Below are 72,089 nucleotides of genomic sequence, written 5' to 3'. Positions count from 1 at the left end.
TTATCTAGTGATATTTGTTTTAAATCAGGTATATGGCAAATGTGGCGTGTAATTTGTTAATACTTTTTTCTTACTTTTATATTGGCTTGTCCTGAAATAAAAGATAATAATAATAATAATAGTAGTATATATCGAGTGACCTATAGCTAGCAATGTGTTAATGTATAGATGCGACTAGTACTGTCAGTGAAGGTATTATATGTAACCCGCGCATAAGAGAAACGTTGTCATCTCAGTGAAGGTATTATGGTTGTTTACTATGTCTGGATAATAATAAACGTAGACAGTTTCGAACCCCAATATTAGTGATCGTCGGTCTTACTGATTATTACACATAGTCGGTAAACCTTACAAAGAACGTTAGTCATTATTATTACAGTTTACAGTGATGACATGTCGCCTGGGAAACCAAATGATTGCATGATGTGTCCTTAGTGTGAATCAATTCAAGGCATATTGTGAGCAAATGCAATAGCTATAACAATGTAATCGTATCGAGCTATTCACGGTGTCTCGGAGTGATAAACATATCTTGCTTACTTATGCAATCATACCAGATGCTTCTACGATTCATTAACCCAAACAATAATATAAACCACAATAATATTGCATAATTTTTTCGCCAAAACAAACACGAACTTTTCACCCTGCCAATGTTAAAATGATTGCTCACTATGCGGTATGTCCAAGCGAAATATAGTGCAGAGAATTAATCGAAAGAGTTTATGCACACAACTCCCACCAAATTTGCTAGACTCGATTGTCATTATATTATGTGTATTATTATACAAATCAGGTCGTATTAATGACGTGAATAAATAATTTACTCATAAACGAAATTGACCAATCAACGCACCACTTCCGAATTTCAGAGCACTGACGAATCATATAGCAAATGTTCTGAAGTTTTTTTTTTATTTCGATAGCGAAGCTGCGGTATTCTTCAGCAAAATAAATTTAAAGTGAAGTTAATGTACTTTAAAGTATGGATATTTCCGTGTTCGTTATTTTAATTGTTGTTATGAGTTAAATCATATTAAATCGGTATAAATATATATATATATATGGGCCAGGTTTTCATTCATATCAACTGAACATTATAGGTATTATTCAATGAAGCTTTATGGGAGGTCGACGATGTGTGTATTCTGTCGATATTCCGAATCAGAAACATAATCTATTTTAAGTATTGTTAATCAATTAATTTTACATTGTGATCCTAATACATTAATATTCTGCATCTCGTCTGATAAGTGAATATTTCTCTGATGTGACTAAAATGTATCTTGTAGCGTGTCGATTTAAAAAAAAGATTATTGGCGTTATAGTGAAGGAAAAATCGAAGTAGCAGTATCTGCTTGTATCCGCTGAAGTTATCCGATAACACCTGGATATCACAGAAAAACGTGTACATTTTTTATCATCAAAAACATCATTTTTTGATGATCTGTACACTTGTATATAATTAATGATATGATATATCATCAAATCCAATTGCCTGTAATGCACTATTCACCTTTCCATAAATGATATTAAAATTCCATTGCTAGTCCTAAATATACGTAGTCATCGCGCTGATTTGTACGTTTGACTTACTAAACTATATAAACTGATGAGTGCTGTTCGAATGTCTCCGTGGAAAGCTGAATTGCCGTCCTCTTAGGGTAACTGTAATTCAAGCACCGATTTTGGTTAATGTGCTTATGATGTAAGGAGTAATTACTGCGTACCTTACATGAAGTACCTCGGTAAAGTAAGGTCACGTTGAGCGCTCGATATGTTCTCATTATGTTTAAGGTTGCACAATTCGGATGTGTCGTAATTGAACACATGCGATGGTTGATGCGTTTTGAATTTATTTTCCTGCATTCACATCATATATTTCCCTAACATTGGTTATTCGATAGAATGAATGCAATTGTATGTTATTGTATGTGGTTGTATTTAAGTGTATATATGTAGACGTATAGCACAGCCCTGTACTCACTGCGACATATTAATACATCCACCTTAGTGTGTTATGGATGCATGTTGTTGTATGATAACAATGACCAGAAAAAAACTTAATATAACAGATCAGATTTCATACATTGACATACATTAAAGTCTAAATTACAAAATACCATTAACAATAATCTTTACCAATTTCAACAGTAAATGTAACAGTTATTATATGCCTGGGAATATGTGTGTTTCTTCCAATAGGCAACAACAAAAGTTTACAAAATGTATTTAATTCATCGAGATAGTTATATATATTCCCGTGAATAAATATTATTATAACATTTCTTGGTGAGTAACGGTTACTGCGATAAAAATCAACAATTATAAATATAAATTTCCGAGCACCTTCTGAATATTACGGTTACGTGAATTTGATGTGAACATTAACGCTCCTTGGATAGCAAAGAGAGTTCAAGAGATAATCATTACGGTATTACTTTTTCCTTGTTTAGGTGTAGGTTTATTTTTATGTTTTCAAATTTTTGTTATAGCTACACTACTGAAAAAAATATCTCTTTTAAATGAATCATTCTATTTTTACTTGTCTAGACGAGCTGATATCGTATTTGTAAGTAACTGATATTTGTTATCATCGCGGCATTAGTTTATATATGCGCACATATGACTAGTAACCCACAGCTTGTTTTAATTTAATCCAGTTGGTTGTATAGACATTACTTTTCTGATATTACAAAGGATTTAAATGACAGAACTGTCACATCAAGTGTTTTGTTTATAATAAAATTGATTCCTTTTGGCCATATACGTTATTATTTTTGTAGGCCATGATAAATTTTGTGCACTAGGTTATGAGGTATCGTGGGAGCAACTTTAGCTTGCCATATTTGAAAGTCATAATTATCACATCTATACTTTCAACTAAAATATTCTCAAATGTACTGTTTATAGATATCAGCGGGTAGTGGAATAATATAAGAAATTGAGAGTGCAATGGGTATTTTGACATAGGGACGAGGAAATTTGTTATCCTTCATTCATTAAATTAGTGTTCGTAAAAAAGTTACACTACTGATAACTTGTTGCAATAATAAATGAGAATACGGCTGATATTTGAGTCAAATCATAATAGTTGCACGCTAACATTATTATACATCTACTCTGTTCTATTTTAATAGAAGAACCTTCCCAAATAAAAGAAATTTAAAAATTTTAAAAAACATAAAATGTAGTCACTAAACCATGTACTTTCACACTCGAGCAAAAGAATAGACATGTTGGTGAACTAGCCTTGCACTGTGAGTGTTTTATTGTTTACACTCTGTAAAATACCAGTTTTTTTCACAAATAAACAATTTTAAAAAAAGAACTGCAGACCTCACTTCTTTGTATTTTTGAGTGGGCCAGCCAAGTTTCCACATACAAAAATACACATAATATTTCTATTTAATTCATTTTATTTTATAATACAATATTGCCACTGAATTCTTTAAAATAAATTTACCATTTACAAATTAATGTGTTGGACACTATATAATCTTAATATTTTACAATCCATATCCTTATATTTGAATCTGTTTCAAGACATTTGAAAACAATATTTTAGAAACAGAACAATACAACGACTGGATTAGGTGTCACAGTTTGATCCCAATTCTTACTGGAATATTGCTAGCAATAATTAATAAAGCTTTTTCAGAATACCATTTATTCCCGACATCATATTCAATGGCTAGTTCTCAGGATCTACAACAGTAAATAAATAAACATAAATCATTTTGATGCCATGTTTTTTGACGACACCGCCATATCGCACAGCTATTCAACACCGCAATATCGAATTTGGATTTGGACCATACCATTTCAAGCTGCAGGGTGTCCAAACAATGACTCAACAAACAATAAACACATCTTCCACCCACCACACAAATTTTAGCCATAATTGAACAACCAAGAAAGCAACAAATATCAGGCTGCATCCTGAAAACAACGAGATAGCGCATTACAACCAGTCATTACAAACATGAAATTCTCCATCCCTTCCAGTACACCCTACAGCATTAATGGTTCCTATACTCATTTGCATCTGTGTGCAACAGGCTTAGCCAATAGATACACCTGATTCATCAAACTTTTGACCAACCACTCATTCTAAATATTGTTGAGTGAGGGCGCTATTTACTAATGAGAGGGATCTTTTAAAAAAATTAAACAGACTCATAATTACAGATATTAATAATAAACACCTAAAACAGCCTGGCAAAGATAAAATTGTGCTCTGGTCTGCAAGCTGATTGATCTCTGGGGTGGATTTGTACAGGTAAGTGGACAGAAAACAAGGTGAATTAAACAAAAAAATTTAGTTAATATATAATATATATATATATATAAGTAAAGGCAAAAATAATCTACACAGTCGGTCAAACATACTCCACCCTTCTCCAGTGTACAATGGTTAGCCCCTGACTATGGCATGAAAGTGGATCCATGTAATTATCATATTGAAATTACACACTTCTATAATAATAATGGTTTATTGCAAAACTGATAAAGACCACAGGCAATAAAACGAATAAAATTACTATACATAGAGAAAAACTTCATCCTATGGAAATAAATGTAAATAGCCAATTGATTTAAATAAACAAATAAAACATGTAGTCACTGGGTGTTTGGTTAGTTCGCCGCCGGCAAACGGTATTGTGGTAAGTGTTTTTTTTTTGTTTTTTTGTTTTTTTTGTAGTTTTCCGTATTCTATATCATTTGGTGATTGTACGCTTTATCAAGTGTTACAATTACGAAGCAAATATAAAGCCAACACCGCTTCACATATGGCCTTTTTCACGTGTAGCACAATGCCGAATCGTCGTAAAAGGAGCATTACACAACATATGTCTCATACTCTCATTTGTTGCAGGTTTTATCTACCAAAATATGATGCCCAAAATTATCACTCGTGTACAAAAATTCCGTGATTACACAATTGTTGAATGCTGCTAATGTCGTACGACCTCGAGCTGCAAAAAAAGTATTCATTTCATTAGATTATTAGACCTTGAGTTGCGCTTAAATTGCAATTACAATTGTTAATCGATTGTCATAATACTTATCTTAGAAGGTCACAGATTGGGTTTTTATTTTGTAATAACAATCGTTTTAGATGCCCACAGTAACCTAGATGAGTTAATTATATAATTGTCACTGTTGATTCAAACGCATGTACAAACATATGCCACAAGATCAAATAGGATAAATAATTAAGATTAAATAATTCAAGATAATGATTAATGTTTTGGCAACAAGCTATCATTTTGATTTCCCTCCAAAATTCTAAAAAGACAAAACAATTGACGATGTGTTAGTTGAAAAATGTTAGTTCTTGGATTCTAAGTGACAATGACGATAATTATACGTGTTGCGCAGATAATGGAACATGGTAGATTATGTAATTTTAAATTCGAGGATATTCTCTGATGTCAGTGAGTTTTTCTAGTACTTTATTAGAGCCTCGTCTTTGTAACGTTTTATGTGGAATCCCGGCCACATGGGCATGTTTTTGTGTTTATTCAGTATTTTAGACGTGCAATATAAATCAACCTATTTGAGTGATGTTTAACTCCATAGCATCAGGAATTAAATCAATTTACAAATCCGTCTATCGAAGGCGCATGTGACAATGAGTGCACATATGCGAAACCTTTACAGAAATTCGAAAACTATATATAAAATAAATAAAAAAAAATTGATACTACCTTGGACGTGTGGCATTGGTTATTTTAAAAAGCTGCTTAGCAGTTCCGTTAGTTTGAACCAAGATGTTTTCTGAAGAATCAGATATTAGTTCTGAACACTGGTGTAGGTTACGACGAAGTTACAGCACGATATGTAGTAATTTCACTCTTCTAGCCATGGTTACTAAACATCATGCAAGGAAAAGGGGGAGATTTAATCCTATTTATTAATTGATTTTTCAAAGGCGGTTCATACCATTTAACATTATAAACAATTATTCTATTAAGGTCAATTACTGACAATTGTTTCAGTAGGCTTGATTCTTTAGGACTGGAACCAAACAGGTTACTTTTAAAAGATTCGTTTTTAGCAGTAATAGAGAGCAATATAGAGGGAATACAACGAATGGCTCGTGATTACACGTGCATTGTATTATCTGTGTCGTGTATATTGTTTTTTTCTGAGCTGATAATTGGCTTATTTTTCATTTGCACAATATACGTAGGCTCCAATCACCATAGGGTTGCTAAGAACTCATAACATCAAAAACATTGAAACTCCCAGCGATACGACTTTGTCGAGCGGAACGTATAATATGATTGATTGTCCGTCGTCATCTGTCGTCGGTGTCAACTTTTTAGGTTTTTCGACTTCTTTTTGAAAACTACAATGCTTATTACTTTGATACTTGGGCAGACCTATCTAAGAATTGTTCATTTCGTGACGACATCTTTAATTCTGTAATGTTGGTGAACATTTTTGTCATGTTTGTTAAAAGTTATATTTTCGACTTCTAGCTGAAAATCACAAGTCTGATTGCTTTGATACAATACATATAGGTACCTCAGGTAGACCTCCCTTAGATATGTTCTCTAGGTATGATGAATATTGTATATGCCAATAGTAATAAAAAATCGATATCAATCATAAGTGACTGGCTAATACACAGATATTTTCAGCCGTCGCCGCCCACAGCAGCGATATGATTTTACATTGCATAGAAATAAACACTAAATGCAGCTATCCCAGCCAGCAATTGAATCGTCAATCTTTATGAGTGATGTAACTAATATTTCCATCTATATTTGCTTAGTGTTTCGAAAGTGAATGTTGTCAAGTTCGAGAGTGTGTTTTTACATACAGTAACATGAACATTCAACAACGCGGGCAATGCAATATTCGGATAATTCGCGGAACATCTGGAATATTACAATAATTTCGTGCAAGCTCACTACCAACACAGGAACGGACAAATGTGGTATATGGCACAAAATTCAACACAGATCGCCAATAACACATACATACTAAAAACAAATAAAAAAAGTACACCAAAGTATGGATTTTGTAATGATAGCATAATACTTTGACGAATCTCTCATATTGCTCAGAAAATTATTGTGTATGGAATTTGAAGATCTGATATATCACAGAACAAAAGTATGTGAACCCGGGACACGTTAAATTCTCGTACAAAAGCTTCGATCAGAAAATTGAATAAAGCTGACCTTTTATTTTTTATGAATATTTCAATCTTACGTTCTGGGAAAAAAGTGAGACTATACGATGGGAATTTTGACCATGATTTGGAATGGTTTTGAACAATACAGCGAAAAACTAACCAGCCACTATATGTATTTTAATAAACCACGAGCTGGTAGTCAAAATGTCATTTCCTTGTGATGGCATTACTTTCAACAACAAAGTGGCGAAGCGTGTGTGCACTGTCACTCTGGAGTCATATATTGTCATAAAATAATTTTACTACTAGAGGAACAGCACACTAATATATTTTAGCCATTTTACTTCTTGTGGTACTCTAATGTTTCTTCTGTCACATTGTTTTATGTCTATTTTAAATGCTTTATCAAAGCGGTTTCTACGACAGTTTGCAGCCTGCGATAGCTACGATGATTGCGACCCCAATCATATTTTAATTTTAGTAAGCGAGGTTAAAAACCGTGTGTATGCTATGAGAAAGTGCAGATCTTGAACGTGACAGCTTGCATTATCAGCCTGAGATTCAAGGTATAACTTTAAAAATGATAGCAAAATCCATTTTCGAGGTTGCCAAGCCTTCTGCATTTTTGGAAAAAGCCGAATACATTAATTTATCTGAGCTACTGTCTACCATTGCTATTCAACCAACATCTAAAAATGTGTTGCTCATTTATTAACACATGCCATGTCTATAATAGGCTACCATTGGGGAATCAGATGTAATATATGCATGTGGTCTAGTTTGTATACAAACTGGTAAATAGTAATATAACAAACATATATTAGCACCATGGAATTTATAAACAAATATTTAATTCTCAGACAGTCGGTCGATACTCCCGCTGTATTGTCTTCGTGCATACTTTGAGGTATTCTTTTAATAACCTCATATTCATAACTACACAAACCAACAAAATGCATTATTTATATTATTAATGAGAACTTCTATAGCTTACACAAGACAACAAGTACATATAATTGAAAATGATCAAATTCCGCTCACAAAGATACAAAGATTTCAGGTTTTGCGGAAACAGACACACAAAACTCATTAGTTCAAAATTACCAGGGCCACGAAAGTTAAATCGAATTATTCAGTTTCAATGGCTAGTTTCGCAACGATCCCCTCCCAGACCGGAGCTGCGTCACATATTGCCGATTTCGTGGATATCGTGTGCACGTTTAATGAAGTTAATGGGCAGCACTAATCGATCTAGATGAGTATCAAAAGTCAATCATCGCCGAATTAGTGAAAAACGAAAGCAGAATAGGGTGAAGCTGTAAAGGGCGCTATTTTCAGAAAATACTCGATAACTTGCACAATCAATCTAGTCAGATACTTCCAGTCCATATGAAATATGAGGTTTAATCAACGATCTGTATAAGTGTATTAGAATATGACGTGGAATTTAACGTCATAATTTTAATAGTATGTCAGTTTTCTTTCAATTTCAATACATGTAGCAGATTTAGCCTCATTTATGTTTATTTATGGTTTGAGTTATGAAGGATACAGATCCGTCCGCTGATGCAGATGCAAAGCTTATACTAACAACTAATTTTAGAACAATTTAAGGTTAGTCTGTTTGCATGGCATCATTTAACAACGTCATTCAAGTAAATATTTACACTTGATTATTGACAAATTAATACTTTGCATCAGTATTATTACTAAGTTGCATATTTAACTTGCATATATATTCCGTAGTCATAAACTCGCAGCTAGCTTTGATATATACCCACTCGTGAACACCTGATCGCGCCGACGGCTGCAACAATGTATCGATCACATGTCTTCCCTATAACGAGTTAGATTTGTATTGGAAGTATGCAAGATTGTGTAATAGAAGGGAATGGCCGGACATCATCGTTTGTTGTTGATTTTAGGAATGAAGCTGAAGTATTTGCATTGATTCAATGCGCATTCCATTGGGTCGAATCAATATCTATAAAGCTGATTGCCGAATCCTTTTCTACATCAATATTATAGTATTTATCACTTCTGACATCATTGACTGAGAACAAAACACAATATAAAAACCGGACGTCCTTTTCAATTAAAATCACTCCACCTACATAGTGTGAATATTTCGACGAAACAGTGTTGAGATCATAGAGATCAATGCAGATATTTGTAGCTAAACATGTTCAGTCGAATTGACTTTGAAATGTTGGCTCGTTAGTTATTCCCATGCAGGCGGGTGTGTGTGAATCAGGGGTGTACACTTAGCAGAGCAGAGACTTCTGCGATCTATCTAACCCCAAGACCCGTTAGATTCGTTACAGACTCTAGTGTATCTATTTTGGGTTTTGTGAATTGTAAACTTTGTTGCATACTGTCGTTCAATACTCAATTTAGAAAGTCATGGTTAAATCCAATTGTTTTCATCATTTAAATTTTCCAAACATATTTATTGAACTGAGAAGCGATTCACGCGACCAAAACAATGAAGAAAGATGGTCACAGCCATGCAGCAAACTCAAACTCAATACTTGAAGGAATGTTAGTACTCCATGAACACTGTTTGTACAACTACTAGTCATAGTGGGAAATGTTTATTATTGAAGCGGAGTTTGCGATGAGTGATTTAATGCTGTCCTCCCAAGAAGAAAATGTCTGTATGAAATACTGATGTGTCTACACTTGACAAGGTAATATTATAAACCGCATTCACGTTTGAGTCAACTGGTGTCGTATTTATGTCATTTGTGCGAATTGACATTTTGTGATAAACTGCGAGCCGTTACACAGATACGTGTTCGATCTGTGAATATTGTGTATGGATTGTAAAACAATGAAACGATAAAATGCAATTAACGCCATGTCCAAATTTCCATTTGGCGCAAATATCTTTAGACATTATTATTGATATATCGAGGAATCACTCACTACTTAATGTATGTCGTATATACAAAGCAAACAGTAAACTGTCGGTTATATAAGATTTGTTTTCCATGCTTCTGAAGCGAAGTGGTAGATATTTTATTCAATATTCAACTCAATCAAACAGAACTGTGTATAGACTTTCCTGTATAATTTGCATCCCGACCCCCTTGTCAGCTATGTGATTTTTGTATTATATACATGCATAGTTAAGCAGTATCTGATTATTTTCGATTGACAATATCATTTAATGCAAACTATACTGTGCGTACATGTTGTAGTGATGTATTTGGGACGTGTATGTCACGTGGTTGCGCGATAGAAAGTTAACCGACCAATAGAAAGCTTTGTTACAATGACTGACAGGAAGCGCTCTGCGCTTAGCATTTCTGATGTCTTCGGCTTCATTTCAGCCGATATATGTTGCAGTGACATCATGATCTTAGAGGTATAACACCTACTCTTCTATAATACTCAACAGTGGTGACGACACTATTACCTCGCTCGAATTTCGCAAGGCCGGTAAAGCATAATAACATAATGATTTACCATTTCCAATGCTTTGGTCTGAATATCTGTGAGTTGCATGATGTGTGGATAGTGTCACTGTATTGCCTCGACATCTAAGTCAACGCAGCTTCCACAGTGCGCAGCGACATTTACTCTCGGGTCGGGCATTTTCACCGCCTGTCAACCATCATGGTGACAACAAAGGCTTAATAAATTCTCATTAAACGGTATATTGGGAAGGTTGTTGACACCCTCCTGAACAGTTTAACATTATTACCCCTACATATGCAACATATTTAAATGTGGTTGTTTCCGATCACTTCAAAGTTAAGTTTGTGCCGTTTTCTCGATTTTAGCTATTTTCCGGCTTTTCGACCGGTGTTTCACAGCAGAGCCAGAGCAGAGTCTTGTGACTTTTGCTCCGACTCGAAGATTTTGATAGCTTGGCCAAGCGCGTTGATGAACGAACAAATATGATTGGCTGTTGGTAAACTTATTTTAAACTATGAGGGCAGTGTCACATAAACATAGTCCTAATGAAATACTTCAAGGTGATTGTGGAGTGCTTCACCGAAACATTCAAGATGGTCTCATGTTGGGTTGTAAAAAGTCGTCACGTGACCCATGTGAGTTCGGGTGAGTTGACCGGATATTGTTTAACAAGCTGACAATAGTAGACATGAATCCATCTGACCTTAGTAGTCCAATAAATAATAGATTTAAGTAAAGATCTCTTATTGGTTTAGTATATTTAAATACGAGGACAATAGTGCTGTGGTTTGTTTATTTTTTGATTTGTTTTTAGGTAGTTGTATGCTAGATGTGCTATGCATACAACATCAGTTCATGGTAACATCATCATTTATGTGAAATAATTCTAAATATCGCCACCAACGATCAGAGTGTACATATTACAAATATTGAACGAATCTCTATTTTATAAATGTTTCATCAATGAGACAATAACGTTATTAAAGAAGGTCACTATGGTATTTTAAATATGCTTTTATGCAGTTTTTGCAATATATTTTCATTACTAAACATTGTAAACTAACGCATCACACTAACAGTATAATATCACAATTGATACTGACGGTATAGTGTTATAATTACAGTACGGACTGTATCAAACTCCAATGCTTTAGACTATCCGAACTAAAAACTATGTCATTCAAATAGCCAGTTAGTGGGACGGTGATTTTCAATTTGAATAAACCATCAATATGTATTAAATTAAATAATAAAGCAATATTCACAATATATTCCGTTCACGATGGTTGTCGCGCCACGCATGCGCGAGATATGGGTCTCATATAAATAGAGATAGCGACTTTGACTGTTGCGCAGATCAACGAGACGTTACCAAGCTTTAATTAGGTATTGTTTTAGGCGATTGGAAGTTATCGAAGTAGTTACCAGCGGTAAATAGTGCAAGTCGCTACCAGGTCAACACTCAAACTAGTGATTTCCATTAGAAGAGCGCATTGGATTGTGGGAAACTCAATGTTTATCAACACAAATGTCGCACATGCGCGTCGCGACGACTACCGCCTTTAATATTAGTAGTCCTTTAAGTCCGTGTTCACGTGTTTATGAATAAAAAACTGCAACCGAAATACATAAACAGTACATCCCAAAACATAGTTAAATTTATGGAGGAATGACACATGGACACCGCGGTATTATACCAATAGAGGATTATTTGTGTTTTCTAAATTAGTGAACACATATGTGGAACTATTCATACACCATCTGATGGTTGCGAAGATCACTACTGTCCGTTTATATACTGCCTATTATATGTTTATGTTATTCAAGGAAAAATACTGTTTTATAGATAGTTTATTGTGGACAGGGTGCTGGCATACAAATACATAAAATAATACTTTTAAATTTAAACTGATTGATTGAATCGACGTTTTTATCTATTTATATGCGTTAGCGTACAATGTTAGCAACGGAAATAACAACCGATAAATGTAGAGCGTTTCAAGATAAAACAAGGCACAATATTGCGTGCAACATGTTGACGCAATTCAAACATCCATCCAATGTGAATTTCGAATAATTCATGACCGGGCTTCTAGAGGTGTTAATTTGTGAGGTGTGATTTTGCGTACCCGTCGTTAAATAACTTAAGTACTTAATTGCATATCGCCCGCTAAATATCGGATTACAGATTCACTGTTCCGAAACTAACTAGTTTTAGTTCCCGATGTTCGAAAATATTCATTATGAAGTATTTGCAACGCACAAATAACGACATCCCGTGAAATATCACACAAACACAAAATAAACAAACAAAATTAAAAAATTGTGTTTTTGTTGTTTTTCTCATTTCCATATCAAGATTATATAACAAGCATAGATTTAGGGTGCAACAAAGAAAACTGCAGAACGTATGTAATATGGTTATTTCACGTCTTGTTAACGGTGACTTCATAAATACGACACAGCAATATTTCAATAGTCAATGACCTCAATAACTACGACTAATATAGATTACTGCTGCGATGTTATGACTGACCAAAATAATCATATATATGTTAGCACCTTGTGTTACACTTCGACATGAATACATACCGCCCAATCACAAACGCATTCACTCATTGCCAAGCAAAATGCCATATACTAAAATGTTATTAATTGTTACAACGTGATATGAAATTGTACTTAATATTATTTATTGAATGTGGAATACAATATAAATAAGAGGATAATCATAAACATTTAGCGGTGGTTTGAAAACACCGGTTCAAAACGTGGAAAACCAATTAGATTATTTATGTACATTCGCAGATGATTGCTGATCGCACCTGGGCATATTTAAATATTACAGGCTGCTGGCAGCGTAGTTGAACTAAGGTACTTGTAGATGAGGAGGCATCGCAAGACTCGCAACTGTATTCTCCGGGTAATTCATTTCCAACTGCCGCAGATGATTCATATGCCACAACGCATTCGAGAACAATGACACGTTTTGACATGCAATTTGGTCGAAGAATCAGATCCTCCTTGGCTCTCAAGATACATTGCGAAGACGCATCAACTATGAAGACATTGAATGCCACGATAAATATAAGGCTGAACATATCGGATCCTGGAAACAAAGAGCACGATGCCTTCAGTTAATAATTCGGTAATGGACACGCCAGCCATGTATTATATAACAGTGTAATACTTACCTGTGATTACTTGATTACAAATGTTGCAATATTAGGCCCATAAACTGTACACAGTTCACAAATAACTCTTGTGGTTTTCAGAAACAGCTTGCTCTGTCTTTGTATAGGTCCGTCGCGTCGCATGTGTGCTTCTGAATAATTAGAGCAAAGGGATGATCAACGTATGTCCAGATTACCAAATGAAATAGATGTAATACCAATGGTATAACTAGTATTATGTCCAAGTCACCAAAGAAAACGTAGATGCTATATCATTACAGGTAGATTTCATTAGATAACACGAATTCTTTCTTTTGAAAGGCTTGTATAATAACTGACATTTAACCAATCAAAGTTTTATCAACTGAATCGAACGAGAAAACCTGCCCCTGTAGCCAGAATGTGTGTCAGATTGCCAAGAACTGATACCCAAGACGCTAGTTATGCATTTCGATTTCCTAAGTGATTGTATTCTGTATCAGATAACGTGTATTGTTAGATAACTCTCGTGTACCCATAATGTCTCTCATATCACTCACTATCTGTCAAACTATATTTCATAATCATTTGAATATCTCCAAAATAAAACAAAATAAGTAATGTTAGCAAAATTGGGCAGAGTTTAGCCCAAAGTTTCTTCTCCATGGCCTGGCATGATATTATATAGTTTGGATAGTATTTATGTACAATGATCGAATACGTACAATTCCCTATACCTATATTGTAACTGCCCAATACTTGAATAATGCGAAATTCTATTTTGCTTTTGATATATACTAAGGTCATGTATATTTTGCCACTAATATTAACATTTAAAGTCAGTATGGCACTGCCTACTGGAACGACGTTAGCAATACTCACTGGGATTGATTCGACTTTTCGGTAAACCAACACAAACGTTGCTCAATAATCAAATTGCGGAACGTCGTGTGTACAAAATGGGAGAACAAATCCGTATCCCGTCTTCATATATAAAAAAAAACTGAGTAAATATTTGAAAACTATAACGTTAAATCGGGCGTACGCGTATGAAACACCAGGCAATTAAAGATTTTGAATTGCGGCCTCGGTCGCATGCGGTTTGTATTTGTAACCAAATGTTTATGCATATGACCGTAGAAAAACATTATTCCCATTGCAACGGGGACGGATGAATCGTGAAATGATAACACTCATTGCAGAACTGTAAGCTGTTTGTTATCAATTGAGAGCACTAATGATGAGTTTCTTCTAAGTATTTGATTTATTTGTTACTGATCTGTATGACTCGTATAATCTGAATGAAATATAATTGGTCGTAATGCGGTACACGATATACTGCCGTCTATGTAGATACTGATGATTAATGTTACTTGTTATTTTTTTCTTGAAAGGTCATTTATCAAGGTTGTAATCAGGTAATCTTTTTTATGGAAGACAAAACAAGGTAAACGTATTTTTAGAAGTCATTATACGCCAAAAGTGAATGATTGTGTGCGCTTTGTGTGTTTTAGGCACTGTACAGATTACCGTATCAGCAAGAATGTCACGGGTAAATGATACACATTAATAACAACTGTATGGTTGAAGAAACACTGATCTTTATTTGACGCCATACCGTACACACATTCCGTGGGTTCTAGTTCTACGGGTTCTAGTACATCTGCTTTGTTTGCCTTTTCATTTTTGTTTTCATTACCAAACGCTTCGGCGTGGTATTAAGTATTTGTTTTCAGAGTTGGGTGATACCAAGGTGAGAAATGGTTGCACATATGGGGGTAATTCCAGGAATTGCAATAGAGAGGGTTCAGATCAAAATACAATATATAGTGTTTTCATGTTTTGTCTGATATTTCTGTGGTATTCTGCTGTTGTAACTAATGCAAGATTTGTTCTGAAATTCAGTGTATTGTGTGTACTCAAGGGTTATTCGTTTTTTGCTGAAAAGACCCCTATTTTTTACCGGCAGATTCGAACTAGGTTCACTCCCACTGGGAAATATGCATTGTCGCTTGAATGAGAGCTAATTAAACACATTTTCCAGACCGGCGAAAGAGTATGTAACAGCCAACTGTAACAGCCTATCACGTGATTTTACTCTGAAAGAGGATATTCCATTTTACGCAGGAATAGTTGGGAGTAGAATATGTGAAGGATTGTATAAACAGAGATGTGTATACTGAAAAAGTAATATCTATCCTTCTTTTGCATCGCTGAGCATTTCTTTTTTAGTATACTTGTTTAAAAATGCTAAATTTGAATGATTTGCGATGTTTTTTTTATTAAAACGCCTCTAATGGTTGAATCCCGGGTTTGAAGGAGAATGTAACAGCACAACACGTGGTTCGTTTGAATACAATGGTGAAGGGTTGTCACGATAGGGCACCGATCTCGATGGAATGTTTCGAATCAGTCATACGTAGTTTAAATTAAGTTAAATGTTCCTCCATAGAATTGTGCATTGGCAAACATGACGTCACAACTGCGGTACTCCACTGACGAAATGACTTTCGTCGACAGCGGTCGTTGATGAGCTGAACGCTACAACTTCGCTTGTGATGTTGCTTGTTAGCCGTGGATTGAATGAATCTTGATTTCCGGTAAAAAATGTCGCTCATTTGGCGTTGGTAATCTTTATTTGGAACTGGGTAACGCCGCAACGTCGCCAGCAGAAACCTCTTGGTACTTTGATGTTGATGGTCTACGATAAAGCTCAGTCAACATACATCAAGTTCTCTCAATCGCATTATTTTATGTGGTGTACAGCTAATATTAGGGATTTCAGTCAATTGGTTAATGATATCAAAAACTACAAAATACGTGAGCATAAATAAAAGCAAAAAAAAATTACTATGAATTCTAGCCTTATATCTTATGGTCATTTTCTGAAAAATGCAACCCATTGCGAATAGCCGTTTTGAAAACACGGGAGAATAAAAATTGAAACATTTGAAAATCCTGGCAAGCGCCGTGAACGCGAGCGTGACCTCCAAATTTAACCCGGTGTTCTAAATCCAGAGAAGTTTGCCGCGTTTTCCCACAAAAATCAAGTAGGGGATGACAGCTATAGAATGAGAGGTGATAGGTGAGAATCGGCCGAAAATTGGCGAAACGGCAATAAAAACAAAAGTTTAACGGCAATTTTCGTATCGACTTACAACTTTCTGGCATATCTATCACTCATAATTTGAACAAATATAAATTTTAATAGACAAAAATCTAGGTTTTGTGAGTGTGACATCAATTTAAAGAGTGCGACAAGCCCATTTTAAAAGTGGTACCTCCAACCCGGTACTTTGTTTCCATGGACTTCATTTTTATTTACGAAGAGAATGTTTCACTCCTTCACTTTTATATACGGCAAAATACGTTTATTTTGTTTTTAACATGTCGAAAATGCAGCGTAAATGCAAAGTAAAACGAATTGTACATGTTAGAGCAGTCAAATCTGTAGAATTGAGATGATTCATTGGTTATTTTGGCATAAAAATGGATCGATCAGGCACAGAGATTTCAAATTTTCCGGGCAGCTCCCAGTTATGTTTTCTTCTTTTTGCATACTTCTTTTCTAAGTTGCCAAAAATAAGCTGTATATTGTGCTATCATGTTATATCTTAACATTTATATAAAGTTCATTTGTTGAAAATTTTGTGAAAATTCAATAAAAAGGGGGGAAGATATAGCAGTTTAAGTTCAGCTCTAATTAAATAATTAGTGCTTATTCATCCAAAATGGTGTCGTTGTCTTTACTACTAGTGCTTTGTTGCGTCATTCTTTGTCCAAAATTAAGAGATGCTAATTGAAGCTACAAAGTACCTTATCTCGAGAACGGTTACCCTGATTTCCATCAAATAAGGTGCGTTGTATTGCTCTAGTAGAGATCTGTCCACCATGTAAACTACTCTATGATATGTGTATAATTTTCCCCGGAAATCCCTATTGATACAGTGTAACAATGTCGGCGCCGATGATAAATAAAATAAAACAAAAAAAAAAGGCATGATTATTTGAACACTGCTATTACAAGACTGGTAGGAGGTAATAAATTTGGGACGAAAGTATTCAAAAAACAGATTTTGGCTGTTGCCATGGTAGTGGTGGGTCAGGATTGTTTTCCCAATTAGTGATGGTACGACCTACCTGTCAAGTATGAACAAAATCAGCCAAGCCAAACAAATCACAGAAGAGTTAGTTAAAAAGCCATACCTGGTGAACAGTTACTCTAAATTTGGGGTCAACTTTCTCATTGATGAAAAAAGATATCAAAAATTCAAATAGTATCATTGTGCCCACACTCAAGCCGAGTACAATGAGCTATGTCTGAGGTGCTGTATCCTAAATTTGTAGGAGATACATTTAGCTCGAAGCTATCTAAAAATCATTTTTTTACTGTTGCTATGGCAACGATGGACCAACATTTTTTTGCAGATTTTTCCTAATAATTAGGGTGAAGGTGTGACCTACCTGCCATGTTTGAGCGAAATCGGCCAAGCCAAAAAAATCACAGAAGAACTAATACATGAACACACTGGAAATCACACACACAAATGATTTGAGGGGCAATCCTAGTGGAGCGGATCGCCAATACCATGTTCATTAGCATATTGACCCTGAAAATACCGAAAACATTATTGCATGGGTGATATACAAATTAGTTTTAGTCAAAATAAGTGACTGCCTAGAAGTACCATTACTGTTGTTCAAATTTCATTTCACTCGCCAAGTATAATCATGTACCCCAAGGGTAAAATATCGCACCTCTAAATATTGTTTATTTCTGCTATGTTTTGAAAACGCTACTCTTGAAAGGACTACCTTGTTTGCATATGGGGTGTGGAAATACCGATTTCATAGACGAATCAAAATAAACTGCAGTACATATGTAATAATGTAGTATACTTCATTTTTACTGAAAACGTTTTTCCTCTGAAATATATTCCTGTGAAAATGCCATTTACCTCATACTCTATTGAGACACAGCACATAGAAAATCGAATTCACATGTAATGCTTGAAAACGTTTCAGCGAAAATAAATTAAAGCGAACCTAAATGCGGACTTAATTTATAGTTGTATATATTCTAAACTGTATTCGAAATAATACTGCAGTGGTTTAATTTTGTTTTAATTATAACTGTATCTTGGATAGGCATTTGAAGTGCTTAACATGGAGGCCATTCATGGAGGGGAATAATTAACGAACGAACATATTTAACATCCGGGTACTTTTCAAAGCTATGATGTTTCAGTATCTGATCGCATTCGTATACGCCATTGTACATAGCCGTTCATGCTGCCAAGCATTGTGTACTATTAGTATAAACTCAATATGCACAATGTGCTTTTTAAAACTTGGGTTAGAGCCTTATGCGTTTGAACCACAGTATTCTGAGAGTGAAAGCCCAATTGCGTTAAAGTACCGTACTTCCCCGATCGTAAGCCACTCCCGAGTATGAAGCCCATCCCTATGTTTTTACTTGGTGTTTATCGAGTTGAGGGCATTCACGATTATAAGCCCAGAGTGTATTTACTGGGCGTCGACGATATTCTTTAAAATATGCGTGTAAAAGGTGTGTTTCATTTCATAATAATCGTGATTGGCATGTTAGTTTGGTTCATGCTTTTAGTTTTATGAGAAAACTCGCATTAATTTCAAGTTCAGAGTGCATGGCGAACGTAAACAACGTGATTCGCATCGTTTTTGTTCTGTCATTTACAAAGGATGATCATCGATGTTGCAATTCTGGAGTATTTATATTTCTTTGAGTAGTAGCTTTCGAAAAGCCAAAAATGTGATCGTCAAGGCGTGTAGTTGGTTATTGGGCATGGTTTACTTTGAGACTATCATGAAAAGCCTAGGGTTTGAACGATGAGACATGTTGGCGACCGAGAAAGGTGTTTAAATTCTTCCTCCACACTCAGTTTACCCACGGTTACTATTAACCGTCGTTTATATTTCGGAAATTGCGAATCGCCAGTTTTTAGGGGAAAAAATCATCGTTTTTTTGTTGCAATCAGTGCTACAGATCGCATTTTAACATTGCGGTAATTCACTTCCGCATTGCGCTAAATAATCGTCAATAATCGGAAAATGTCATCATTAAGACACATCATTTTGATTGGTTAATGCAAGATATGACCTGTTATGTCAAAGGAAGTTGTTCCAGGTCAAATCGTGCTGAAAAACCTCATGGTGGAAAATTGTTTTGCGTCGAGAGTTTGCGTACGATCGAAAACATACCAAAACGAAGATAATGATAAATGCCTTCGTCCACTGTTTCCTCACAGACCCTACCCATTATTTCACCGTAAATTCAGACGGTATGTAAATCGTATTGTAATAAAATGTGTGTGTTTTTTATGAACATGTTTGTTTCTTCATTGTAAGTGTCGTTCAAATCAATGACGCCTTTTTTTTCAAAAATAAGTATTATTTTCCCGAGCCCGGCGTGGTGAACGAATATTTTTTTTTTGGATAATTTTTCGTTGTTTGCAAGATGGTTACAGTGTTTAACCCCAAAACAAAATCATTTTTTCTGAGTTGGCCCTCGAGTACAAGCTCATCCCTTACTTTTCCTTTACGTGTTCATGCCTCCGGGCTTATGATCAGGGAAGTACGGTGTACTGTGAAGATTCAGATCAGTCCAGTGTGAGTGATGAGAGTATATCGTCGACGATGCCCCTTGTTCGGATGAAAGTTATATTTCAAATTACACGAAAGTCTGTGAACAATCTGCTTGGTGTTCATGTGACACTTGTTCCATGATTTGCCAGTGCAGCCCCGTGAATACATAGACGAAAATGTTTCCACCACCACCCTACGAACTCAAGATTGCATACTCCAGCATCCATACTTTGAATAATTTGCACGCCGCACAGTGCAGTACTGGAAACAGCATTTATTAGACAGTTAGACAAAAAACAAAACAAAATGCCTGTCTCGATCAATCGCACATCCATAATGTTTGTATGTTGATATGCTTGTAAAAGTCGAAACAACCTAGACTAGAAGTCAATTCACCAGTCCAACCTGCTATGGCTCCCTAAGTTGCTTATAGTATAGTATCAGATACTATTTCGTCATCATGCTTTGTTATCTTACCTGTTTATACCTCATGAGGGCGTTTTTTATGGCATGATGGCGCAAACGGAAGTCCTTCGCAGGTTTATGGTTTCTCATATTTAAATCATCATAACTCTGAAGATAATCATTTTTTTTATTTATTTTTTTCAAATTTATAATCAATATACATAACTTGATAAATACAAACACCAAAATAGGCTCTATTTAGTTCTCCTTTAAGTGAAATTCTATGTGACTTCATAAGAGTTGAAAATGAACAAATTATGTGACACCCGACCCTACCACTCCATACGCAATGTAAACTATACCCCCAAAACTACCTCGTCTTCATGCCAACTTGAAGTTATCATTAATTGCTTACATCAGTGACTTCAAAATACATGTTTCAATTCCAGGAATTTCACTTGCTATTAATTGCATGGGATTGCCAGCCTTTCAATTTTTTCTATTGTAATATGAATTTTGCGATTACTCTGAACATGAAGCTGTAACCACAACCGTCTAGGTGCTGTAATTAAATCATTGTATAAGCACTTGTTAGGCAGGCTTGAACTATGCACGTGAAGCCAGCTCAGAAGTATATCCAATCCATAGATTTCTCATTGTTTGGTAACTATTTGCTGCAAATGCAACAAAAATCACTATAAGAATATTTCCCACACAGCATTCTACAGGTTACTTGTTTATTTTATATATTTGTAACAATATCTGACACTTTCTCAAAAATATGTGTTGGGGGCTAATTTGATGTGTGGTCTCTGAAAACAGATTGATTTCACTATTGATATACCGCCTTAGGGTGACCAGAAATATTTTTCTTCTTTCAACATTTTCTTCAATTACTGTCATAAAATTGCATTTGCATTTCTACATGTTCTATATGGTTTGCAATTAGGTGTTTGTGTGCTTTCATATAAAACCTTCTGAAGGGTTTCATGTTCTCTCAATTGTCCATTATACACTTTTTTCGAGTCTGATTTTCCGTCGGAGTTATACCGACCAAGATGTCATACTTTTGAATAATGTCTTGAAATAAATGGCTGTGGGGACATCGGTCTTGTTGTTTGCGGGAGTAGTAATTCATTATGCATAAACTAGATATAACAAATTGAAATTGTATATTACACTAATAATACAGGTTTAAACTAATTACACCACGGATCATCGAATGTTTCAAATGAGTGAGCACATGTATTCACACCATCGTGAGATCTCCTTCTAACCACGCATATGTTAATTAATTTACATACCTAACGGTATATCTTCGGTAGTACACTGAATATTTGTATGTTTAACTTATCCGATAAAGTGCATAGGAACAGCTCAAATATGCAAGAAATACAGACACTGAGAAGTCTTTGTATTTTATGGCAGTCATTATTATGAGTACCGCCTCATATTTTAGTATGAATGGCAGTCATATTATTTCGAAATAACTCCTTGGTGTTTTTCACTAATTGGAATTCCGAGTAACCAAGCCCCGTGTCTGTACACATTTGAATTCAAAATATTATTTTTAATAAATGTCTATTTCACGTATTGGTGACCCCTATTTATTTTTGTTTATTGTCGCATTACACTATTGCATTACTTGATTGATGATAGCCGCTACGTTTGTCGGCTTTTTCAAAACACCTGTTCTGCACCCTACTAGATAATTATTTAAGTTTATTAGCTAAGTCAAACCATGTACTTTGTGTATAATCCTCTAGTGTGTTTGCGTCTTTGTGGATTAAATAGTCCGACTCACAATCAAATGCTCTAGGTTGTGGAGTCCACAGTTTACAATGTGTCAACAGCAGACACATGTTCTACAGTCCTTTGATCTCAAGTTCAGTTGAATAAACCACCGAGATATAATCACTGATTAGAAATATTTGTGGAAAGTGAATATCATCAGTATACCTGAATGAACATTACAGTGTAATGCTGATTAAACTCAAATATGTTGTAATTCATCGTCTGTGTAAAAAAAAGTTCATATCAGTCCCATTCTTTACAAAGTATGTAGAACTGTGTCAAGCCCTTATTCATTTGTAAAAACTAGAAATATTTTTATCAAAAACAATCTTGACGGATAATGTTACTACTAATGCATAAACTAAAATTACTACGTGGTATATCAGTATTTAAAGTAGAAATGTAAGACGTGACCTTGATCCCAACCTTTCTGTAGGTAACACTGTCATAACAGCGCAACAAGGAATTCGAACTTACGACCTATCCAGTAACTAATGCGCTTAAAAAAACATCTGGATGAAACTAGTAATATTGTACAGGTTTATTACAAACATAAACACTTTTCACGGGCACGGGGTTCCTAATCTCGACCAAGGCAAAGCGCCCTGCTACTTTAAGTAATCACATATCTCAAAATCAGATTGTAGAATTGTTCTCGAGGCAATCAAATCCAAGCCGATGTTGGTTTTTCAATTGTCGGAATTATTTTTATGGTACCTGCGTTCAATACAAGGGAGATTATCAGTGTGTGAAATGATGAACAGTCATTTCTTCGCTAATGTACGTTAAAGTGAGATACGAAGTGACATGATACATACTATCCATTAATATTGTGCAATTCAGTCTCACACCAACAATGGAATTGATTAAAGTGATTTTAAGTTATGTATCAATGCAATACAATTGTGGTTCCGATTTTCCTATTTATTAAATTAAGGAATATTAAATTATTCAAATATTTAATATCATGAATGGTTGGTTTAAATTACATAAAATTGTAATCCACATTGTATACTACCATATATCTATTCGTAAAATTCAATTTGCAATTTTCCAAAAAAAAATTTTAATCACATAATTATTTATTAATATTAATAACACAGTTTACGGGTAATATTGTCACAGAAAATCACGAGACAGCTACCGGTCACTGGTAGCATAGTGGTTGTCGCTTCAGACTAAGGATCGGTAGACCCAAGTTCAAATCCTACCTTAGGTTGAACATCAAAGGGTCGACCCCTACCCTGGGTTAGTGTGCCACAGACTCAATGGAAAGGCCAATTCCACTTGCCGAGATTCATTCAATAACGAATACGATTTTGGGGGAACCTTGGTTAAGGTCCGCAGGTCCTTGTGTTCGACCGAGCCTGGCTGACGCCTGGTTGACGCCATGATAGCGCATTAAAAAAAAACATTTGACAGAAAGATAGCCACACACGAGACAGAGTTGATTATTTGTTATCTTCATTCACGCATGCCGGTTGGAATAAGTGTAAACAAGTGACGTCACAGTGTGATGGTCTATTTCATACTTATATTATCTTCAATAAAGCGCATCTATTCGTTTTTTGAATGAATTCGGTGCTCTATAATACCGAATGCGAATTTACACCTAGAAGCGACCTCTTTACGTCGGTCTTGAATGAAACAACTAGTTAGAACTAACTCCGACGTAATTAAAGCCGCTTGTACGTGTGAGCGCATTCATTTAAAGTCCTTCAAAGACTAAATTCGATTTCCATAAGGAACTCGCCTATAAATCACCTAATGCCAACTGGAGAACGGGTTGATTGGGAATTTTGCGTTGGACATGCAATCCTGCTAACTTCATGTTTATATATTGTTAACAAACAAACCCATATTTGACAGCAAATTAAAACAAATCTCGTAAAAATGACACATTGACGAAAGTAATGTAACAACATTTCTTAGATTAAGAGAACTAATCTTGATTTCGATGATATTTCCTTATTACTTGCTTGTGAATTGTGCCATAACGGAAAAGTGTTTATGAAGGTTCAAAGTCATTGTAACTTGCTATGATAAAAATCGAGGATCCATATGTGTTGTTTCAAATATTCGCCTTTGATCTAATTATTTATACTAAAACACAGTAGATGATTTTCTGAGAAGCATATACCAAACATCGGCTAATCAATTGTTGCCACAGACAAATAAGAACCATCACATCTTTTTTGCTTTGTTTTCTAGTGCGTTATTTAGGTCATTTCATCAGAATTACACTGCTGATCGCATTCACGCATTTGTTATGCAGATCGGTCCATGGAATAAGACGGATGCACCTTCGTGCAATAACTTCATTTAAAATATTAAACTAGAAATACTGTCAATACACCTTAACCGACAGAATGCGTAATTCCGCGGAATTGCGTGTAAAATATTGCTATGACAGACAGGAATTCGTGATAGTAATAGTACGCTATCGATGGCAATACTAAGTCGATAATTTAAAAATGGCCTCGAACGACATGTAAACTAGAGCAAACGTGTAAGACATTCGCGCGCATAAGTTCGTATCCGAGTTACTGAGACAACGCAATGATCCACGCACACATTTTCAATTTTTACGAATAATTCATAGAAATATATCGTTACGTCAAATAAATGTAATTTATATTAATGCATTTCATTTTAAATGTATTAGATCAGTTTAGTATTTAAATTCACATTGTAACGTCTTGTTTTAAGATGAATCGATTACATTAAGTTATTGTAGAGCGAGTTCGAATGGCATTATACAATTTCAAGTTGGTGACATTTTTGTCACTTCAACGAAATTAGTATTATGACAGATTGCTGTATGTCTGATGTAACTAGTTATACATTGAGGCGGGCGACTCGTCTGCAGACTATTTGCAAAAGTATAAATCACAGTCGATTGTCATCGCATCGAAATGAATCTTCGGCTCACTGCTCCGTGTATGATTCAGCCAGTGTAATATAGAAAACGTATTTACTAATCTGCAGTGACACTGACAGATGATATGTTTAGCTTTAAATTCAACTTGACATGAGAAATGACCTTAATTTTCGTTATACGTGAACTAGTGTGCGATATCCTTTTTGCCTCGGGATTCAAAATTCCATGAACACGCCAAAATGAGTATAACGACTGTCAAACTTATTTTGTTTTTTTCAATTATGCAAATACCTCCAGTTAAAAACATAATTTAGTAATAAATGACTTAAAGGATAACAACGAATTATAGTGAGTATAATTATTAAAATGAGTAACCAGAGATTATTGCTCATGGTATTAATTATAATATGCAAATTGCACAAAACTTGAAATAATTATTTTTTATTACAGGATTAGTATGCTAAGTCTATATTTTAAAATAATTTCAGTCCGTGGGATTTGTTACATAATAATCGTACAATATCGACACTGTTTTGGTGTGAGTATAAATATCACTCGTCTGATGAGCCAAGGTAAGGCTGCAAATGCAAAAAGACGCATCCTTCATTATTACCGAACTGGCAATATCTGTCTACCGAAGGTGCAAGCTTTTTATGTGGCAACACATGCTACACTGTATGCCCACTGTTGTTATAATTAAACACACGCACCCATTATATGTTCTATACAAAAATGGTAAGGTTAGTTGTTCACTACAAAACATTTGATTTAATAGTTTGAATGGAAGAATTCATTTAAAAAGTCTCTCTACTTATCATAGTACAGTTAATTAGATACTTATAGTTGTCAATGTAGAGGTGTTTCAAACTAGTCGAGAGCCTCGGAAAGATCTAATAACACCAATATGAATATATTTCCCGATCTAAGGAGCGCATTACATCTTTATACACTCAAAGTAATGTAGTTTCCTTGCTGTACCCTACTCTATGAATCATAATGTGAATAAAATGAGTTTGATTGTATAGCTACAGTTTTTTTTCAATTAATTTCTGCATTGATGATTATCGCATCCTGGAATAGTATTGTTTAGCAGTAAACGGACTAAAGCCGTCTGAAATATATGGAAAAATACTAGTTGAAAGTGACGGTCATCAAGGGGGAACAATTCGTTCATATCGGAATACTGATATCATGTAAATTAAAAATGCTAGCATAACCATCGTCACTGTAGTCAGCTTTGCAACAATCTTGTAAGAAGAAAAAACTATAGCTTTGCAGCAGCAGTATTTTGTAAGTAAAAAAAGTTTAGTTTTGCAGCAGTATTGTTGTAAAAAAAAACTACCGTTTAGTTTCATAGCAGTATTGCTGTGAGACAAACAATAGTTTAGTTTTGCAGCAGCAGTATTTTGTACGAAAAAAAATCAGTGTTGCAGCAGAATTTTTGTAAGAAGTTTAGTTATATTTTCCATGAACAGTGTTGTAAGTTTGCCTTTTTATGAACTACATCTCCAGTTTTAGGTTCATCTAATAGATATATTTTCTGCTGCACAGTAGTTGTGATTAGCTCTCTTATGTTAAGAAAATAAAACCTTGTCCAGATGTTTCTTATCTTTCCCCGAGGTTTGTATGGGTTAAGATGTTTACTTATATTCTGAATGTTGCTGGTTTTAAGAGTGTATCGTTATTGATGTCATCACTCATATACAAGTGGTCTGAAAATATTAACAACTATTGTTAGTTTCTCCATAAAATTATTCATACAAGAATCCAGTTCCATAATGAAGTTCTATTGAATTACCTGAATACCAGTTTGAACACCAGAATCTTGTACCTTGCTACTCCAAATCTACTTAGTTTGTGGTAGTTTAAATATTGTTTGAAGTTATCTGTGTCTGTATCAAGCAATGAATCTTTTCAAATCTAATACTGAATATCTTAATACTGAATGCGCATTTATCTCTATAAGCGACCAATTTAGATTAGTCATGAAAGAGACAAATTGGAACTAGTTGGAGCGGACTAACTCCAACGTAATTAAATCCGCTTTACAAGAAAGCAGCTCGTAGGTGTGAACGCATTAACTTCCTTAAAAGACTGGATTATATCTTAGATTTCTATCAGGAACTCACCTATAAATCACCTGACGGCAGTAGGCGAACAATGTGCTTGGAAATTTTGCTTTGGCCATGCAATCCGGCTTACTTCATGTTATATTGTTAACAAACAAACCCATATATGACAGTAAATTGAAGAAAATGCTTTAAAATCCGATAAAACACCGTGTAAAAAAATGACACATTGACCAAAGTAATCTTGTTCTCGATGATATCTCTATAATATTGCTATCCGTGCCATAACATTCAGAAAAGTGTTTATCTTGCTAAAATAAAAATCAAGGATCCATGCGATGACATTGGATTTAGAACTCGTTCTTACATGAGTTATTTCAAATATTTGCCTATGATCTAATTATTTATAGTTAAAATAGTAAACGATTTACATATACCAAACATCGCCTAATCAATTGTTTGCCACAGACAAATAAGAATATTACTGTATTTTTGATCCGCACATACTGTGAATTTTTGAACACTTGCTACTTAAAATGGCTAAAAAGATATTGTTATTAAAAATCCCTAATCATCGGATGATTTTTGCTTGATGATGATGTTTTCTAGTGCATTATTAAGGTCATTTCGACAGAATTACACTGTTAATCGCGTTCACGCATTTGTCACGCAGATTGTTCCATGGAATATGGCGTACGCAACTTCGTGCAATAAAGTGCGCTTACTCTTATTGGCTTGGCAACAGTTGTGTGGCTATTTATCAAATTCGCTATATTTTTACTTCATTTCAAATATTAAACTATTAATACTATCAATATACCTTAAACGACAGAATGTGTAATTCCGCGGAATTACGTGTAAAATATTGCTATGACAGTGACAGTGATTCGGGATAATAATAGTACGCTACCGATGGCAATACGAAGTCGATAATTGGAAAATGGCCTCGAACGACATGTAAACTAGAGCGAACGTTATTCGAGTTACTGAGACAACGCAATGACCCACGCACACATTTTCAATTAAACACATGAAAATGTCGGCTTACAACTCTTCCAAGGGGGATTTGGATTATAACACAATCTAAATCTAATTTTAAGCCTATAAACGATCCATTGTTTTAGTACCAAACCTCTTTGTTAAGTACAACAAATATTTCATTGGTGTTTGTCAGTTCTTGTGTGATTGGCCAATGCATGGACAGCTCTTCCATTTCTGTGTTTTAATCCCTATCAATTTGGGCCCAGTTTTACTCCGGGGTTACGTCCAAACGCCACTCTCTTGACTGTGTTGAAAAGTAACTCTTTGTTGTTGCGGTGTACGCAAGACAATGAACAACTTTTATGAATTAACAATTCATCCCTAGACGTGATAATTTCATTACAATAGTAAAAATCCGTTGTCAAAAATCTAAAGAACCTCATCAAAATCCATTTTCTATTCTTACCACAAGCCACACTGAGACAATTCATCAACACGAGTGGTCTGGGGTATACTAGTACTTTGACCTATGCCAAGGACTTGGCCTGTTTGTAATGCTATATGATAAATCAGACTTACTCAATTGATATACCCAATTGATTCTGGATTCATTGACCAGAGAAAAACAAATGACATTTGCAATAATAATCGTCGAGCAGGTCTGGGTTGTAACGTTCGGTTGACGAAATAGACGATACAGCAGCATACAATTTTTTGTTTTGGCTCATCTAAAAAATACAAACGGTGTCAATATTCAAAACTGCATTTTTGCTATCTTTGGCGTGCTTCAGAATGGTAGATCTTGGCCGATCGTATTTTTACAAAAGACCTGAATGTACAGCACTAATTTCACCCAACCTCCTAGTCGCTTCTGCTTTTCGATCGTTTTTTTTTCACTTGCTTTTGCAACTGCTTGTTGAATAATTTCCGCTTTATTTTTCGACCGCGCGAACCCAGAAATATCACCCGTCTGTTCGCTCGCATTTTAAATACATGGCCGTGGCATCAATATTTTCCTGGTTTCTCTGCTCTCTGCCATAAGAAGTTAACATTGCCTGTATCACGTAAATGTCTCGATAACCATATTGTTGAAACGAAATAGCAGCCCTGAATTCAAACGGTACACAGCCCCACTATATCAGCTTGTTGTGGAACATTCACGTAACAAGAGTTCATAGTTGCGTTCGCGAACTATACAAAGTTTGTTCAGAATTAAACACTCGTTGAATCCTCAAACTTTAGAATTAGAACCATTTCGGCAACTCATGTGCCAGTGATCAGTGTTTGGACCAGTAGTCAGTGTTTTTTTTAAAACAAGTGAGAAAAGAAACGGATAACATGATGGTCGTTTTCCGGTCTGAAATTAAGCAATGTGTGGTTGATTAAAACGCGATAAAAATGGAGATTGTGCGAAATGAGTACTGTTGCCCGTTTAGAGCTTGACATGCGTCACCAAATGGGGACATGGTAGGAGTTGGTAGTACTAGTATACGCGGGGAGGGAGTCCAGAGAGGGAACAGCCAGCATCCCTTTTACGTGGAAAACGTGTAATCTCGACGAATTTTTAATCTCGACATGTAATATTAGGTTTTGAGGGCTTCTGAGTTCAAAAAAGATGACTAAATCAACCAAAAAGCATGCGTTTGAAGAATAATTATGCAGAAGTTGGTTCACTAGTACTTAATCCATTTTTAACGCCTAGGCTACTCTATTGACATTGGCTGTTTATTTCATGGATTTGACACCTTAGGTGGCTGATAAGCCGTGTCGAAAACGTGCGCAGAATGGTCATTCTGCGCACGTTTTCGACACGGATTAAAAACCAGTTGTAAGCAGATATTTCCATAGGAATGACGCATGGTATAAGCATGTCAACCTTTTTTTCATAGAAATATAACTTTACGTCAAATAAATTTGATTTGTATTAAAGCGTTTTATTTTAAATGTATCACATCAGTTAAGTATTTAAATGGGTTACCAATTCCATCAATTGAAACACTCAGTAACAGCATTCACATTGTAACGTCTTGTTGTAAAATGAATCGATTACATTACGTTATTGATGAGCGAGTTCGAATGGCATTGATAATTTCTAAAGTTGGTGTCTTTTCTGTCACTTCAACGAGCTTAGCATTATGACAGATTGCTGAATGTCTGATGTAACTAGTTATATTTTGAGGCGGGAGATTCGTATGCAGACTATTTACAAAAATATAAATCACAATCGATTGTCATCACACCGAATTGAATTCTAACAGCCTCGTGTATGATTCCGCTAGTGTCGATTAATTTACAGCTTTCGATTAAAAAAACGTATGTACTAATCTGCAGTGACACTGACAGGTGATATGACTAGATATAAATTCAACTTGACATGAGAAATGACCTTAATTCTTTTTATATGTTAACTAGTGTGTGATCCCTTTTTTTGCCCCGGGATTGGTAATTCCATTAACACGCCAAGAAATTATTATACCGATGGAATCACTTGCAAAGTCAAAACAAGTTTTTAATATTATCATGTACGCAATATGGAAAACATCACAAGGTCATGAGAGTACAAGTGGGATATTTTAGGCACCAGCGAATGTAGATGGACAGGATTCGAAAATACAAATCTGAATTCGGTTAAACTGTAAGAGAAGATGGATTGCACCGTAATGGCGTGAAAATAATGATGTCAACATTTGCTGAAAGGGCACTCATAGAATGAACTCCAGTGACTGATAGAATCATTACAGCCAGATTTCATTCCAAGTTCAATAACAATTATATAAGTATATGCACCAATAGTGGAAGCAACAGATGAAGCAAAAGACAGCTTTTACGACCAAATGCAAACAGTAGTGGAAAATGTGAAACAACATGATATGGTGATAATAACTAGTGACATGAACACAAAAGGAGCAGTAAACCAGAAGAAAAAATAGGTTAAGGGGTAACACGGAACTGGCATTGTCAACAACAATAGTGAAAGAACTCAAAACCAAATTGACCATGTACTGACCAATAAGAAGTACAGGTCGCCAGTGAGAGTCACAAGAGTAATTTGAGGGGCAGATGTCGGACGTGATCGCCAGCTTGTGAGAACACAGATAAAGATTAAACTTAAGAAACAAGGCAAGAATGAAAATCCAAAAAATGAAATACGATACCAGCAAACTACAGATCAAGCAATGAAAAATCAGTTTTCAATTAAACTCAAAAACAAATTTGCTGTACTCGAAGCAGTACCACAAGACGATGTGATTGAGACAGAATGAAAAAAAAATCAGAGAAGCTTTCAACCAAACAGCCAAAGAAAGTTTGGGAGTGAAGAAAAAGAGACAGAAACTTTGGATAATTCCAGAATCACGACGTAAAGTGGAAGAAAGAAAGCACATCAAACACACAATAGAGAATGCAAATTCCATCAGAATAAAGCAGCATCTGCAACCAGAATACAGAAACAAGGACAAAGAGATAAAATTAAGTATGAGAATAGACAAAAGAAAGTGGGTTGAGGACTTGGCAGATGATGCCCAACGAGCTGCTGCAAATGGACATATGAAAACATTGTACGAAATAACAAAAAACATTTGCAATGATAAACCAAGGAATGTCACTGCAGTAAAGGACAAACATTGAAATATCATAACTGATAAAGTGGAAAAAGGGAACAGATGGAAAGAACATTTTGAAGGCATCTTGCACAGAAAAATTCCAGAAAATCAAGTGGAAAGTGAGAATGTAGAATTCCCTGAAGCAGAGACCATACAGACAAACAATACTACTGAGGCTGAAGTGAAATTTTAAAAAAAGGAAGAGCAGGCGGAGTGAACATGATAACAGCAGAATTGTTAAAGGCTGGCATAGAGATATAAACCATCAAACTTCACATATTAAATGATATTTGGGATACAGAAAAGATACCAAGTGATTGGAAGAAAGACTTAATAGTAAAATTACCTAGGAAAGGTGACCTGGCTGACACCGGAGGAAACTGGAGGGGTATTACATTACTACAAAGCAAAATCTTGGGCAGAATCTGTATCAACAAAATCAAATCAGGAATTGATGTGAAGCTAAGACCAGAGCAAGCAGGTTTTAGAGAAGGAAAAAGTACAACTGAGCAGATATTCATATTTTAAAAATATTATTGAACAGACCATCAAATGGCAATCAACATTATAACATTAACTTTATCGACTTTGAAAAAGCCTTTGATTCGATTCACCGTGACATTTTCTGGGAAATTATGAAGCAGTATGGCTTTCCTAGGAAGCTTATCAACATTATCCTACTACTACTCACAGATAGTATGTGTGCAGTTATAGATGGAGGCAAAGAATCAGAATGGTTCTAAGTAAAGACAGGAGTGAAACAAGGGTGTGCAATGTCTGGATTTGTGTTCCTCGTGTTGATTGATTGATGAAGAAGACAACCAGCACGTGGATCAGATGGCAAATGATGTCTCAGCTAGAAGACCTTGATGTTGCAGATGACATCGCCCTACCAGTCACTCCCAGATGCAAAGAAAAGGAAATTTGTTAGCCGGACATGTAATGCTAAATCAACAATAAGACGATCATAAGAATGAACACAAAGAAAGATGATGCTGTTCAGCTAGAAGAGATTGACATAGTTGATGTGGATGAATTTACACATTTAGATGCAATTGTAAATAAGGAAGGTAGTGGAGGGGGAGACATTGGCAATAGAATACATAAGGCTGGAGTGGCATTTACCAAATTGAATGTAGTATTGCAATCAAAGAAATATGGGAGGAAGACAAAAGTCAAGCTATATAAATCATTAGTCAGACCTGTACTCCGTTATGGCTGTGAAACATTGAATATGAATAAAATTGATGAGAATAAATTGGACTCATTTCAATACCAGTATTTGAAGAAAGCATCGCAAATATTCTGTCCAAACATAAACTCAATAGACCAATGATAAGTCAAGAGGTCAGACAAAAAATGGAAATGAATAGGACATGTTATGAGAAAGCCAAGTAACCACCAGTTTATGATTGCTTTTACATGGCATCCAGGCCTAAAACAACATGGAGGAGAACAGTGGCAAAAGAGAGAAAGTTGGATGGATGGATGGAAAACTTGGAATGATGTCAGGGGACGTACACAAGACAGACAGAACTAGAAGACAAGCGTTATGGCCTTACTTACTTCATTATTACCGAACTGGCAATATCTGTCTACCGAAGGTGCAAGCTTCTTGGCAACACATGCTGCACTGTATGCCCACTGTTGTTATAATTAAACACACGCACCCATTATATGTTCTATACAAAAAATGTTAAGGTTAGTTGTTCTCTACAAAACACTTGGTTTAATAGTTTGAATGGAAGAATTCCTTTAAAAAGTCTGTCTACTGATTCTGGTACAGTTAATGAGATATTTATAGTTGTCGATGTAGAGCAATTGTTCAATCTAGTTGAAAGTCTCAGAAAGATCTAATATCACCAATATGGCTATTTCCCTCGATCTAAGGAGTGCATTACGTCTTTGTGCACTTAATGTAGTTTAGTTTTTCTCTACAAAATACTTGATTTAATAATTTGAATGGAAGATTTAATTTAAAAAGCCTGTCTACTGATCCTAGTACAGTTAATGAGATATTTATAGTTGTCGATGTAGAGCAATTGTGCAATCTAGTTGAAAGCCTCGGAATGGTCTAATAACATCAATATGACTATTTCCCTCGATCTAAGGAGTGCATTACATCTTTGTGCACTCAAAGTAGTTTCTGTACAGAACCCTACCCTAAAATGATAACGTGAATGAAATGAGTTTGATTGTATGGCTACAGTCTTTTCAATTAATTTAGAGATTCCTATTTGGCGATAATGATTATCACATCCTCGAATGGTTAGTTTTAGCAACTAACCCATACAAGTTAAGTTTGTATGGGTTAAGATGTTTGCTTATATTCTGGATCATGATCAAGGCCATTTACAATATGTCTATATAATAAGTCAATACCAGACATTTTGCTGTTTTAGGAGTGTATCATTCTTGATGTCATCACTCACATAGTGGCCTGGAAATATTAACAACTTACACTGGATAGGGAGGTTCTTTCACTGCTAGCATGCGGTAGACAAGCCAAAAACCAAAAACATCAAGTAGGGGATTGCCCACGGAAGTGTGCACCGGTAATAACTCACATTTCCAGGATGTAGAAATGAATGACAGTCAATGGCTATTGCAACACAACAACGAAGAAATACAGGAGTATTGGTTGCATAAGAACGCTGTTATTCTGGAGGGCACCACTGATCGCAGGGCAGTTCATACAAGTCTCACAGAACGATGATTGAAGCTTGTATCACTTGTTTCACAATATCACAGCAGGAACACACAGGGTATACACAGTAGAAATGATGGACCGCAACTGTCCTCTGTGTAGCCTATGGTAAACAAATATGACCTGTCAATCACCTTAATGACAGTTATCACACGGCAATGTACACAGTTTTTCCCATGATTCCATGCACACTTCTATTTGCAGGGTTTGAGGTAATATGACAAAAACAAAGAAAATAAAGGATGCTGACATAAAATTATTCCATACGAGAAGTCGAATGACCTGAATAGAAACATGCGTCTGAACACCATAATCTTGTAACATGCTACTCCAAATCTACTTAGTTTGTGGTAGTTTAAATTGGAAAATAGCTCACCAGTGAAGTTAATCTGGAGCTAATTGTGTGAATTAAGCCACAAATACTTTTCGTATTTCTTTAGATTTTGGTATAGAAAAGGTTCTAACTGTGCCACTTTTGCATTTGGAATTGGCCTTCCATTCTAACTGTTAATCGAAGTTGAAGAATTCAGTATTTATGCCGGAATGAGGCTAAGGTGTGAAAGTTTTCTATAGAAGCAGTTTAGAATGCATGATATTTGTGAGTTTTGCACTGATTAATCACCCAAGTCGGTTTCGTTTATCCTTGTAATTTTTATAATTGAGTGACGATCACATCTGAGAAGCTGCCATTTAGATATGAAGCGTATTAGTAAGCTTAGTTTTGGCTATTTCTTCTGCTGCACGGGAACCGCTGTTCTGTAGCCTTCTTAGTAGCACAGAGAGCACATTTGAGATCTTATCTCTTATTGTCGTCTCACATTCCTTCCTCATCGCCAGTCCTATTATATACATTGTAATTGACCACTTTATTTTAGATTCCATATATTCACAAACTTTCTTGTTTTGTTTTGTATTTTAAAAGTTGTTGGCCAAGAACTTTGTAAATGTGATACCAAACATGATTATTTTGAAGTTCTTTATCCTGTTTTTTTTTCTAGTCCAAAAAGTGGCTTAGATATTATATATCATTCAGAGCGATATGCAGATTGGTCTATCCACAAGTATGCACAATTTCTTTTTTGACAAATGTAAAAATTGCCACATCAAGTATAGTATTTACGAATACTAGATTGGTTATACAAGATCTTTGACTACTTTATTTCATTTGAATTTTTCATCTTCGCCGATACATTCATCCAACTCTACTTTGCCTACAATTCTTCTTAAAAAAGTTTGGCAGAAAATATAACTGATGCGAAATATCATAATGGTATGTATAATTCATGCAAAGTTGTTAGTTGGCGTTATTGTGTCAAAACCTTGAACAAACAATAAAACATATCTTCGTTCCTGGTCTGTGGGATAAATAAATTTAAAATTTATTGACATTGACAATCTTTTAGTTGGGGAATTGTTATCACTCATTATATTGTCAATAAGGAGGTTATTTTATTTGCTTTGCTATAGGATATATTCAGGTAACTAGTTTTTGAAAGAATTATTAGCCAAGAATAATTAAAATCTTTGTCTTAGGTCGTAGCCCTATTTGTAGTGGATAGCTTTCTCAATATTTGCACTTAAGTAATCTTTGGATGGCAGAAATCAAAGTAAGAGACATTAATTATGTGTAATATGTCTGGTCATTCATAGAGACAATCTTTCACACTCTTTGTGTTTGTATTAACCTTTGCTGACATATCATAGACACTAATGTCTTAGTTTTTGTTTACTTGGAGTAATTACAACATAAGCAAGAATATAGTTTTTTCGTTTATTCAGACATGTGTATTACTGGTCTAATAATCCCCTTCTCATTTGATCTTTAATGATGTCACCATATTTTTCGATTGCTCAGGGTGTTTTAGTTGCCAGTTTCTGAACTGGACACTTGAATCATCCATACGAGTGTATTGGTTCTTTTTCACTTTGGATAAGATATAAATGATAGATTTATTAATTTATTCATTTCAAGGTTCTAAGGTGGGAGTATACTTTACCATATATTGAATAAGTGTCAACATGTCGAAAAGAATATATCCAATTGTACATCTTTGCTGTGTATTTCTAAGCTTTACAAGTTTTTTTTTTCTTCTATGGAGACGTTTTGCTGGTTTACATTGTAGAAGCGGAAATATCAATAAGGTTATGACATCACCGGTTAATCTTACACACATGACGCCACACATGAATTACGTGAAACCATAGTTTATTACATTTACATAATATATTATGTTTATTTGCCATATATGCTTGTTATAGTTCTCTTATCCGTCAGTATCGCCCGCTCGTGCAACGGTTCATCACTAACTAATGTGTGTGTAAAATTGTTTTCTATCTGCCGTTTCCCGATGTGTATCACCAGGTTTCAGAATCATTCAAAGTGTAGGCTCCTTTTGTTGGACATGACCTCGGGTCGGCATTGTTAAATACCGTAACACCACACAGCTAATTGTATCACGACACCTGTTCATTCATCACACTGATACTCATCCAGTCTTGCCCAAGGGTGACCAAATTGTTTATTTAACACAACCTACTGCGTGTGTAGTGTCAAATACTTCAGATAACACAAATTCAGTATTCCAATTTCTCCCGGCAGCCGCGTAAACGAACACTAACATTTCTATTATCATTAAATAAAGCAATATCATCGATAATCAGCCTGTTTCATAAGCTACTCCATTTCAATTAGCGGTTCGTCATCCACCATTCATAACGAAGACTTAAATTATAGAACTATATATCCATATAATATATTATGTATGTATTACTGTTGATTCCAAAATTTCAAAGATTCATGACATTTCTCGTGTACCATTTCATAGATTACAATGAAGCTTTGTACATAGATTCTCTGGGATAATGCGCAGACCTCATCAGTTTTAAAATCCGTGCATATTAATTACCTATTTCACATACTGATTAGGCAACTTTAGGACTTTAACTTTTTCTTAAGAACCATTTGATAAAACCCTAAAACTTGATACATAGATGCTCTGGGATAATTCACAAACCTTATTGGTTATTGGCTGAAATTCATGCATATTAATTACGTAATTTGCATATAAGAACAATATATAATTAAGTCAGTGCTGATCTAATTTCTCTCTCGAGTTTTTGTGAAATGCGGGATATTTATTTATTTAAAATTGTGTTGTTTGTTTGTTTTGAAGCAGTGTGAACAAATTATATTGCTGATATGATGAAACCAAACACGCCAACAATTGCCAGTCGAGATTGGTAACATGTGGCAATAAACCGTTTATTGTGTGTGTGTTTATTATGTGTACTTCCAATGCACATAAATTCCTAATAGAGTACATACATTCCAAGGCAGCACTGACAACTCGTATGTTTATCAGCCTTTATATGGTCAAATCACTGCAAAATGACATGCAGCTGGCAAGATATTTATTTACGTTTGTGCTGGGATAATACATAAAGAAACACCATCTGATTGTTCTATTTTTTGATGTCATGGCATCATAATGTTCAGCTACAATGCATTTTATAACACTAGTATCTTGCCAGGTTTGAGTAGTGTGATCTAGACCAAGATCCGTAACAATAACAGCCTAATCACACAGACACTACAGAAAATTTGAATGTGATTTAGATGACATTTAAATAATGGATTTTGCCACATAGTACAGTATTAATTGTCCGCTAAACGAATTTTAAAATCAAAAACACATCATTGTCAGAATGTGAAACAATTTAATACACCGCGTTTTTGAAAATTTGGTTACAAATCGGGTAGGAGTTATCAGTTGGCGAGAGAATCACTTGTATTCCATATCCATAGTTGTTTTTATGGCAAATGGTAGAATAACCAGCCCTCGTATATTGTACCTTATATTACCCACAAGCTTTCGCAAAATGTGAGCTTGTATGGCAAATTAACGTTTATTGTAAACAAATATACCGATACTATAAAGATATAACGTTAAAAGTCACATAAACTGTCTATATCTATTTTTAATTTTAATAGAAATAGAACCATTTAGACGTCCGTTTATTAGACGATTTCTAGGTGTGCTAGGTTTCACACAGTACATTGATTGATATGTTTTGCAAAATAGTTCTTGTCACATCGATGTCCCAATGGATCAGAGATATTGTTTAAGTAGCTGGCTATGTCTCGTCTTTCTTGTTGTTCAATACTCGAGACTTCTACTTACCCTCTGTGTGAGAACTGTCGATTAAGAACACTCTCGCTGTCCGGCAGTCCCACAGTCCCGAAGGATTCCCGATTAATACAATCAGTTCTTTGGCAACTGAATGTGACTAATGTAGAACAACTCTTTACTGACTGACTGACTGACTGCATTTAAACAGTTACGTGCTAAAAGCTCTATAACGCACCGTGACATTTTAAGTTGGCCACAATCGAGTAGTTATGTCAAAGTCTGGCCGATAACAATTTTGTATATTCCCAAGTGGAATGTGATGTGCTAAAAATACGTTCCATAAATAATTACTAGATTGTACTAACCCTCGGCACAATATAAATATCTTGACAAAATATTGATGAAATTATATTTCTGACACCTATCAACATTTTCAAATGAGTTTATTCTGTAATCAAGAATACCAAAGGATGCATTCAACATTATAATTTTATTGCTAATAAGAATAAGCCCAGACATACAAGTTAAAGATTATTACATGATTTATACCATCGAAACGTCAGAATAAAACAAACATAGCTTATGAAATCCCGTATAGGTTTCATGTTTTATAACCACATAGTTTTTTTGTTACAAATAAAACTGCTCAAACCGCTGTGGAAAAAAATCTGCAATGACCTATTTTGAGTAAGACCTTGTTTTAATTTTAGTAGAAGCAGCGTAATCATATATGAATCCACAAATAGCGAAATGGTGTTAATTGTGAAAAAAAGGTAAATATTTAATCTTCATTTCATAACCCCTACATATACTGATAAATATCGTCATATCGGTTGCTTATAAGTGTTTTAATAAATTAATATATCTCACTATCTTAAATATCTTAAATATTTACATCATTAATGTCTTAAGATTTAATAAAAAATAAAATAATGTCATTAAACATAATTCAGGACGATAACGAAAATATTCTTTTAATACTTTCATGTTCATGCATTGGCATAAAAGATGTTTCACAGGTTGTTTGGCCACAAGCAACTAAATATGTTAAAAATATGTTAAGTAGTCATGAGCTTCTTGTTCTTGTGACATCATATATATATATATATATATATATATATATATATATATATATATATATATATATATTAGCAAATTAAATTACCTGTTTGCATATGATGCAGCTGTACATGATTTAACATACCAGATTCATTCGTGATGAGCGCTATAATTGTTTTTACTTAAATGGCTGTGGTCGTCGCGCCGCGCATGTGCAACATTTGTGTTGATAAACATTGCTTTTCCAAAAATCCAATGCGCTCTTCTAATGAAAATCGCGACTAAGAGTTTTAATCTTGGTGCAAAGTGCACTAATTGCCGTCGATGAATCATTCGATACTTTCCAATTGCCAAATAAATTATCTAGTCAAAATTTGATAACGTTTCAGTTTGTACTCGTTGGTCTGCGCAACAGTCAAAGTTGCCATCTTTGTTCATATGAGACCCATATCTCGCGCATGCGCAACGCGACGTCCACCTCTCTTTAAAACAAATACAAAAATCTTTTCACAATTTTTACTTCTGAAAACGTCATCATACATTTATTATCATAAGTTCAATAATACCTATACCTTGCCACATAACTTATCAAGTGAATAATAACTTCTAATAAGAATATCATAAAAAGCAACAACACGTAGTAACATTAAGATATACCTAACCATACCAAATATGTCAATATTTAATGAATATTCATTAAATAAATAAATTTAACTCATAATAATATTAAAAACACAAAAACATACAAAAAACATTGTCATCGGACACTATGCGCGGCGTGATGACCACCTCTCTTCAAAACAAATACAAAAATCATTTCACAATTTCTACTTCTGAAAACGTCATCATACATTTATTATAACTTCAATAATAACATAACATGTTATCACGTTAATAATAACTTCTTATAAGACTATAATAAAAAGCAACAACACGTAGTAACATTAATATATATCTAACCACACCAAATATGTCAATATTGAATGAATATTTATTAAATAAATTTAACTCATAATAATATTAAAAACATGCAAGAACATTGTCATCGGTAACTATCATTAAAATAATTATATATGAAATCCTCAGTATTCAGAACGGATGTGACTCGTGGATGAGAATCGACTGGTATCACCATAGAAATATTGAAAATTGAAGCTATAACAAAGATAGATATTTTTTGTCTATTTCGTGTGTTATATTTTTTGGGACAATAGTCGAGTTATACAGAAAAAAATGGTTACGCGCAGTGTTTCTAATTTAAAACGGGGTTTCCTAATCAATAGCAAACATGCCAGCCTCTAATGCAAATGAACACCTCATTTTGAGCAACATTTACTATTCGTAACGCTTCATTACGGAAATGTTAACTGTAGGCGTTTAGGCTGAACCATTTCGCAGAGGGGTCAATTTTAAATTGAGAGTTTTTCTTTCGATTCTTAATATGCGTAATTGTGTTAACCAAGTTGGCATATTAGCGTGAATTAGTGTATCTGGCAGTCAAACGTCTCTTTCGCTTAAGTAGCTTTGAATTTACCTATTTGGCTGAGATTTTTATTTATCCTAATTGAGTTGAAAATATGCCGCCACGGACCCGGACTTTCGCTATTTTTAACTGTGTTATTGTGACACTATTCCCAACGGTGTATTACAAATTGTTCGTCTAAAAACCGTACGCCCTTTTGAATGTGTGCATGTAAACGATTTAGCTACAAAGGTTTACAAAGGTTTACAAAGGATTCAATGAATTTCCTTTATCTCCGAAAAAAACACTGTTTCACACAAATTCCTCTAACAAAATGTTCTACTTGCAGGTCCTTGGACTACAACAGTTGTTATCAAATCTTTTTTTTCAATGGTGATTTTTTTAAAGGATAACTAATTTCAAAAGTAATGGCTTATGCTATATTTATTAGCTTGGTGTCTTTCAGGTAATTCATGTGTTTACGTGATTATAGTGACACTGTGTTAATACTCATACCACACACAATTCTCACGGAAATATTTCAAAAATAGAAGTGCTTCGATGACTGACTTCCAGTATAATCAATAATCAAGCGTAATTCTCGACGACGGAAGTCATATACGATCCACCGCAACTACTTCTATTGGTGCATTGGTTACACCTAACGGTAACTTTCCGCTTGAATTACTGCTTTTTCTTGTCGTCTTTGTCGCCAGGCTTACTATGGATTGCCGTCGGTTTTGGCGAAGTCGGCACATGACAAAATGTTTCAAATCTTTCTGAAAAATTAATAATGTAAGTTATGTTGTAATGCATTATATTATTAAACCTAGGTTGCTTTCAGATTATATTATAGTGTCTAGGTAGTATTGAGGCCACATGCTTTGCATACGCTCAATGGCACAGAATGCATTAGTATTACTAGGTCAACACGTGACTGACAAATATCACCAACGTCCAACTAAATCATTTCAAGTTCAATGTGCGAAGGACCAATGGCTATATGATGATTTACTTCCGGTAAGTTTAAAATAAATTTAAAATGGCAGCTCATCTCTTAGTCCTGATGACGTAAATAATAAAACGTGACACGGCCATACTTACACGAAAAGTTTCATTCAGGAAACCATATATAAATGGATTCATGAAACTGTTTGCCGTGGCTAACAGTAAACAACACATCTGGGTTATTCTCATTATGTCCTGAGTAGCTACCTCATCGTACAAATCTGGAACAATATCATTGACTATGTTGAACACGTGCAACGGGAACCAGCAAATAGCAAACATTACTACAATCACCACCAACATCTTTATCGTCTAGAATAGAAAATATATTACATTACTGGTAAACAGTAGTTGAGTAGTGCTAAGTAAACTGACAGTAAACATGTACATAGAGTTGAAAAATCGTATACATGATTATCGGTATTACAATGTAATAGCCACCCGGCCAACGGTACACGTAGTACCGATAATATACCTCCATTCTTGCCTTGCTAAAATATGTTTAATTTGTTTAATTACAATAATATGTAAATGAACAAAGCCTACAGGTGCTTTGAGTAATTTTGTTATGGTTTATTGATTTTCCATTTACCGATGTTTTTCGTGACTTGAAAACCGCTGAATCGAAACTAATGTAAACTGGTACAACTGTTTTTCGAAATTGTGATTGTTCACGTGCTTCACCGGTCATATTGATTAAAAACCAAACCAAAAGTTCTCTATTTTATAAACTTCTAGACAGTTTCAGCAATCTGAAATTGTTTTTGTGGATTGATCCGAAAATGAGAATGCATCATCTATGGTACATTTATAGTTGTTCGTTTGTATAAATTGTAACGTGGTTTGGCGGCCATCTTGGATTTAAGAAAACAAGGAAGTAATTTATATATTTGCAAGTGTCTCAATAACCTGTAATGTGTGTTGTAGCATCACTAGAATGCGTAAAGGTTACCTTTTGCGCTGTAATTAATTTACCGTAAATAGCATAACACATTAAAGCGGGAGGCTCTTCACCAGCGCACGCGCGAGAATTTAGTCCCAAGTGATGATAAAAATGTGTTTCCCAAAGCAAGACTTTATATGTACTAGCGTATATAAGTGCTATATTATAATTATTATATATTAGAGGAGAATGTAGGAATTTGATTACAGAAAATATTTGAATGGCAACTGTCAAAGCATGCCTCATACCTTCTTCTTAGACCGCATTTGCGATAAGTCCCTCTTACGATCAGCAACCCCAGGTAAACTTCTTCCCCACAGTCGTCTACCAATACGATAATACGTGTATGAGATTATGGACAGCGGTATCACGTACGTGATTATCAGTATGACTAATTCGTAAGCCGTAGCTGCGGTGTGCTCTATCCTCTCACTGCAAAAATAAACAATGTCCCCTGGGGCGTCCACGAAGTCGTTGAGATCGTAACTTCTGGAGCGTGCTGTTATGAGAGGGATCAGAGAGAGGGATATCGATACCAACCAGACTAGACACACGACATATTTTGCCCGGTTCTTCGTTACTCTCAATTTGAAAGGATATAGAACAGCATAGTATCGATCTACACTCATAGCCGTCAATGTGTAGATACTGACGCATATAGATACCTGTAACGGAATATATAAAAACATAACAAAACGCCAAACCAAATCCCATCTATGAGTTATGGTTATACAATAATCACTGATATTACTCACAAACACAGTACGTGTTAAGAGTCATGCATATATAATTTACTCCACTGAAACAATGCTAGACACTCGTGTTTAAACGATGACCACAAGTATGTGAATATAAATACATAGTAATGATATGTTAATCTTATATTAACATATTGGCGACAATTTAATATTACAAGTTATTGCGATTGGATTACATAGTAAAATGCTTCCGATGTACTATAAATGGGAAAGAATATTATTCGTTGTGGTTGTTTATGTGGATGTTAATATTCAAAATAAGATGTTTAACACAATGTTAGCTTATCGTGAATAACATGAAAAGTGACAGCAGATCGATTGACTAGCAACTTCAAGACAACAAATGAATTCAGAAACTGATTATTGTGTTCTACTAATTTGCGAAAATACGAAAGTGAACAAAAGTTGTTTGATTGGCTACATAATAACAAATTCAGCAATGAGTGTTGTTAATCTGAATATTGAAACGTATATGAATGGTACTGATATGCATCTGCTATATGGGTCTTGTAAATCATAATATCATACGTAACTTTATGTGTTCTTTTTGGCAATGTAGTGTGACATGTTTTATGCACATTACTATATTTACTACGCATCGAAGGGAATAGCGATGATTACGCCAATTTCGTCACATCAGAACGTGAAATATTTTACTGTTAACTCGTATTGTGTTTCCTATTGTAATGGTATGATGCCTCTTTAAGTTTTAAATTATAAAATAATCACAAATAATCAAGACAATGTCTTACAAAATGTAATCTTTAAAAAACTGTACAAGTATTCTAATGGTGATTAAAAAATACTATGAATTCTATCAGCTGACAAATTCCACAATACGGTAATAATGCATTCCATTAAAATTCATTGGTGATTACAAATCAACCTGATGTCCATCACTGTCATTGCCTAATAGAGTCTACATATTGTTTCGACTCTCATCTTGAAGGTCAAGCTGATATGTGTTTGTTCGACCCATAAACTGACGTATGATAATTAACGATATTGCAATTTTGATATGCTAGAGTACTTGTAAGTTGTTAATCAGCTCGACCGTGGTGAAAGTTAGAAATATTGACATTACAATCACAAAAGATTAATAATCGGGATTATGTTGATATAGCATTGGTAGATGCTCCCCAAAGATAGATCTAGTTTTCAATATTGCCTGCAAAATCTGTTCTTAATGCATTGATTATAATCACCGATCTGTCATTGTATGGTAACTCAGACTTAAGGATTATATTGATAACATAATTTAGGTCAAGGAATTAACGCTAATCACAATATCGTTATACTATAGTATACTGAATTAGAATAGTAGATGAAACAAAGAAATTTTACACTATTTACGAAGAAAAACAGGAATGTTTGTTCTTATAAAATTGCAATAGCAGTAAATAAAAATTAGCAAGTATCACAAAACCCTGGTCAATTGAACGTGCACAATTTTTTAAATTACATTTTCAAACCAACAAAAACATTCGAAATTCAATGTTAATGTTATTGAGATCACCGCTACATGACTCAGATGAAGAGCACAACGTTCCCTCTCAGTATTTAAAAATAGGACATTTCATTTTCAATCCAACTGTCACAGTGTGAGTGCTTAGAATGATGGAATAAACTAAGTTTGCGATTTGTGGTTTAAAAAAAACATGTAATTTACTATGATATACACATTAGTCAGGTGCGATTTCCGCATGTCATTGGTCCATTAAAAACACATAACCCGCGATGGGGCTAAATCTCGCCAAATACGCAGTATTACATCGTTAAAGTGCGTTTACCGGAACACCGATTCCATCGATATCGACTATCGTTAGAATCCCCGTAGCTGTCTTTTAACGCTCAGTTATCTGTAGTAATTATACTTAGCGTAGAAATTACATTCTGTATGAATACAATTACATTGTGGCAAGTTTATAATCTACATAAAAACTAATGATTTACAGAAGTTAATAAACAGCCAGAACAGTGGGTCACATTGTCTGAGAGTGATAGATTTGTTTATCTCACTTAGTCGTGTTTAACTCAATTTGTCACACACATATATTGTCTCTATTTAGATTATCCTTATTTTCTTGACATATACAGAAATTAGTCATTGCCATAGTTTATTTGCATATTACTAGCAATTTCTCGGTTCGTACACATGTAAATTATTATTTCACTGACTTATTATTATTTCAGTATCATGTATTTTTTGAAGTTAAAGCTTGGTAAAGGTAATACAAACATTGGAATTGCATTAGTGAGTGAGTTCTTTCTAAACCACAGAAAAAAATGGTAAAGCTTGGTTCGAACCTATAGTATTTGGGAAAAACTGTGGTTGTTGTGGTACGAGTCGGAAACACATCTACTATCCACTACTATTAATTGATTTGCGTGGTATATTTGTAATGACCATACAAAGCGTTTTAACGTTATAAAATCACAAATCTCGTATAGCTACACTGTCTTTTTAGAACAATCTCTGTAAAAATGTCAGGATTGAAAACAAAACATAACATTTTAAGCGATAAGTTAATTGCTTTATTTCGAATAGTTGACCTTGTAATTCAAAACAATATATTTAACTAGTTTGATGATATTCCAAAAATTGAATTTCAGGTTTCTCCTTTTAATGGAGTTATTAATTGATTTCGGTTGAATTTTCTGTTACTCAACAGGAAGCTCGATGCGAAATACAATTTCGAATAACAGACACATCTTGGTAAATGCGAAGTCAATGTATTAAAATAATTATCTACGACACAATTTGATATAGGGAAATGTCCATATGACTATAGTTTGTCAACGAGCTTAATTTAATGCAATTGCTAAGCTAAACTTCGATAAAAGTCCGAATCATTAGTCAAACTCTAAAACAATGCATCATTGTGTAGACAGCGTGATCATGCCGTGTGTCAAATTTAGAATTACATGGAGATTTAAAATCCCTGCAAGTTGTCGATGTATTCAGAGGTCACTGTTGTTTGTGCTACTTCATTGCTAAAGTGTTTGTCCCCGCAAGTTGCAAATATTGCTTTCAGCCACTTGATCTTATAATCAACAAACTATTCAAGCACTCGCGCTGAAATTGACAATTCAGTCACGGTACAGAGAATATGCCCTGAAACAGATTCAAAGTTAAACTGAAATATCCGATGTCAAATTCTAAATTTGCTTCTCCCTGCTGAAGCCACTAAAGTGATCGGTTGTAGCTGCTCAGACAATCGCTGTACCTTGTGTCAGCCCACGATTGTGTGGTATAGAAGTTTTTTAATAATGACTTGTACAATCCCGATGGACAATAGTTATGATAGACAATTTTTTTTGGGACTGTTGGCACGACAGTAGATTGCGTGGATTGTCGCAATATGTTTAAATCTACTCTTATTTATGATCTACATATAACCATAATAACAAAAAAAATAAATGAATTAATAAAATTACGTGGGAAAATCAAGCATGTGAGTAGTGCAGCGCCCTCAACACCACAATGGAGAATTACACGAAAATAAACCTGCCCAAATAATTGAACTTCAAAGGTACTTTTTTGATTTCACATTCAAATACCAGAATGCACAACTTCAAATGTACTTCCAACGAAATCTTAATTCCTACAACAGTTTCAGAGAAACTCACTGCACAAAATCCGTCGGAATAATACAAAATAAATTAATCTGTACGATAAACTGGAAAATCTCAACCTGAGCTTGACCCCCCCCCCCTCGCCCTCCCTAAAAAAACGAAATTTGACACCAGAGATAAATAAACAATTAATCGTGAAATATTCAATGACAATAATAATACAGTGTACATCATTGAAGACATATTTACAGAAAACCTAATTTGTATGACGTCCTATACTGTACAGCAATATACAGCATTCTTTGCAAAATTACCATTCTGTTCATATATTAGAATGATAATTATCTGGTACGCTTTGGGAAATATGTCATAAAGTCATGCAGTAATGACCAATTCAAATTGTATTAGCGTCCCCGTCCGCTAGGACTACCCGTATAATCACGTGTGTGTGTGTGTGTATATGTGTGTAGAAACGTGTACAATTTTTTTAAAACAATTCTGCTCCATTGTTGCCATGACAACGTCCGAAAACTTGATTTTTGGTCGTCTTTTCGCGCACATTTTTTTTCGTACAAAATCTCGGACATATAGAAAATTTGCTTGAGGGTGTGCCTCTACTGAAAGTATTTTTTTTTTTGATTTGACGCGTGCTCTGAATCGTTCTTCACACTCGGTATCATTGTTTAAAATAGCGGTGTCGATAACGTCTATAGAAATCTCTTGTGGTGTCTGTTCACACCTACACTCCAGTTATGCGGAAAAAACAATCCTCCTACCATAGCAACACCCTTTTTTATATATTTTGAGTCAATGTTATACGTTACTATTGTATATTAAACTCGTATACACACCATCTATGCGCTAGCGTTTCATTAATGTTTGCAGTAGCATGCTCGAAATCGATTGTATAGGACACCTCGTTTTTGTGACGCGCCTTGGGCGAGAGCACAACGAAACGGAAGATGGAACAGCAAATACTAAATAATGTGTATACACTGCAGTTATCAGAAATGCGTATTGCCCTTAACAATGTCGCACGTAGAAATATATATTGGTTAACACCGTCTCGGTGCAATATAGATGATATCAGCAGCGACTCAACATAAAAATGAATTTCACACTCATGAATGTCGACTATGGTCATATACAGATTTGCACTTATCTTCTTAGTATTAACTTAATTGTACACTAATTAAAACTATGTATAATATGGCTGATTGTAGCGACAGTTATCCTAAGGGTCTTCGTTTTGGATAACACTACTTTGTAAACAAAACAAAACATGTAATATAAATGCTCAGCCATGCCTACGTAATGGTTGACGACATGTATGCACGAGTAATCACTAAATGTTGTGGAGAATAACGGAAAAAATAGTGCGTATGGTGAATTATGCTACCACTCGACTTTATTTACTAACTTGAAATCAGATCTCGGTTAATGCATTGATCCATATTCGTGATCACCTGCGGATATTTTTTATAACTTCACACTGTCAATATTATGAACCTCTGCCACAAGTGGAACTCAGAAAATGCATTTGTATTACGCTCCGTATATTTTCCAAGGCTATAGAGTACTTTATATATTGAAAAGTATAATCTATGCCCCGACGTTTACAAGAACCGATACTCCAGACGGGTCTATAACTACTGTTGTTGTTTTTCTGCATCCACAATGCGGGTTGTGTGTTGTTATTGCGTACGTGTGTTACGCGACTTGTTTGTAGTGGAGAACATTGGGCCCATGATCTATAAAAAAAAAGCCCCTGACTTATTTATAGTTAACTGCATGTTGGAATCAGTTGCTAAGTCAATAGTTGGTCTTCCCGTGTATCCCAGTTTACTCCGATAGCGTTGAAGTCGACTAGTTGGTGTAGTTAACATATCAATAACGTAAACTGATGGCGACTTTTAATTTTCTACTTTCTATATATTTTTTAATAGCGTAGGATGATGTACATTTATATCCAGTAAACGGGAACAAAGAAACTACTGAACATGTATTGTTTAGAAGTGTACTGGAAGTACGTAAATGTTGAACAAAGCCTGTCTGATATCGAAGGTTAGCGTAGTGTTAAGAAAATAGAGATAAGCCAAATAGTAGTGTTGTTGTTGTTAATAACAGAAAAAAAAGTAGTTCGTAGTCTGTTTACATGTGAGCGTTTTGGCTATTTCATTTTGAATGGCTGTAACACGTGCATTGGTGAACAACAGCGGAATCTATTCGAGAACATGTTTTACAGCTCCTACAAATGTTCAGTCATGTTTGCCTCTTGTTTGTCTATATAAAAGCGTCCGGTAAATTGTAGAGAGTGTTTTTTGTTCTATTGTCACAATGTACTGTTGAGAGAATTACGTTCAAAAACAGAAACATTTCTATTGATGACATTTATGAGTGCAAAATCGTGATTTTTGTTTGAATCTTGTTTTTATAGAATTCGAGGTAGTATTCTGCAAAACGAAAAATCCTGAATAACTATCTTAGTATGTTAAAATGGTTATAATTGGCGTATAGTTGGGAGATACGTGCATTAGTACGGTTTTCCCATACTAAAACACTTCTTTTGGTGTCATGCAGAAGTGCAAAATCGTGATTTACGTTTTAGGTTTCATGTTGTCACGAACACGGGACAGTATTCTACAAACAAAGACTCATGAATTATATTTCTACTATAAGCAATTAGGCTGTACAGGAACTGTTTTATTTAGTCTGTAATTCAAGTTAAAAAATACGTGCAAACCTGCGATGAAACATTTGTATTGATGACAATTAAATCAAATCAGTATTTACATTTGTTATATTATACTATTTCCCTATATCTGTTCATTGTCAAAGTCATAACATTGCTCCATCGCATTGAAAAGTGTGGGTGTTGCGGAATAACCTGAATTGGGAATATAAAAGCACGTGACATCTAGATGTGAATCTTTAACCTTTTTTGCAGTGACGTGGTTTGTTGTTCGTGATGTTCGGCTTAGAACTGTTTACATTGTGAATCGTCAACAAACCAACATTCGTTTTCTACGTGGATAACACAAGTTACCATACCATAACACGTGCGCTCTATCCTATCTCTCAGTAACATTTGAGCCCTAACTATTGACTTTTTTATCACCAGACATGTTAAAAACTCGGCCTCATTGTGTATATATGTTTTTCAGGTATGTTCTAGCTGACGTTCAACAGTCGAATAAGAATGAGCTCAGGTAACAATACAAAAGAAACATATCCCCATTCTACGTTCTTATCACTGTTCGGCGGCATTTTGGATATAGCTTAAGAAATCAATTATTTGATTAACGCATTACGAAATCTCTCGCGAGATATTGCGGCAAAATAAATTTATTTGACTAGCTCTTTGACTGTTGCGCATATCAACGAGTAAAAACTGAGACTTTAACAAGCTTGACTTATGTATTTTCAGGTGATTGGAAGGTATCGAAGGAGTGCAAGTTGCGCTCAGTTCAAACCTCATACTTGGGATTTCAATCAGAAGAGCGCACTGTATTGTGGGAAAATCAATGTTTATCAACACAAATGTCGCACATGTTCAGCGCGACGACTACCACCCTTTAACACATTTGAACATTAGACGTTGTCAATCCGTCTTTTTAGTGTTGTGGAATAAATAATCACACAATTTGCAGGCAGCCCTATTGAGGCAGCCCTATTGAGGCAGCCCTATTGAAACGCGAGGCTTTATACCCATATACATGCTTAGCGTGCACTGCTACAGTCTACCTAACCGTTTGAAATGACCAACTTTCAAATATTCAAAGAATTGACACAAATATTCACAAGAGGCACAAATTTGCATTCTATTGTAGTGAGCACACTACTAAAACAGTCTAGTAAAATTGTTATATTTGAATGTATATCTTTTTTTCAAAAATGCTTGTTTTGATAACTATGATTTTAAACGAAAAGAAACACCCTTTCAACGTCTGTTCTTTAATACACATGCTTTGACCCTTTTGGGTCGAGTGACCTTTCAAGTGATCATTTGTGTCTGACTGACGTCATCGAAGACAAAATATTGTCGGATTATACATAATGATTAACGTATTACAAATTGATTTGATTGCTAAATTGATGCTGGATAATGCAGTTTTACATAAAGCAATTCACATCACCTCAAACGTCTCAGTGTAGAAAGATTTGTGCGTGTATGCTGCGGGCGGCTAACCATTCCCAGGAGACGTAATGTTTTAGTCATGCGCATCTCAACTACCAGCCTTACAAGGCTGTTATTAGCTCGGGGTTATATCATTTCACGTTTGTTAAATAGATGCGATTTGTATTCAACTGTCGGTTATGTAATCAAAAGATCGTGAATCGTGTTGCTCAGACACAGAAGGCAAATGAAATTATATCATAGTCACTACAAGCCCTGTAATATTTGGGCGATCTTTTGAAGCTCGTTCGTTCTTTTTTTCTTACTTGATCCGAAAAGTGTATATTATTGAACAGTCAGGTCTTCACAACTAATGCCTAGTGATTGTCTTGATAATTATAATTAGCAATAATACTCCTACTGCTGTGATGTGGGAAAATGTACACGTTACATTGCACCAATGATTAATATACTCGTAGTAGCACATCGGTAATAAGCTATAATAACCAATCTATCTAGATAGCAACACTGACTGATATTAATGGTCTAATTTGCTACCGCGGTGAACATAAACATTATTCTGTATCCGTATTAGTGAATTCAAAAGCATCACACTTTCTGTCTGTCTGCGTTTAATAAATAGTTATAAGTAAGTCTATGAAATGTGAGCATGATCTAAATACATCGAACGTGCACATAGTCGGCGCTTTTTAAGATATCTGAGACTGGTTTCGCGCTCCAAAACCTGTACGCTGAAAATTAGATTCCCATGGTGTCCATGAGTGCAATTCAATAACTAACAAAATAGTTAAACTATTATTGATAAAACAACGTACTAATTGAAATAAAATTTAAAAAATCCATATACAACATCAACAATCGTAATAACACATTTATTCTCTACACAGACTGTACCTTCAACTGAAAGATGTAAAACACTGAGCCGTGAAAACTGTTGCATCATGTTTTGAATGTTGGTTTATTCATGTATATATAATTTATTATTCGGGATGTCACTGTGCTTTATTAGAAAATTATTCTAAGCCAGTCACATGAAACAAATCGATTAAATTGTAGTTTTACATACATGGCGTTAGCACGGAATGCTAGGCCATTCGTATTCATGACATTGGACACAATAACAATTGATTCGGATCGAATACTAGTTCAAAGGAACTACTTGCATACCCGTGTTTGTGAAGTATCACGCTGATATATCAAGTGAAAGACTTGATTAGGATCCGTGGCGCCATAGTCACATAATAAGTCATGCACAAAGCCCCGGCGAATCCACTATTTCAAACCTTTCTTAAATTATGTAACTACATGTAGTAATAATGTATGTTATATGACAATATAATAATGGTATGTTAGGTTGGGTTAGGTTAGGTAATGCATTGCAAACAAGTTATGTCTAGCAATGCTTTTCTGAATCTAAAAGTAAATCGATTCAATCCCCGCTGTTTTTGTATGTCAGTTTACCCGACGTGTCCGCATTTTTGTTCAGTTGTGCTTTGACTGAATAACGTCAAATATTTCGACGGGTACTAACCAACCACCACTAATCTCTAATTTCAAGCCACTTACGAGTTTAAAACTAAACCCTAAATGTGGACACACTTAGTTTATATTTTACGGGGAGAAAACTGTTTTTGCATAGTAAGGTTCGCTTGTTCGTGGCAACACTTTCGCTAAAAAGCGGGAAATGATAATTCTTTAAAATGAATCACCTAAAGAAGATTGGTTCTCATAAAGTAAAGTTATTATAATTATAAATGTTTATAATTGAATATAGATAATATTCTCATGCATGTCAGTGTTGGCACGATTCTAGACTATTAAAATAACCTTCCATATGGTGTAATGCAACTACACACGGGTATTTAAAAAAAAGTGCACAATGCAGTTGTGTAATTAGTTCGAGGATGATGAGGTGTAAACATAATACCACTGATAATAATAATGCATACGTATATATCTATACATATAAAGGTTGGCAGGTTTGTATATCACTTCTAAGACTAAACAAGTGTAGTGATTTCATAGTGTTCATCGTATAATCGTATTTTTTATACATTAGGCTATATATATATTTGTTCCGCTACATGAGAGTCCGTCTACTATAAAATCGCTCCGATACTTGAAAAAAAGTCGGTCGGCTACTTGTAAATTGCTCTGTTATGTGACAATTGCTTCCCTGCATACAAATCAGTCAACTACTTGAAAAGCGATCGGCTACATGAAAATCACGGTAACAACAATTATTTGTTTGTTAAAGAAAACAAACGGTAAATCCATTCGAGTTATTTTTTATGATACACTTTTAAAACTATATAATGGTATTGTGTAAAACTTGTATGTATGTTTACTAAAGGCTTGCTACACGTACAATGAGGAGTGGAAAATTAAATCAGAGCAATGGCTTGACATAAACCCTTTAACTCAACGTAACGTAACCTTGAGGAGAAATACCTACACGTGAGAATAAAACACAAATTAAAAAAAAAATAAAAAAATTCTAGTGGTGGTGGAAGGTGGTGTCTTCAATCTTTGAGATAGCCACTAGTGACCTGTAAAAAATAAACAACCCATTGATATAGCGAGAGATACTCTATTTGCAACACAATGTTCTACTCGTAATTAAACATTTATGAAAAAATGATTGTAACAGTACAAATTATTTGATAATACAATTGCATTCACAATGTTGCGTGTTACCGGTACACCCTCCCATACAAGTGATTGGATGATATTCCCTCAATCTATTTTAGCAGCAAATTCGTATATCCAATTTATTGCTCGTTTCAGGGATTCATTTTACAAATTATGTTGTATTTTATTTTTTGAGTGTTGGCTCATCCATTGCTATGAAATTTGATACAGGCATGTATGTACCTAATACATGTTACAAAATCAATTTGAGAATTTGTGATTGGTAGCGTGATTCGTCGGCCATCTTAGATTTAGGAATATTCAGAAGTGTTCTATTTAGCATACTTCCAGGGGTTTCAGTAATATATCAATTGTATTATAGTATCACTGATATTAATTCAAATTCAATACAAATTTCTGCTATTATTATTCTGCATGTAACACACAGAGCACATTAATGTATACTTTTCACGACGTGCCATTTGGTTTGCCATGGAAGCTGAAATCAAGAAAATCTGGAATATTTTCATCGTACTATTTGGAGTTTTACTCAAATCCTTGTCCTATGTCACGGGAACCAGCTGTCATTTATGTGTTGTATTTTGTTTCTCGTAAATGGTACAAGCCTTTGCACTATATGCATTAAACATACACTAGAAATGTCTGCTTAACTAATTTGATTACTATATTTGCATGTTGGGTATAGTATGTGAAGTCAATGGCACTGCCACAAAAACTGCACTGTTAGTGGAATATATATGTACTTTAAAAAAGCAAATAACTGAAATGCCATACATGCCCATGGTGCACGATTATTGATTATTAGTTACAGATGACCTGGATGGCTGTGGTGTTGTAGTGTTTGTGGAGTTTTAAAGGGCGCGCTGCGCATGTGAGACATTTGTGTTGATAACCATTGGGCGCAACTTGCACTAAATACCGCTAGTGACTCCTTCGATACCTTCTAATCACCTAGAAAATACTTAATTAAAGCTTAGTAACGTCTCAATTTGATCTGCACAACAGTCATAGTCGCCTTCTTTATTTATATGAGACCCATATATCTTGCGCATGCGTGGCGCGACGACTACCGCCCGTTAAGTCCACATGATTATCATAAATTACCAACAGCTTTTGATTAAACAATAATCATATATACTCCACAAAAAAGCCGTAAGCAAACTGTAAACAATGCAAAAAGGTATGCCAGAGTATGCCTGTCTGATTGTTTTGAAATGATGGTGATTGAAATGCACAACATAACAACTAATTTGAAAAATTACCTGAGTGCGGGATTAAAACCCATGACTATCTGTGAGCATGAATGTTATACTAGCAGAAACAAAAAAAGATCGTTTCCACTGGCTATGGAGTAAAGAGAGGACTTGCCATCCCCAACTAGAAAATTTGCAACATTCCACCCAAAAACTTACTGCTCATTCATTTCATAATGTGCCTATCATGGCACATATTTAATATAGGAACAGGTTCGAACAGGTTTTCCAGTTGTCACAAGTTCGACGATTTACTAATTTACATGAAAACGATAGGTTTTACAGTGAAAAATACACTCTTAGAACACAGGTACACATGTACATGAGTACCTTTCTAATCTTTCTAATTCCATGGAAATTTTGCAAAGTTGTGTAAATTATTCATTAAAGATACCATATAATGTGTATTATTAATGATGATGTGTGGAGCAGTATTTGACGAAACGATTTTCATGACAGTAGTAATTTTTTTATAAAAGTATATGAGTTACTTGAGAACCCATACAATCTGGGTGAGTGCAATTGCCAACTTCCCGTCAAAGATAACCCTGAAAAGCTAATTTGCATATTGGGACTGAAATAGTGTTTAGGTGTGGTTTCGTCATATCACTAGTACTGACAAATATTTTTTTTTTCAATAGAATTACCCAAATGTTATCGTTAATTAGGTCAATCAGAGTGAACTTTGGGTGGACGCAAAATGTTGATATTTCATGGAGTTTATTGACTTTTTTCCAGTGTAGTCGATTAAAAGAACGAATAACCTGATATACTATAAAAGTGTTTTACTATTGTAAAATGTACTGAATGTTTGGAATAGACTAATATTATTTAAGATATTATATCACTTCCAATATGCTATATACTAGCGGTACTAATTTTGTTTCACAGATGTATATATATGTCATGTTTTGTTGACATGACATGATAGAACAAAGAATGAGCTGTTACTTTATCCTGCCATCATATCATAATACTCAACTTAAGGCATTATATACTGTTATCACAAGTGCTGCGTATATGCTTTGTTAAAATTGCAGATTAGAACACAAAAACTCTGACCATACTATCTCAATCTCTTTTTTGTTGCTCACACAATCCTGAATCGTTTTCCATGATACAAACATACATATATAGGTCATAATTAAAATAATCAAATATGTATAAGCAAAATATTATTTTACCTCCATAGATAAAGCAGCATTTATTCTGACCTTGAAAGCCTTTTTCTACTTTATTGTTTTTAGGTTTTCAGCTTTTTATACTTGTGCTGTTTTTATAAGATGTCAATACTATATAGATGAGAAGATTATTATTTGTTATTCTTTGTCTCTCTCTCTCTCTCTTTTCTGAGCTTGTTCAGGAAAACGCTGAATGAAAAAAGTCAATATTATTTGGAAAACTAACTGGAGCAGAAATGACCTCACCTATCACCGATAAATAATTTTACTTTCAGTACTTAATTAGGTTAATGTAATTTAGGTCAAGCAGATTAAAGTTTGTTGTTTTAAACAATTCATTGAATATTTCCTAGACTGTTCTAAACTGAAAGTGTATATATAACAATTTCGAAGACTATAATATAATATACTATACAATACTATAAATGGTTGTATTTCACTCTTGTGTGTGTACAAATAAACAAACAATTAATTACAATATTATTTATTTACGGTACCTCATCACTCCATTTGGCACTATAATATTTGATTCGAAGCATTACTAATTTTGTAAAACGAATTAGCATGAATATTATTTCTTCTTTGTTGAAATAGCAAGATATAACAAAGGATGGGTTGTTACTCGTGCTGGCTAACTCTTGTCATCATATAATAATACTAATCTCAATCAAAGCTTTATTAATGTCATTTTAACACGTATGATATTCAGAGATCTCGCTACGCTGGTCGTCGGTGGTCGGCCCCGACCGGCACTCAGAATTAGCGACCACCACGGAAATGCTTCCGACCAGGACTATTGTCCGATTGTTATTATAATTACCAGCCAACGGACACGCATCCTGCAAGTCGTGGATTATAGTTTGTAAACAATACACCGAGTCGCACGATGTGGTAGCGGCTAGTAAATTTTGTGAAATTAGCTCCTCTTTGTTTGTAAGTAAATACTTTCTGAATACCAAGCTGGAATTCTTTCAAAATAAATTCCACTTCGATATAACATCGTCAAATCGGAGTTCACGATCAGTTTACGCTACTCTAAACGTGTTTATTGCGAGATTGGGTAAAATACATTTGAACTTTTATTATTGCGAATCACGTGAAAATTCTTCTTTCAAGACCTACTTTACCTTTTAAAATTCGTAATCACTGAAATCGATGTCAACAAATTGTGCTATGACATTGCTTTACTTCCGCAATGTAATTTTTATGATCACTACTACTCAGAAAACTTCGGTTTATACTGGCATTCTGATTGGTTAATGGCATTTTTGACCCAACCGATCAAAGGACACATGCCGGTCTCCTACTGCGCCACAAACATCATGGCGAGTCTGTGTTTTTTTTTCTGTATAACATCGCAAAGTAAGTTATGTCACGTCGTAACTTTGATGATCGTTTGCAAGTTTTATTTGTTCATTCATTACTGTGAAAGTAAACATGTTAGAAGTTAGTGATACCAATAATAAATTACAACAATATGCCAAATAATTACGTTGTCGATTTTTTGAAATAGGATGTTTTTCGAGTAAATAAGATCATGAAAGTCGTGGACATATTCCTGGCGGAAACGTTTCAAATGCGTCTTATTTACCCTATTACAATAGACATTAATAATGCAACAATAATTTATTTGTTTCTGTTTTTATTCTGCAGCATTTGAATTTCAAATATATTCATATTTAAATTCAAACTCTTCTAAATTGTGAAACATAATGTTTTAATTCAAATAACTAAAATATTTGCACTGTGACCGAGCTCATTAATATTCATTGACTAATTAATATTCATATAACTCATTAATATTCATGTTTGTTCAAATAACAAGATAGAACAAAAGGAGAAGCCCTGAACAGGTTGTCTCAATTGTTTTTTCAGTTACACACACAACCCCATTCATCCCCTATAACACGTCACACGGGGATTAAATTTTTGCAACCTTTTTTATACAAATACACACCAAAGCAGTATTTACAACAAATTGGGGCATATCATCAATGTATATTCAAAGGTTATTTAACTCCATTTACAAAGAAGCATTTTTTTAGATCTTTAAGAATCATTCGTGCCTTAAAAACCTTTAGTTAATTTACTGCTTTCAATGCTCACTGTGGCTTTAACAGCCGTTTGTAATTGTACTGTTTAATTAGAGTGATCAACGCTTGGAGTTATTCTTCTTTTTTTTTCTCTCCGTGACTTTAATCGCTGATTAGAATGCTGTCATATTTATATTGATGACATACTTTAATATGTCCTGGTGCGCCTGACTTCAATAAATTGATTTGTAGCATGGTTCGGCGACAAAATCGGTTTAAAGCAACTTCGGAAATGGTCCATTTAACATTTTTGCACTACAATTATTATATCAAATATAATTTTAATCTTCTCAAAAAGCACTCATCGGATTAATCTGAATTTAATTCGCAACTCTTGTCAGATTAGTATGATTGAGTATACCATCCACTATACTGGATGAACAAATACTTGGCTAGAAAATTAAATTAATTTCTAGAAGCTAAATTATATTACTTAGAGATGAGATTAGAAATGACATACCTAACCATCATTCCACCAAAGTCTATGGGAGCACAGACAATTGTAAAAGAACAATACATAACTGACTTACAATAGACTACGTAGTAAAATTGGCATGAGAATGATACATGACTCCATAATAAACACAAAGTGGTGTCAGATAGTTTTTAAACAGTGGGCACATATTGAATCATATTCAAATGCCACTTAACTCAACCTTTCAAAATTCACCACACCTATTCACATGTTTCGGTTGTCTTCTTTAGAACTCTATTTATTTGGCCTGGGTTTCAGAAAACTGATTTTTGTGCTGGTGCTCTATTGGTATTTGTATTTCAAATATCATAATTAAAAACTACATAAGGTCACATGACTTTGTTTATTATTATTATGTTTATGGGTAGTGTGCACAAAGATCAATATGTTACTTTAATTGGTTTGCTGGTCCAGTGATCTCATTATATATGTATATATTTATTACCCAGAAAAATATTTTATATGTACAGATTTATATTAAACGGGGTATTGTACAGACGAGTGAAGAGATTTTGCTAGTCATGTGATATATCTAATTTACATATAGATAGACATGTACTACTAATTGGATATTATTTGTTAGCTAATTTGATACTAATTGGGTATTAATTGTAATCTGGTTAAGTGACCTTACATTTCTAATTCCAAGACATCTATTATAAACACACATTTATATCATACCAAGTATTGTGACCATGCATATATCTAACACAAGATACCTGTTATGCATTTAGTGCTGTGCACATGGTTGAAGATATTTAGACAAACTAAAATTTTGATAAATAATTAGCTGATTATGTGACCTATTTATTTATGTACATATCTGGTTTCCTGGGAATTGTTGCAAATATGCTTCTACTATTACTTGAAAATACTTCTTAGTAACCCTTACCATATTTAAAGCAACATCGTTCTGCAACCTGTCAGTTACATGTTTTGGAAATATTGTTACAGAAATATTTATACGTGTTACCAATATCACTAATTATAGCATATCACATGACTTTTAAATTCACCAAAAACGCAAAATCTGAAGCACGCAAATACAAGTGTAATAATGGCTGATCACGTGGTTTGATCTGCATCTTGGAATAATAAAAAGCTGGAAAATATCCTATTTCACACAATCCTAATGTTGCAGCTGCTTTTGCATATATACCTTAATGCATATACATTTAGCACATAACTTTGCTTTTGGGATAGCAAGTATTTAAAAAAAATAATTTGACGCTTTAAATACTTTTCAAGAACAACTAAGCCCACTCACTGATTTGCAATTTGGTGTACACCATATAAATACAACCAAGTGCATTGGAGTTTTGAATATCGTTTGACGATTGGTCATATTGTAAGACTTGTACCCATGTGATGCTGATCCATGTTTAATTATTACCATTAATAATATTTTACTCTTGTAAATTGGTTTCTGCTGTAAATGAAAAACCGTTTTACTTACTTTTGGCGAATTTGTCTAATATAATATATAATGATACGAAGTTTGGATTTCTCGTCAGTGCATGCATTCTTGTGTAAGAAATGTGTCATAGAATTTTTCATTTTGTCTTTCATTCCATAACAAATTGATACACTTGTATGATATTATAATTATCAACTCGTTTCTAAAAACTGAAGAACAATCTAATTGCCTGTGGAACAATGTCACCATATCGTTTTCTTCTACGTCAATGTGTTTTTATTTGAGACTTGTACTAAACTTTTATTTTGAGTTTATAAATAAAACCAAGTACATACTATCTTAATAAAATCACCGTTATCATGTTATCGGGAGGAAACAGTGCCAACTGTGAAATTTTAACTGTGATAATACTTAAAAACAGTTAAAAGTCTGTATTATCACCTGGCGCATGAGTGAGAATACGAATGGGAATATTATTGCAATCTCTCTCGTGCCTATTCAGGCAATAATAGATTCAAATAGTGTTAAAACTTCGACCAAAATATTACCAAAGAGCTCGCGTCAAACTTTATGTTGAAATTTTGGATGGGTTCCTACACAATTTGCACTATTATCTATGTTAGGTAACAAATGGTATTTTCGACTGATCATATGTTCGATATATCATCTAGCTATATTATATGTTCGACATATAATATATACCTGTCACTTGTCTACAATATTCACTAGTAGATTGCCATTGTTGTTATTCGTGACTAGCCAACGGCGATATGCCAGCAATAGGATGTGGAAAGGAACAAATTAAGGGAAGGTCATTCGAACGAATAGGCCTAGAAGGCATGTACGCGTTTATCTGGGTAACTATACATCATTTTTAGGAGTAATTTAAAACGATTTTTCTATTACCTGCTTTATTTTTTACTTGTCTTCATATGTTTAATCATGTTTCAGTAGAATGATTAGTTCAGAATCAAGACTTCATAAGATAAATATATGTTGTGTGTAGGTGCATAGTTTGCGATGTTTACAATACTGTTACGCACCGATGATGTTGGATGTTATCATTGTGATATTTATTAAATTTGCTTGCAATTGGTCAAAATTACACCAAAATAAAAATATTTTATTATTTTGATGACCGGATTTATGTTTTTCCTTACAATGTTCATTGATGAAGACAAGTGAACACATACCTTATGGAATGACGATTTACTGAACTTTAATTGACTCATTCTATTTTATTGACGTTTGAACAGACAATATGAAAAGAATGTCATTTAACGATTAGTTATTTAAAAGAGCTTTTGTGAGATTTCGTGAGATTAGAAATATTCTGAATATAAGTCAACATTGCACATGCTCCTGTTACATATTTGCTAATATAATGTGTCTCAGATATTGGATATTGAAAAAAAAATCAGAAAGCTATTTCACAATTCTGCAATAAATACTTTGAATGGATAGTACTTAAATTCATATTCTAATACGTCAAGCTGACTGTAGGAGAGCCGGTCACATCGCATCACCATTATTTGCTGGTAACAAATACGTAAATAAACGCACAATCTGTTTTTTGGTTTTATACCTAGATATTTATACTTTTATTCTCATATGTTTTCTCAATGGTACAGTGAACTTCTGGATAAATGTTGCGCTGATGACATCAATAACACATATTTGGTGTGGGTCGTCAGGGGAGGCCTTGGACCAAAACAAACCACCCTGGACTTCCCTGCCAAAAACGACAAACATAAACCGGGGGAGGGGCAACAGTGCTATAGTGGTATATTGTCTGTCATAACAGAACCCACACAGATTAACTATGATTGTTTATTCACGAACTTAAGAACACTAATATTCAAGAACGACTGAATATCTCTTGGATGTGTGTATATCTTGTGATCCATATAGTTTCTATCAAAATACTCAAAGTATTTAATGTCATATGATTTGTATGTTATTTTGTTCGCATGTTGGTGTGATTATTAAATCTGAAGTTTAAGTTTTTACAGACAACTTATTCAAGGTACATTTTATTTAAATATTTTACTACATTTGTGAACCATAAATGTACACTCCATTGTAAAAGGTGAGCATTTTGAAACAAGTATCTAGTTAAAACATTAAGTGCAACATGAATTTCCCCCACACATTGCTGGATAGATATATGTATGACAAGGTGTATACATGTAAGTCATGTATACATGTAAGGAGACTTGACTTCAACTTGTAACCATGGAAACACAATGTCAGGTTTTTGGTCGTTTTCACTTCACATCTTTTTGGAGAATATCATGTCTTCTATTATAAAGCGATACTTCATTGGCATAAACACATATGCAAATTATGTAATTAACATGTACGAATATAACATAAATTGTCGCATATGTAAATACTATTATGGTGCACAATTTGGTTCTCAAAATACAATACATTGAGTTATATACACGTAGTTTAGATTTTAGGTATTAACCAGGTTGTCACCATGGTAACATAATGTCAGATTTGAGAAATTTATTTTCAATTACACGACTTTTTGCAAGGGACTAGATGTATATTATATAAATGCAGTGATAGTATTTTATTTTATTATAAAACAATACTTTTTTGAATGATGGAAAATACTTAATGAATATGTAAATTACATACTTAGCATCTTAAGATCAAATATATAGGCAAATATTGTCGCATAAGTTCTACTTATTTTTAATATTAAATTCAATTCTCTGGCTTTAGGACAAGGTTTCGATTTTCGCACATTTTCAAATAGTTGCCATGGAAACATGACTAAAAAAAGACCACTACCATCATTTTCGCTAACCACAACCACAATTTGGCTTCACATGTAACAATGAAAAACACAAGAGATTGTATTTCGTTCTAGGATTGTTAATGACAACTCCATAAAAATAGGGCGTTTTATAGAATTGATAGAAGCCTATTTGGCATAATCTCACACTAATTCGCTGATTTTTTCAAAGCCTATTGGTGCAATTGCTTATAATAAAAACACCCTTTAGTTGTGTGTATGCAGATCATCCGTTGAATATTCCCAATCTGTGTAATTTTCGAAATGTGTTTGGTCAATTGACTTTAAACTAAAAGAAATATCTGTCGTCTAGATCTATTATCCTTTCGAATATTAGTAAATGTATAATTTATATTCCTGATCACATTAATTTTAATAATTCAAGTGAGCCATGGGTTTCAATTGAGTCAACTGAAAACAAAATATTTGTATATTCATTCACATATCAGTATTATATTAATAAATCACTCTATTAATTTATAATTTTCAACAATGACTTCAGATAATGACGTTGACGACAAACAATAAATTCTACAATTAATGATAAGATCACTGTTCTACTGTTCTATTTGTATTATGTTCATTACGTTCTCTGTATTCGTATATCTATATACTCGTGTATTTAATTTCCTAAACGTATTGTTCAACCTTTCACACGTGTGCAATTAATGCTATATTATAACGCGACAATCACAGCTGTGATTGTTAGTATGTTATATGGAATGAAATCTCGAAAATGGCGTATCGAGACGGTACAACGCTAGGGAGGGTTTAAAATCGCGGCCGTATGGAACTACAAATGTGCGTCCACTGACGCGCTTGGACATCGTGTCCAATTAGGGTTATTTACATACTCGTAAAATCACATTTCCTCTGTAATAAAAAAGGTTACCATCTATTATCACTTGTTCGTAATAATGAGTGATACTCCTGCCGTCTGATGCTACATTGTCCAATCCCCATTGTATTGTGGACAATACTAAACCACTATTTGCGCTCGTACCGTAAGCAGGTGATTAAAATATGTATAATGCACTGGCCAGTCAGTTAACTAACAAATAAAAAAAATGTGGTCCATACTATACTTTTAGTGCAGATTGGTGTGCCAATGTGCTGTATGATGTAGCAAGAGCGTGTAATGCATTGTTCTAATAAAAACAGTGTTAAGCGAATTGATACACGGATTTGTAATATTGTTTGTAGTCACTCACCGGAAACCTCACTTCAGGGTGTAGTTTGCAAGCATCACTAGATGTAAATACGTACCTGCTGTAGTGACAATACTACTGGGCACATCACATCACCGAATATCCAGTGACCCTTCATAATCGTGGGGAAGGTGAATGGCATGCAGAAGATAGCCATCGTCAAATCAGCTAGAGACAGATTAATCAGAAAGATATTCAATTCTGTCCAGCCGCGCGTTCCGAACGTTAAAACACATATCACCAATACATTTCCGACTACCGCCAACGTCATACTTATAACGAATACGACCATCAAAAAGATCTGTTCTGTAACAGGAACAGCTAGATCATCGGCTGTGTATAGCAGTTCGGTGATGTTAAACCGATCCCTGAAATAGTCTCTCCACTGCTGAACAGTAAAATTGGTATAATCCTCAACAACCGTTGGTTCGTTTGACATTTTGTAGACAGCTTCATTCACTTATATATATATATATATAAAATGGAAAAAAACAAAACATACCAGCTAAACATTCACGATTTCAATATATATCCCAATCCCGTCTATTCCATTATCTGCGTAGGGGTTTTGGGTACTTGTTGTGCTCTGTCCACTGTGAAAACGTGCAATAAAAGGGGTGGCGGGTTCTATATCACACGCGAATCACCTGTACTGGTAGCTTATGTTGATTTTTCATATATAATATATATTGTAGATACCTTCATTCACTTATATATATAAAATGAAAAAAAAAACATACCATCTAAACATTCATGATTTCAATATATATCCCATTCCCGTCTATTCCATTATCTGCGTAGGGGTTTTGGGTACTTTTTGAAAACGCGCAATGTAAGGGGTGGCGGGTTTTATATCACGCGCGAAATACTGATCGCTTATGTAGAATTTTCAAATATAATATACAGTGATATAATTATAGTTATAATTGTCTTGATTCGCCGTAGTTTACTAATCTTTGTGTCGTATGTGCATAAAAACATTGATAACGTAAAAAATATTTCTACAAATGTCAATTCCGTTATCTAGGAAATTGTTGAAACGTACATTCTAAGTGTACAGGCTCGACCTGAAATACTGTCACAAATATGGAGTTGTGTTAATCGTTGTTTTTGATGCGTTTTATAATGAGTATTATTGTGTATCTAAATGGCCGTATAAAAGGAGTATTACTACTAGTGGAATTAGGGTGGGATCACTAAATCTATGTCGACGAGGACAGAAAAATGCACTCATTACAAATTCGCAGTGACATTGCAAATATCTTTATCTAATGCAATGCAGTTTATCACTTAAAAACAAATATTAGTGTGTATGCTTAAGTGCATTTCCTGTAACAAACAGTCAATGATTATAGCATAATGACCGACAATTCTAATAGCACCAAATAATAATAAAAGTAGTAACAGTAAATTATTTCCTTTGCGAGCATATGGCGGACGTCCGTATCGTGGTTGGCACTATTATATTTCTATGTTATGCACTGTGTTATGAGATTGGAAACAACATTACGATTGAATGATTAGTTCAGAGCAAACTATTTAACATTAATCAATCGCTGAAAAATCCCAGGAGAATCACTTCACACTACTTTAGATTAACTGCCTACCAATGATAGAATTCAGCAGAATTTACATGCCTATCAATTAGAATAGAAAATTGTGCGGAGCAGGTGCAAAATGTTAGTAGTCCCGGGTACACTATTTAATAAATAACAACCCATTTAGCGAATTTTCTTATTTTAGTGATTTCACGAGAACCACAATGTAAAGCTAATACATTAAACTCGGGAAGTCACAACGATAAAGTCGCTAAAAACGATCGAAATAATCAGAAATGTAATAGTAAAATATTTGTTATCAGAAAAACTTAGTAGTCGATATTGACATACATACTTGATAGTCCAGGAATATATTTCGTTAATGTCAAAAATGCCCACCAGTGTTATGATCAGGCAAAGATTTGTCAATCTTTATTTTAAAATACTTAACATATTTTAAAGTCGCTTTCACGTTACTAAATCAATTAAATAGTCGAAGTATTGTATATAATTCACTGAAGGCTGATACATATAAACATCAACACGAATCACTGTTTTACACATATTCTAGAAATTGCAATACGTTCGAAATGTCCACGTAATATACTGTATATAAACGATCCATTGCCTATAACAACGGAAATGAGACAATTTTGTGAGCTCAACTTCGTCTTCTCTGTACGCTAAATCGCGTTCGGTCGCAGTGTCCCATCTAGTGCATGCGCTTCTAGATTCTCCGACTTATGAAGCTGTCTTGGTGGCTTCCTAACTGGGTCCCCGATTTTGTCGATGAGCTAAGGTTAGCCCAGGGTGATTTATCAAAACAAACGTGATACACGAAGTGGGATTATGTCTATAAGGCGCGAGTACAGAGAGATGAATTTGTTCTTTTTTTTGTAGTGAGTAGTCCCGAGGGGATTACTCTATATTAAAAACTTACACTGTGTGCATTCGTGCTAAAAAAATAAACCCCTATGGATGGCAGCACATTGGCAAACCATTGCCCCTATTGCGGACGCAATGTAAATTTAGTACCCCCTAGAGCAGAAATATTGTAGAAAAAAAACTGTCGCGGTAGAAAAGTTTGAGCGAGCGTTTGGGGCCTGGTCGGGGATATTGGTCAACCAATTCGGGGCTTAGGGCGATGTATGGGAGTGGTTGTTGCAAGAGGGGGCTACAGCAGGCGCAGCAACCCTGTGAATTTATTCCTAAGGGCCTATTGCAGACATTAGCATTTTAAAGTAGGCCCATTTGCCTCCTGCGCGGGCCCGCTTTAAAAGGTAAAAACACAACCCTTTCCCGCTAAATGTGGAACGCACGTGGGGTAGGAATGGCATATAGATTAACTCCCCTGTAACATACTCATATTTTAAACTGTTGAGGGTAGTGGTGATACAATCAAGATATTTATTCGTGGAGACATCAGATACAGTGATAATACAGTGAAGTGTAAACTTGGTTTCCAGGCGATGGCTTTACAGCCACGCCTAGAGACAGACCTTCCGTATATCCTCCCGTATAACCTCCCGTATAACCTCAGCCCCCTCTTTCTCATCAGTCCCCCTATTTATAAGTGAAACCACGTGATATCGTGACGTCACTACGACGCCTAGCACAAGTCAACGTGATTGGTTAGAACTTACTAACATGCCAAATAAGGAGTGCTAGACAGTCATGGTCATGTTTGACACGGCGTGTATAAAAGTGTTAATATGGTTTAGGCTTTAAACAATACATTAGATATTACATATAGGTGTAGGAATGTGAACATTAAAGTAATAAGCATGGGAAAGTTAACACGTATTGACATAGACAATTGAATGCAATTGTCATGTCATACGTTTATGCGGGTACCACATCAGATTGGTGACACTGTCCCTTCCAACGAAAAATGAAAATGTCCCCATTTTCGTAATATCAAATCATACGCTAGGAAAAAAATAACAGAAATATTGATAGAAAAATAATTACAAATACAAATAAACAAATCGAATCTTATTCAAATACAATGTAGAAACGAAGAAGCCATGGCAGTATACGCACAACAATAGAACAATCAAATCATGGTCAGTACAATAGAAGGTGTCTTTCTTTCTAATTCTTATTTTGCTAATTCCCTTTGTTCAGGTAGATTAATTCTTACATCGTTAATCATGTCTTAACTATATTTCTTTCTGCTCCGTATGCTTAGTTTGTGTTATCTTAGAGAAAATTAAAAAAAAACATGCCTCAGTGGTACAATATTTAATAGAACTTAAAAAAAAAGAAAAAAAAAGCGAGTTAGGTTATCCAGGTAACCGAATGTGACTCACTTCCGTAGCAAACAAACAGTAGTTACAAATCTCTGAGATATGCCTCTGAGCAGCGATGGCCTAGTCTGAATTCGACGTGGCATTTGTATTATTCAGTGTTTGTTGCCATAAAATAAAATTTAAAATAACGATATTTCTCAAATTTCAAACAAATTTAGCCTAGGATTTAAAATTCACTTCATTCGGTTCGTGTTTTCTATTGGTTGTAAAATACCATGGCAACTGTTTTTTGCATGTTCAAAACAAGAATCCTTATGTGGCTAACAATTACGTAAAGAAAAAAATCACAAATAAAATAGTAAAGTAATATAAAAACATAAAAACTCGACTTATTGACAATAAAATAACCAGAAAATGGATGTGTCGGTGCCAAACATAAATACACACACAATGAACATCATATAATGTGCTCAACGTGTTATTCCTCTCCGAAAAAAACAAGACGGAGCATGTCAAATTAAGTGTGTCACAATTGTGGGCATAATACGTGGACTAACGAGATCAAACTTGTGCTCAGTATAATATTGCGTGAATCGAAATCCTGAATAAGTTGGTGCCAACATTATTTACACACACAATGAACATAATAAAATGTGCTCAACGAGATGTTCACCGCAAAATAAAACGGAGCATGTCAAATTAAATTTTGTTACAATCGGGTGCATAATTATACAGAAATCACTGTGCTCAACAAGAACAATTCGCAAAATCTTGGAGCATTCACAATAATTAATGTTTTATGGCTGACCTATATAGCAGAATGAGTCAGTGATATAAATGACAGTCAATGCGAGTAGAAGAAAAAAAATAGATACCCAAAACCATACCTTGTGCAAATGATCTGAAAAGTGTAGTTGTGCTAGAATAGGAAAGTTGCGTCTAAAAAGAGTTTATATACAAAAGTTCATATGAGTAGTTGAATGCGTTGTCAAAGTCTTCAGTTGAACTCACATCTGCGCGTTTCTGTACTTCTCAGTGGTTGAGCTTTTCTTGTGACATCGGCAGGATCGTTGTCATCAAGTTGTTTGGTTGGTTGGTTGCCTCCCGTGCACTCACATATGGTTAGCTTTGGTTGCAGTATTTTACGGGTTGGCTTCGCTGAAGTTGTGTCGCTCTGGTGTTGGGTAGTTCGATGATGTCTGTTTTCCTGTCTTGTCGTTCCACCTCAAGTTTAGCGATGTCATTTATGTCGTTGCTTCGCTGTTACCGTCTTTGATCACGCGAAGTACAAAGTAGCTTTCCACCAACTGCATTGCGCGTCTTGTCTTGTAGGGAATAACTCGCTAGCTTCTGTGAAGGCACCGTCAGCCGCACCGATTTCAGCTGATTTCGGACCGTTTGATTCTAACACCATGTAACAGACTTATATTTTAACTGTTGAGGGTAGTGGTGATACAATCAAGATATTTATTCGTGAAGACATCAGATACAGTGATAATACAGTGAAGTGTAAACTTGGTTTCCAGGCGATGGCTTTACAGCCACGCCTAGAGACAGACCTTCCGTATATCCTCCCGTATAACCTCCCGTATAACCTCAGCCCCCTCTTTCTCATCAGTACCCCTATTTATAAGTGAAACCACGTGATATCGTGACGTCACTACGACGCCTAGCACAAGTCAACGTGATTGGTTAGAACTTACTAACATGCCAAATAAGGAGTGCTAGACAGTCATGGTGATGTTTGACACGGCGTGTATAAAAGTGTTAATATGGTTTAGGCTTTAAACAATACATTAGATATTACATATAGGTGTAGGAATGTGAACATTAAAGTAATAAGCATGGGAAAGTTAACACGTATTGACATAGACAATTGAATGCAATTGTCATGTCATACGTTTATGCGGGTACCACATCAGATTGGTGACACCCCCCCCCCCCCGGAGAGTAGTACTACATTGTTTACGAAACGAGATCGACGAAAGACCGATGTGACTTATATTCCTCGGCGTCGACAGTTGGGAAGCACCTAAACAAATGAAAGTATCGATGTTTTCGGGTGTATTTTTTTATTTATACATCCAGATTAAATTGGGATAGCTAACACCCCACTAGCTTTCCAGTCATGTTCGTTCACTGGCTCGGCCTCTAAATTTTGTTTGGCTTCAGTATTCGTCGAATCATCGGCCAGTTGCCAATAACATCTACCTTGATGGTTTGAGAACACTTGTTGGATGGGGTAACGATATGACTACGTACATGTACCTCGGGTACGCATCCCTACACACTCAGAATGTCTATCGATAGCGGCGATCTGGGGGAGAATATGCGTACACGCGCCAGCGTGGCGTAGTGCGAGTCCGCGGTGGACACCGAGACGGCCTACCAGTCACGGTGTGCCCTTCGCCCAAGCGATCACTAGATTACTACTCTACACCACACATCAGTCACTCGTCCACTGTCAATGTAAATGATTTAAAATATAATTATTCTTGATACTTTAATATTTCAGACTTTATATTTCTTAGTGGAGGTTGTGAAAACAATTTCCAGAAAATAATTTATTATGCAGTATCCGGGTAGATTTTTTGTCAAGTTTCTGCTTTTTAGTGGCAGTAAATCCACTGGTATAAACAACACCAACTCATAATAAGCTCAATCACATTTTCTGCTTCGTTTCTGTCGCTGAAATTGAACTTTCGGGTTGCCGTCTCGTTCATTATTGTTTAAATACTGGATATATTCTATTTGTTATTATAATATAACATTATCAATACCAGTGAATTTAATGACGTCATTGCAGCAGATTATTCGCGATAATATATCCAATTATTGAACATCAAGGCCCCGTACCACGGATGTAAACAAAATATTGTTTTCGAAAAAGTACTACGTCGTGAAATACTGTGTGGGTCACGTATGGTTATGTCTTTGAAGAAAAAGATTTTCATTAATAGCTTGCATGCGGTGACATAGGAGACAAACTGAGTCTCGTTGCAGTATCACTCATAGTAGTATCTTGGTGGCCATTTGTTCTGATGGTCTATTGTGTGATAATTATTTCGAGCGACAATGACTAGCAAATGAATTGATGTTGCAGATATCCGTAATAACTACAGTGAAAATAAGTGATGTCCTTTCTCATACCCTCTTCACAGAACAGTCGGGACTCAGAATAGCCCATTTACGATATTTGTATTACTGAAATATTGATGGCATATTTTAGTGTTACGTGAATGGCAATTATTAATACATGTTTCTATTAACAAAATAATAAAAATGGTTACATTGATGCATGTATACGTCGAACATGTGGGTATTTATGGTATATAAAATGCCTAAT

General features: G+C 34.7%; 1 protein-coding gene across 1 annotated transcript; it reads right to left on the bottom strand.

Annotated features, from left to right (window-relative positions):
• Positions 1 to 40,482: 40,482 nt before the first annotated feature.
• On the bottom strand, positions 40,483 to 65,392 carry LOC100372301 (QRFP-like peptide receptor). The gene is made up of 4 exons (XM_002730430.2): positions 65,012 to 65,392; positions 43,642 to 44,058; positions 42,547 to 42,762; positions 40,483 to 42,221 (listed from the first exon to the last, which is right to left on the bottom strand). The coding sequence occupies exons 1-4, from the start codon at positions 65,390 to 65,392 to the stop codon at positions 42,057 to 42,059; spliced, it is 1,179 nt and encodes a 392-aa protein (XP_002730476.1). The 3' UTR covers positions 40,483 to 42,056.
• Between the last annotated feature and the right edge of the window lie 6,697 nt (positions 65,393 to 72,089).

The sequence above is a fragment of the Saccoglossus kowalevskii genome, chromosome 19, assembly GCF_978046115.1.
Source record: "Saccoglossus kowalevskii chromosome 19, keSacKowa6.1, whole genome shotgun sequence".
NCBI lineage: Eukaryota > Metazoa > Hemichordata > Enteropneusta > Harrimaniidae > Saccoglossus > Saccoglossus kowalevskii.
Note: the sequence above shows the minus strand (reverse complement) of the source record. Positions and strands in the feature narration are given on the sequence as shown.

Excerpts from the sequence above, each read along its gene's own strand:
- LOC100372301 (XM_002730430.2), bottom strand. The coding sequence starts at position 65,392 with ATGTCAAACGAACCAACGGTTGTTGAGGATTATACCAATTTTACTGTT. Across the intron at positions 44,059-65,011 it reads TAGTATTGTCACTACAGCAG|GTATCTATATGCGTCAGTAT; the intron begins GTACGTATTTAC and ends ATTCCGTTACAG. Across the intron at positions 42,222-42,546 it reads TCCTGAATGAAACTTTTCGT|AAAGATTTGAAACATTTTGT; the intron begins GTAAGTATGGCC and ends TTAATTTTTCAG.